Raw genomic sequence first — 70,029 nt, 5'->3', positions numbered from 1 at the left:
CAGAGCAACAACAGGAAGCCGGAGTAGTCGGAACTTCAAACGGATGTGTAGAATCTCGTAATGTTGGTGCAACGGGAATCGACAAGAGAGGGTGAATTTCTTACAAAAAAAAAAAATAACCCTTTCTTGTTCTTTTGATTTGACTAGGACAACTAAAATAAATATAATAATAAAATTGAACAATTAATGAAAAAGAGGCTCGTAAATTACTTGGTTACAACCTAAGTGATGGTTAATCCAAGGCAAATAGAAGTGCACTAAAATTTTTCTTTGTAGGTGAAGAAGCATCGTACACTCTTTAAAAGCTCAGAAAAAGACTAGGAAGTAAATACACAAGTTATAGTTCAGTTGTTTAATATTTCCTAACTCCAGGGGTCTGCTATAGCCCCTGGAAGATCCTATCTGTGGGTGGAAGGCGCCTTCAAGTGGATAAAATTGTTGGTGCAATTTGCACTAATGATCTAACTCGTGTTTTGATGAATGACAAGGGGATTAAAGTTAGAGTGTTATTGTGTTCTAATGTATTTACCGAGCGTGCAGAGATTGACGTGTCTAGAGGACCTGACACTCGGATAAAACCCAACTAGGTCTGAGGACCCGTTAGTTGGTTTGAAGCCTAGATAGGTCAAAGGGTCAACCTAATATCTGGCAGAAAGTCCAGCTAGGTTTGTGGGGCCTAACAGCTGCTGAAGTCCAGTTAGGTCTGCGGACCTGACAACTGGCATGAACACCTGGTGGGTCGAGAGGCTAATCGATGGACTACAAATTGGTAAGTGAAGGTAAGTCACTGGAGGAGAGTGACTAAGTGAGGACTTGTCCCGGTTGAGGGGACAGTATGCGTCAGTCCAATTTAGGTCCATTTTAAATCCCTAAATTAAGATCTTAATTAGTTCATGATCCCAAAAGGATAGGAACTAATTAAAACTCCTTATTATGATGGTACTAAAACTTATTTTGCAGGTTATATATTGTTGTGTTAGATTAACCTAACTTGCAGGACAAAAGGAGCAAAAAAAGGCCTCGGGTGAACAGTACCCTAGGCGCCTTCAAGCATTGGAAGGCGTTTTCATATTGTTCATGGAAGACGCCTTCGATGCTATAAAAGGTTCCTTCCAATGGATAAAATCATATTTTATTGCAGATAATGAGCAAGCTGTTCGGGATCAATTTTCGTACATTGGAGGTGCTTTCAAGGCTATGGAAGACGCCTTCCATGGTCAATAAAAGAACATTTCGAGCAAGGCTTAACACATCACTTCTACGATCCTCTACACATCCGTTTGAAGTTCTAACTACTTCGGCTTCTTGCTGTTTTTTCATAGAAGTCTGTCTACAAGTTTTTATCTAATTAAGTTTTTATTAATTAGATTGTTTTTGTTAAGTAATGTTAATGTAGGATTTTTCATGCATTTTTTATTTCATATTACAATTTAAAGCATGTAAATTTTCATATAATTTAAATTTATTTATCATAATTGCTCCCCCTGAATTCTTGGGTCTTCTCTCCGGACATTGAGATTTATAGTGTCTCATCTTTTGCACTTGAAGCATTCGATGTGGTCCTTTTTCCAGACACTAGATATTAGTTCCTCCTTTGCTTCTAGTTGTGCAGATCAGTTCTTTGGACATTAGCTTTTATAGTGTCTTTTTTCACTGCACTCAAAACATGTTATGTGATCTTTAAATTTAGAATTGACAATTTTACCTTCTGAATCCTCATTAGAATTCTCCCCCTTGATCATTATCATCTCAGATTCAGGCTTGGACACTTATTCTAATTCGAGTTCGGATCCATCAACCTCCTCCTCAGCTACTAGTGCGAAGAAGTTGATTTGGTCTTGTTCTTCTAGGTCTGGCTCTGAGGATAACTCTCCAGATTCAGCTCTCCGGACATTGAGATTTATAGTGTCCCATCTTTTGCACTTGAAGCATTCGATGTGGTCCTTTTTCCGGACACTAGATATTAGTTCCTCCTTTGCTTCTAGTTGTGCAGATCAGTTCTTTGGACATTAGCTTTTATAGTGTCTTTTTTCACTGCACTCAAAACATGTTATGTGATCTTTAAATTTAGAATTGACAATTTTACCTTCTGAATCCTCGTTAGAATTCTCCCCCTTGATCATTATCATCTCGGATTCAGGCTTGGACACTTATTCTAATTCGAGTTCGGATCCATCAACCTCCTCCTCAGCCACTAGTGTGAAGAAGTTGATTTGGTCTTGTTCTTCTAGGTCTGGCTCTGAGGATAACTCTCCAGATTCAGACAAGGATTCAAGCTCACTTTCGTCTTGATCTTCTAGCCTTGATGGAGTCTCATGAAGCTCGATCAATTTGGTCTACAACTCGAATGCATTCTTGTAATCCTCTAATTGGCACAAAATTTTGTTAGGCAAAACACTAATTAATATATCTATTACCTTTGTGTTTGCTTGTGAGTTTTGAGAAGGTTATCTCAGTGCGATTCAGTTGTCGAAATTGTTGCTTCCTACGAAGCATTCCATCATTTGCCTCCAGGAATTGAAGTAGACTTGATTGTACGGTGGAGGTTCATGGATGCTTCTCCCTTCTTGATAGGATGCCGACATTCTTGTAAAAAAAATAGAAAACCAATTTCCAAGACTTTCGTCTCGGGATTAGTAGTGCGGAATAAAAAAAAATCTTAAAAATTAAGAGAAAACACTTTTAAATAAAAAGAAAAGAATTTTAAAAATTGCTCAGAATACGGTTAAGTAATTTCATAGCTATGAGGCTCTGATACCAATTATAGAATCGAACGAGTGCAATAGAGGGGGGGGGGTGAATATCACACTCTTTAAAAAAAAAATCTTTTCGTATTTTAAAGACAAACATAATATGAAATGGAAAGTAAAAGACTCAGTTCGGTTACTTGGTTCGAAGCCTAGGTCGACTTCTACTCCAAAGCCCGCGATCATTGACCGCACCGATGGGCAATCTACTAAAACCCCTTTTTTCGAAATCCTAGCTCGGAAAGAAGCAGATCGTACAAATGCAAATAGAAGATAGTAACATACTACTATCTTTTTTTATATAAAATACAATGCAAGCTTTAAATAATTATATCGATGAGAGTAGAAGATGAAGCTCGGTCGGACAGATGGAGTTGCTTGCTTGAAGATGTGTAGAAGACTTATAACGTAAGTAACTTGTGCAGAGATGAACTTTTTATCAATCAGAATCCGTATCTCAGCCTCAGACCTCGAGTTCTCTTTTATAAGAATCGTCGACGTTCGGTCGACCAATCCCTAGGTTCGATCGATCAAACCAGCTCCCTTTCATCTTCGCTAAGGTATGATGCTGATTCGATCTTCGGCATTTACTATCATTGAAGTGTTCGGTCAACCGATCACCTTTTTCGGTCGACCGAACAGATAATTTCCTTGTTCGTCGAGATTCACACTTAATGTTGTATTGATGAGGTATTGTTCGGTCGACCGATCTGCTGGTTTGATCGATCGATCAGCTTAGCTTCCTTCTCTGCTTCTGATTGAGCTGATCTGTGCCACATCGTCAGGGTTCGGTCAACCGATCAAGTTCTAATCGGATTCGCTCTGGTTTAGTCTGAACTTGTGTTTGTTCTAAGTTAGTCTGGCTCGATCGACCGATCAGGCCGAACCTGCAAAACAGCGTTAAACAGGATTTTCCTACAAAACAGAGATTAACACAGTAATATATAAAATGCATGAGTAATGATAATTGACAATTCAACTGTCTTGATCTCAACTTGAAAACCTTCCCAGTTTCTTCAGTTGGATCAGCGAGCTTAGGTTGTTCCCTTCAGGAACATGACCTCACTGTCGCTTCTCCAGTTGTTTACCTCAACCTATCTACCAAACATTGGTCCTCCAGACTTGTTTGGACTTTCTCTGCTCAGCGTCTGACCACCTGATCCACTAAGACCTTTCTTGCAATACTACATTAGCCAGCAACAATAATAGTAATACAAAATGCTATGGTAAAACTAAACTTAGAATCACCAAGATCTGCTGGTCCTGTCGACCGTGCGCGGTCGACCGAAAACCATCTGATCAACCTTGCTTGCATTTTACTCCTCAAAAACTTCTCACTACCTAAGGTTATCTACCTTTAGGATTTTCACCATCTGGCTTCACTTACCATAACCTAAGGTTATCACCCCTTAGGGTTTTCTCCACTTAGCTTCACTCACCAAGACTCAGTATTCGGCTACCCAGGGATCAGGTCCTCCAGACCTATCCAACTGGCTTTCACGATCTACCGAGATTTTTCTTGCCTCAGTATTCGGCTACCTAGGGAGCAGGTCCTCCAGATCTATTGAATCCACCTGGCTTCTATGATATACCGAGATTTCCCTTTCCTTGCCTACAACTAGGACTTCCCTTGCCTAACTGTAGTTAGGACTAGTCACTCGGTTGACTTCCACCCTTGTCTAGCCACGACTAGGACTTCCCATGATCAAGTTCCATTAAACTTACTTAGACATATTTGTCGGACATTAAAACCTTGGAGGTCGATTGCACCAACAAGAACTTCTCTTTTCCTAGCATCTGGTCAACCTTGACCTGTTGAGACTTCTTTACCAAGTGATCGGTCAAATCTTTTACCCATTTGGATTTTTCTCCTTGTGCCAAGTATCCAGTCAATCCTTTGACCTACTTGGACTTTTCTCCTTGTGCAAAGTATCCAGTCAATCCTTTGACATACTTGGGCTTTCAATCACCAAGTATCCAGTGAACGTACCTTGACCCACCTGAACTTCCGCATACCTGGCTTCACTCACCAGAATTTTTCTTCTGCCTAGTTTTACTCACTAGGGCTTTCACCTGACTTCACTTACTATGATTTCTCATCTGCCTAGCTTCACTCACTAGGGATTTTCACCTAGCTTCACTCACTAGGATTTTCCAACCGCCTAGTTTCACTCATCAGGACTTTCCATCTACCTAGCTTCACTCATCAGGACTTTCCGTACCAAGTGTCTAGTTAACATTGATTCACTTAGATTTTCATCATCTGAACTTTTCATCTGTATGGCTTCACTCACCAGAACTTTCCACACCAAGTGTCCAGTCAACACTGCCCCACTTGGATTTTCATCATCTGTCAACCTTTCCATTGGACTTACCCTTGCCTAACTTCCAGTTAGTATTGGTGCGGTTAGCACTAACGGTCTAACTTAGGTTTTGATGATTGACAAAGTAGGTTAAGTTAGTTTTGTTGTGATTTGACACTTTGACTAAGTGTGCAAGAGAAATCCAACTACGTTGACGGGTTGACCGGAAAAAACTTTTGATAGAAAAAGGGGTCTGGGCGCAAGGAAGGGATTTGGGCGCCTGGAATGCAAAAGTTTATCACGTCACAACATGGAGTACCTAAAATAGGCGAATATTAATAAGGGAATTTTCCGAAATTTTTGGAAATTTTTCGGGAATTTTTCGGAGCTCGTACGGACGAGTTAATGGGGATAAAAACAGGGCCCGGGAAAAGCCTGTTTAGGCTACCCATTTAAGCGAGGAAATGTCTATTTTTATATTTCCTTTTCCATTTTCCTTTTTTCTTCATTTCTTCTCTTCCTCGCCGAAAACCCGCGCGCCCTCTTCCCTTCTCCTCTCACGCCGAAGCCCTAACCGCCCGCGGCAGTTTCTTCTTCTCCTCTCATTTGATTTCTTCTCGATTGCGCTGCACCTCTGCCGATTCTCTTCTCTTCCCCGACTCTTCTCCGCCTGATCCCGTGTCATTGCCCTAGGTCTGCAGCGCGCCGCCTCCGCACGAAACAACGCTGGCAGCACCACTGTGTGTTGATCGCCGAACGCGACGCCGCCGTCGACTCAGTCTAGCGCCGGTCTCTCCTCCATTTCCTTCCCGAGCCGCTGCTCTTCCTCGCCTCACACCGAGACCCCCTTCCTCCTCCCTGTCCAAGTGCCGGCGACGCACGAGCACAGCCGAGCAGAGACCTTCCTTCTGCCCTAGCCGACTTCACTCTCTGCCGTGCCGATCTCCCATCGCCAGCCACTCGAGCAGCACCGATCAAGTCGAGATTTCCTCAGCCCTATCGTCGGCCCCTCCTCTGTGCCGAACCCCAGTGTAGAACGCCACCACCGGCCGAGTCTTTTCCTCTCTTCCGGTCGAGTTCCATCCGTGCCCTAGACCGCCGACTCTTGGTGTCTCCTCATCGCGGCACCAGCGGGTCTTTTCTTACTGCTGCTCTCTACTGGTTCGTCACCGCAGTGACTTTGGGGAAGGAGGTTACCAATCTGGTTTGGTAAGATTGGGATTGGTATTATGTTAATTTCATGTTCTGTATAGAAGTTGAGATTTGTTAATGACTGAGCAGTCTTGTCTCTTGCTCACCAGGGGTATCCGGTGCGGAAATCGCATCCTGGTAGTGGTGGATTGTTGTGGGTCTTTTCTTGATCCGAGCAGCGAGGTGAATTTCCAGCAGGTGCACCATCGACAAATTTACGACGAAGTATACGAATTTGGGTGAGTTTGGATTGAGGTAAATGCATTGTTGTGAGTATAATTGATTTAGGTTTGAATTATTAATCTAATGAGTTAATTAGGGATTAGGTAACTAACCCTAATTAACCATTGGATTTAATTAAGGTAGGTTGAGGTTTAGGGTTTTTGCCCTAAATTGTTCATAAGGATTTTATTTAGCTATTTATGGGAGTGTAGCTAAATAAAATGTATATATATATATATATATTCGTGACACAGGACTTTGACGCAGACGAGCACTTCGACATAGAGGTCATTTAGCTCGATCTATATTGGAGGTGGGTACTTTTGACTTTATGTCTTTGATATGCATAGTAGTGAATTTAACAAATAGTAATAATTATGTTTATTATTTTGTTTCGGTTAGTCACTACCCGCTACATGTTACATGCTTGGTTGATTGCTTGTTTTGCATCTCATGTTATTGCTTACCTGATTATACATGATTAGGGGTAGTGATATAACCATGCTTCACCATGTTCAGGACCTAGGTGTGATACCTTATCTGATCTATGTACCCTTGATATGATCTATCGATTATGGTGCACATCATATATGTATATAGATTGGTTCAGTATATTACCATGCTTAGTGTCATGCACCATTCGTATGATTGCATGCTGTGTGATAGATTACTCCATTATTGTCGAGCACATCGCCAGTTTCATCACTGTTCGGTGCTCCGTTGTTGACGCTCATGGGTAGCGTGACGCAGCGTGGTAGCACGTCAGTTTGCTCATTCGGTGCTCCGTTGGTCCGCTCATGGGTAGTGTGATTGCAGCGTGGTAGCACGTCGAGACACCTCCCCATCATCGTGTACCGGGAGATGAGAGCATTGTGCTCCCCCATTTATGATTTGGGGTAGGAGTATGTGTGTACTCTGACAGCATCCCCGTCCATTCGGTCACTCATCAGGAGTAGTGATGCAGAGTTCACGGTTGTCACAGCCCTACCCACTCGGTCCCACCATTGGGTGTGAGATGGCTGACTGGCGTCAGGGGTGACCATGATTACATTGGCATCATACACATTGATGCATTTATTTCTTGTGATTGTGTTTGCTGCATTTATTTGCTGCATATTGGTTGGATGCCCATGCTTGACATGTATACAGGATTTCTATACCTCTCGGACTGTTTATCCTTGTACCAGGTTCTGGTTAGTACAGTATTCTCCTGTTCATTTCAGATTACATTTACCTTTATTACGTTAGGAGACTGTACGCATGATTAGCGCTAGATGTTACTTCCTTACTATGTATATCAGTTGTTACCCGCTGAGCTTTGGACTCACCCCCACCTCAGTTATTATTTTCAGGTTGATGCTGTCAGGAGAGAGTTCCAGTTGCTAGTCCCCTACAGAACACGAGGGCTTATTGATCTTTTGGTTTTCTTCTTTATTTGACTATGTTTAGACTTGTTTTATTTTGATACTTGGAGCTTGTATGGATTGTACTTGTCGATGGATTTTTGTTTGGATTTATTTTACTGCATGCCTGTCTAGACGGCAGAAAAGGTAAGTTGGTTTTATCGTCGGATTTGAGCTTTACGAGTGTAGTGGAGTAGGAATATGTTTTGAGCTTTATGGGTGTAGTTGAGTAGGGTTGTTTTCGAGTCATCGTACTACTATTCAGTTTGATTATTATTAAACTACGTGGTTGTGTCAGCCAGAAGCTGAAATTTATATAAACTGCGTGGTTGTCTGTCTTGTTGTTTGCTTATTATTATTGTTATTATTCCAGCCGCATGTGACTGAGGTATATGGTGATTGTAGAAAGTTTCAGATTGTCCGCCGTATAGGGGAGATGCTGCCGAAATTTCTTCGGACAGGGACTCCTCCGGGGCATGACATGGAGCGCACTGATTGGTAAGGCTGTAAATGAACCAAGCGTTCGTGAACAAGCTTGGTAAAAGCTTGTTTATGTTTGTTCAATATACATAAAATTAATTAAACAAACAAGCTTGAACAGCTCGTTAAGCTAAACAAAAAAGCTTGAACACATATGTGTTCAGCTCGTTAATGTTCGTGAACAATGTTCACGAACAACGTTAGTGAACAATGTTCTCAAACCATATTTATTAATAAAGCTCTTTTCAATATACTAAATAAATAATAAAATAAAATAAAATAAAATAAATAAATTTAAATTATCAATCTTAATAACCAATCAAATAATTAAAAGTTTCAAACAATCAAACAAGCTTGAATTGAGAGCTTGATAACATCTAAACGAACCAAGTTCAAACCAAGCTCAAACCAAGCTCAAGCCAAGCTTAAATTGTGCTTGATAACATCTAAATGAACCAAGCTCAAGCCAAGCTTCAAACAAGCTCAAGCTCGTAAAAAATAAACCAAGCCAAGCTTGAACACTCATTTCAAAAGTTTGGTTCATTTTAAGCTCGGCTCAGCTCGGTTATCTTATCAAACAAGCTTGAACACCCCAAAGTTCGGCTCAGCTCGACTTGTTTTAAAATTTTTCAAAAATTAAAAAAATTAAAAAATATATAAACTTAATAGATTTAGTAGGAATTTATTTTGGGTTCTAAAATTTACTTTGACATGTTAATTTTTTATTTCTAGAGATTTAATTGCTAAAAATTAACTTGGTTGATGTATTGGCAAAATTATCCTTCTTACATTTTTTTTTTGTACATTTTCTTTAGATTTAATTTTGTTTTAATAAACAAAAATGTTATCCGTAAGAAAAATTATTTCAAAAATTTTTAACAGTTAAATAATTTTTTATAAATTTTCAATGAAAATCAAATTTTTTAAAACTTAAAATTTTTAGAGATTAATTTTGAAAAAAAACAAATTTAAATAAATGTTATCTTTTACCTGTTCTCAAAAATTGGCAAGTTACTTTCACTTATCAATCTATTTTTAAAATATTTAATTTTAAAAAATAATTATTTCAGTATAAAAATATTTATTTTAGTTATAATAAAAATAGTTTTCTCGTAAAATTTTTGTTATGGTCAGATTGATTCTGTTTGACATTCATAAAAATTTTCAAAATTTTCAAAAATTAAAAAAATAAATTATTTTTGGTTAATCTAAGATTTAATTCTTAAAAATTATTTTAATTTCAGTAAAAATACACAACATTACATCATTTATACAAAATCACTATAAAAGTTTTCAAATTTTTTTCTACTATTTTTATTTTGGTTTTATTTTTTATGTGATTAAAAGAGAGAGAAGTGTTAAATTTAGGGGAGGACCAATTGTAAAATTTCATGTCTTAAATTGTTTCAAATTATTTTAACATAAATCATATATATTTTGTTTGATATCCCTAACTTTAACTCGGGTTACTATAAATAAAAAGAAGAAAATTTTGTTTGATATCCCTCGAGTTAGTTTTGATGTCGATCAATCAAATTAAGTTTGGTCCATTGTATTTTTTATGTCTTATGTCTATGTGTACAAAAACTTAGGAATACAAAAAGTCGAGCGGAAGATACAGTGAACGAGAAAAATATCACGAGAAGTGGTCGACATGCTCGATACATCCGATGGACAAGGAGCGATGGAAGATTACACTGGTGGAGTGAGAAGAATCCACGTGGCGCATTTGAGGGATAAGAAGCTGGGAAGAAACTTGCTCGAGGAGAAGGTCGGAGTTGGATTCGAGTGAACTCAACTTCGGATTACCGAAGCATCACCCAAGCGTGCAAAGAAATCGATGGTCAACTTAGAACATCCTAGGCACCTCCATTGATTGAAGGAGCCCAGATGCTCAAGGCGCCTCCATTGTCTTGGAGCACCTCGAAAGATGCCTAAGAACTATTGCGAAGCAGATAAGTAGTGAATTCCAGCTCAACACAATCGAGGCACCTCCGATAAATCAAGGCATGCACCTCCGATGCCACCAAATCTGAAAGTGGTCACTGTCGTGGAGATAAATTTAAGCGTGGGAGGCACCCTAGATCAATGGAGGCCCCCCGAGTTACCACTAGTAAAATGGTCATTTCAACCAATACACTATAAATAGTACACTAGAGCTAATTATAATGTACACACTCGATATTTCATTTTCTAAGCTCTGTATTTCATTTCATGCTTTCAAATGTTGTAAGAAATTACTCGCCTCCGACCTTGTCGAAGAATGAAATTGATAGTGCTTCTATAGTTTTGGATTAATGATCACTCAAATTATAATCAAATAAATTCTCTGTGTCCTTATTTGTTTTATGATTATATTTTATTTATATAATTAGTGTGTCCTGCTAGGAAGTTAGCAATAGGAAGAGTTAAATTCTTATTCCAAAAAAAATAAGTAAATATTTTTTTTTTGAATAATGCATGAGTTTATTCCAATTATAATATTACTAGAGAAGGAACACCGTTGCTAAATTAAATTAAATTAAAAGTCGGTCGCTAAACCTAACAAACTAATGTTTACTTATAATTCACAATTAAACTCATTTGTCTCAAACATTAAACCATAGAATTATATAGAGCAAAATCATGTCATTTGTGCTAACCCTAATTAGCACACATTAATTAAAACGTATGTGATACAAATCTATTTAAAAAATTTTTAGTAAGTGACCTAAAATAAGTAAATAGTGAGGTGTAAACCTGCAAGTTACTGCCTACTTATTTCACAATTTATTTATTTATTTATTTATTTTCATATTTAAACAATATTTAGTGTTCCATTAATTAAATAACTAAAATAATAATTATGTAGGCAGGTTTAGTCAGAAGGGCAAGTCCCCAAATGGATTCATTTAAAGAAGTTTGCATTAATTTAACTATTGTTACAAAATAATTAATTTTTTATCAGGCAATAATTAATTGGATCACCTCTAAAATTGTTTATTTATTTATTTATTTTTAAAATATCAATTTAGCAACCATGTCACCATATCAAATTTAACCATGACTGAATTATATCCGATATCGTCATTATTTTTATATTTTGATAATATAAAGTAATATTTTTCCACAAATAGCAAGTTGGAAAAGATATCATTTAAATTCAGTCATTTTCCATGTGCAATTTAATTTCCAAAAATATTAAATAAGTAGAATTATTCGAATTAATAATTCCCCGTTTTACATTTTACTTTTATAATACCGCATATGTATTATAATATCTTGCTGTAAAAATCGTAGTTAAAATGGCAACTTAAGAAACCAATCCGCTGCCATTTTTGGTAACAATCAATTCTTAGAATGAAATGAGCTTGCAGAATTTTTCCCGGATCGCGTCCAATCCTGACTCCCACCTTTAATTCTCCATCACCGTATCTGACGGTTAGATTTCTTCAATTAGTGTCAATCTGTGCAATATGCGCAGCAGCGAATCCGGAGATACGCGTACTGCCTCGTTTTGTTTAAATTAATCCCCCCGGCTCCCAGCCTTCCTGAATCGGCTGAACGGGATGATTCGTCCGTCAGATCTCCATCCGACGGTACCGATGTCTCCGGTTCGATCGAGCCGGTCGAGGGGCAGAAACGTCATTTAATGGTCCATTGTTCTCATATAGTAAAAGTTCATCGCGTCCTGGAGTCCTCTCCATATTTCTTTCCCCGTCGCCATCGCTGCGACGACGCAGTCGTCTTCAACCTTCGATCGGATTCCTTTCGGATGTAAGAGAATGATCTCGCATCCCTGATTTTTATCCTTTTTCGTGATTGGTTTTTTTGCGAAAGGAGGTTTTGTTTTGTTCTGTTCTGTTGTTTGACTGCATGATGAAGAAGTCAAACTGACGGCGCTTGGAACTTTGACTTTGGTTTTAGTTTTAGTCCGTTGACGGCGAAGAGAAGTGGAAGCGTGCGTTTATTTTTTTTCTGCATGATTTGGGAGTTCTTCTGTGGGGTTTTTAAGTCAGAGATTGAACCTTTTGGGATGAAAAGTTTGTTTTTTTGTCGATTGAATCTGATATTTATCTTGTTTTTTGACTCCTTTAATGGCTGATGGAAATATCGCTTCATGAATGGAATTGATTGAATGATTATTTGGTCAGAGAGAAAGTAGCGAGATCATCATGAGAGGTCAGGAAGAGGAAGCGCCGCCGACGAAGAAATTTGGAAACGTATCCGACAACGACAGATCCGAAATCTACAGCCAGGCGGGGGCAGCCGCGGCGGTGACCGCCGGAGAGTTGACTCCGCCGACGCAGCGTAGATTCGCTAGTCCTGGATTTGTTGCTAATGGCGGCCTCGCTCTCGGGCTGGTAATTAATTAATTTATCTCGATCCATTTGAACGGCATTAATGGTTTTGGAGTTAGTTAATCTACGACGGCGCTTTGGTTGTCTTTTCATGGAGTAGCAATCGAACGTGGACGTCCAGAATAATGGGATGATGGCCGGCGTCGCCTCCGGGAGCGTAGGAAGCAGGGAAAATGCGGAATATTCCAGCAACCGGAACAGGGAAGACGACGACGATAGCAGGTCGGGGAGCGAAAACTTGGACGCCATCTCCGGCGACGATGCCGATCCGGGGATTAATAGTAGTAATCGTCGCCGGAGGAAGCGATACCACCGCCACACCCCGCAACAGATTCAAGAACTTGAAGCGTAATTAAGATGGATCGATCGGTGTTCTATTTGGGTTTATTTTCGATCGGCGCTTAATTATTTGACTTTCTTAATGTAGGATGTTTAAGGATTGCCCTCACCCGGACGATAAGCAAAGGCAGGATCTCAGCCGGCGGCTCCGCCTGGAGCCCCGGCAGATCAAGTTCTGGTTCCAGAACAGGAGAACGCAAATGAAGGTGTAATCATATAATTGCGCCTCGATTTCGCGTTAAAATTTGGATTTTGAGGTGATATTTAGGCTAAAAATTGGATTTTGATTTGGCAATTTTGCAGACGCAAATCGAGAGGCACGAGAATTCGATACTGCGGCAGGAAAACGACAAGCTGCGAGCTGAGAACGTGCATTATCGGGACATGATGATCAACCCCCGGTGCCCTGATTGCGGCATGCCGGCGACGCTCGGCGAGATCTCGCCGGAGGAACAGCAGCTCCGGATCGAGAACGCCCGACTCAAGGAGGAGCTCGACCGCGTCTGTACCCTGGCCGGCAGGTTCATCGGCAAGTCGTTCTCTTCCCTGTCTGTCCCGGCGGCAACGCCCATGAGCAGCATCTTCGAGCTCGGTGCCTCCGTCGCGGCCGGCAACTACGCTGCCGGCGGGCTTTCCTTGGTTCCACCTTCAGTCGGCGCCCTTCATCCGGACTACAACGCGGTGGTCAACCCGATAATCCCGCCGCCGCCGGGGATGCAGGGGGGCGAGCGGGGTTTGCTTGTGGAGCTGGCTCTGGCGGCGATGGAGGAGCTCGTGGCCATCGCGCAGCTGGAGGAGCCGCTCTGGGTTCGTGGCTTTGACGGCGCGGCGGAGACGCTGAACTATGAACAGTACTGCAAGTACCGCCGGATCACCGGGCTCTCGCCGGTGGGATACACGCCGGAGGCGACGAGGGAGTCCGGGATGGTGCTCATAAGCGCCATCGCTCTCGTCGACACCATGATGGATGCCGTATGTTGCCATACAAAATTCAATTTCTTTTATTTCCAATTACAAAAAGAAAAAAATCAATCATTATTATTTCTGATTAAACGCAGAATAAATGGATCGAAATGTTCCCCTGCATCGTCACCGCGGCGACCGTCGACGAAGTCATAACACCCGGCGTCCCCGGAACAAGAGACGGAGCGCTGCAAATCGTGAGCAAATAAATAATTAATCCACCAAATCGCATTTAATCTCATTAAATTCATCGATTAACGAAGATAATTTGTGATGTTTTGATTAATTAAAGATGCAAGCGGAGCTGCAAGTGTTGTCGCCGTTGGTGGCCGTCCGCGAGCTCCGCTTTCTCCGGTTCTGCAAGCAGCACGGGGAGGGAACTTGGACCATCGTCGACGTATCCGTCGACAGCATCAGGAACGGCTGCGGGTTAATCCCGGCGAGCTGCCGACGTCTGCCTTCCGGTTGCCTGGTGCAAGATATGGCTAATGGCTACTGCAAGGTTTGAACTTTTCTTGGTCTGGATCAATCTCCGGCGGTTTACCGATCGATTTATGGATGGTATAGGTGACGTGGGTAGAACATACCGAGTACGACGAAGAGCAAGTGAGTCAAATGTACAAGCATCATCTACGCTCCGGCACGGCCTTCGGCGCTGGCCGGTGGGTCGCCGCCCTGAGGCGCCGCTGCGAGGTCGTCGACCTTCTCACGTCCTCCATCGCTCGCCGCGACCTCGACACCGGCATGATGCTTGCGCAACTCAGCATGCTGAAGCTGGCGCAAAGGATGACGCGGGCGTTCGCTGCCAGCGTGTGCTCGTCGGCCGTCGGGGAGTGGCGCAAGTTGGAGCAGGATAATCACATCGCCGTCACCGCGTTGGCGGCGACATCGAGCGTGATGACGAGGAAGAGCTTTCCGGAGGCAGGAGAGCCGCCGGGTATTGTGCTCTGCGCTTCGACGGCGGTGTGGATGCCGGTGGCGCAGAGGCGGCTGTTTGATTTCCTCCGCGACGAGAGCTGCCGGAGCCAGTGGGATGTGCTCGGAGACGACGGCCCACTTTACAGGATGACTCACCTCGCCATGGGACACGACGCGGCCAACGCCGTCGTCCTCCTCCGCTCCGCCGTAACTAATCGATCGACCCTTACTCGATTAATCCTCTTCGACAATCAATCTAAATAGCATCAATTATTTTCCAGGCGGCACAGCAACTGATCATTCAAGAGACGAGCATCGACGCCTCCGGCGATGCGATGGTGGTCTACGCGCCGGTGGACGTGGGGTCGATGCACCAAGTGATGAACAACGGCGGAGACCCGGCGCACGTGGGGCTCCTCCCGTGTGGCTTCGCCATCCTTCCAGACGCGATGGGCGGAGCCGGCGGGCTGAACTCCGGCTCGCTGCTCACCGTGGGATTCCAAATCAGCCACCGGACGGCGAGTGTGACCCCGGAGGCGGTGGAGATGATCAACGGCCTCGTCTCTCACACTCTGCAAAAGATCCAAATCGCCCTCAATATACTTACCAATTGAGATGATCGATTTGTTTAAGAATTAAATAATCAATTGGAGTCGATGGGCAGCAATTGAATCGACTCCAACTCAAACCCAAAATTTTGTCTTGTTCTTCTTAGAATTTATTCAGCTCATGCTCCATCAATTAATTTCCTGCATGTTTATATATATTTTTATCGATTGATTTCAAGACAATTATTGTATGGACAAGCTTCTATTTAAATTTATGATAGTTTTTCTTTATCTATCCTAGAAACACATTTATTTGGATGTTAACATTTTGGAAAGAAAGAAAGAAAAAAATAAAGATAGATACTTCATCAAAGTACCACACCAAGAACTGCACAATCTAAAAGTAATCTCTTTGGTCATCATAGAAACTCAACAACAGCTGGTGTACAAACAAAAGCTCTTTATAATTTACAATTTTGGAGACTAACAAAATTCGGTTTAATCAAATCATTGCTTAGAGAAATAGATGAACAATTTGTCAAACACAGTAGGGATTACCAATAAACAGACAAAAGATGAAAAAAAAATCTATAATCTTGAATTTGTGGTGAGATAAGCAAGGAACTGGCTTATTCTTGCGGAAGCACGATACTGGTTTCAACAATGCTTCATCCAGTAGAAAGAATGCTTTCGGAGATGCTTGCAAGTTTGCCGACAGATGATGTATGCATCATACCACCTTTCTCTAGAATAGTAGATAGAAATGTAGAAGTTAAAATCTTTTGCTAGTACATTCATAATCTTTGAATTGATAATTAAAAAGATGAAAGTATTTTAGCCCCGACATGAAGCCTGAAACACCTGTAGAATTTGAGAGGAAAGTATTAAACCATATTACATCGCGGGGATGAATAATAATCTAAATCTAGAATACGCAAGCCGGGCTACACACACTTGACTCATAATGTTTATATGGTAAACAATAACAAACATAACAAGAGTGTCGCCCTACAGTGAAAGACAAGTGAAGTCATAGTTGCAACTCTGAATAAGGATAAAACATGTTATGCTACATTCCTCATTCCATGGACAAATGAACACAAAGATGTAAGCATCCTGAAGAATGAAATTCTTACCTGCAACTTCATGATTTAATTGTCTTGTACTCAATCACCACATTGCTTCTTTAGCACCAGATTTTCCCTTCTATTAAACTGAAATATGTCAAATTCTTGTGTGGCGAGGAGCTTATATGGCTGCAATTTTTTGATACATCATTGACCCAAATAATATGGGAAACTTGATGTCTCATAAGGTGATGTTTTCACCGCCGGCCACTGTATGCCGCTTCAGAGTTTGTTGGCAACAGTCAACCTTACTCGCATCTTACTCTTCTTAGCTTTCGGCCTGGAGAATCCGATTAGGCTTGTAACCAAATTGTCTCATACTCATTGTAATCTCATCCAAGAGAGTATAAATCTCTTCAAACTGTGGGTGTGATTTATCCTCCACAAGGAATTTGTGCATATTTCCGTCCAACTCAATAATGCTGTAACCAGCTGACTTTCTGTGTTGCTTTCCTTTCATCAGTCTCCAAACATTCGCAACAGAAGCCCACCTCCCTAATGAAGCATACACATTGGAAAGAATAACAAGGTTTCCTGAATTCCAAGGCTCAAGTTTATATAGGAATTCAGCAGCAATTTCTGCTAATTGGACGTCTCGATGAAAGCTGCAAGCACCTAGTAGAGCACCCCATATAACTGAGTCTGGCTCCATTGGCATACTAGTTATCAGACTGTAGGCTTCTTTTGTATATCCAGCACGCCCTAATAGATCAACCAAGCAACCATAGTGTTCCAATTTAGGAGTAATACGAAAGTCCTTTTCCATGGAATCAAAGAAAAATTGTCCCTCATCTACAAGTCCTCCATGAGTGCAAGCCAAAAGAACACCTACCAGTGTAATGTCATCGGGGCTAATTCTTCTTGCCTATCGTCAACGATCAGTTTGTTAATAGGATCAAAAATGAAAGCCCAAATAGAACAAAAGATGAACAGTAGAAACAATAAGATAGGACGGATATTTATCCAAAAACACTTAGATTGCTTCTTACAAAATAGGAAAAGAGCCCATCGATTTTATTACCTTAAGATCTTTATTTCACAGGTATTTTTGAAGTATGTTTTGCATGTTCAACACAATATTTCAGCAAGTTATATAATATACCCCTTTAAATAGACAGGGTAAAACATAGTAAGGTTATTTTGATGCATATCATTCTTTAAAAAATTCATTTGGTGCATATCAGCATGCAACAATTGGGAGAATAATTAGCATATATGCATTTATAAACATCGTAACTATTCCATTAATCAAGGATAGAAGAAACAATGAGGTTAATCGACAGCAAAAAAAAGTTTGAGAGATAGAAACAGCTGCAAAATTAGACTTTGTTGCACTTGAAAAAGGCATGGACTTTCAAACTAAACAAAGGTTAATCCATGTTGTGTACCTGCAATTCCTGGAAAAGCTCCAGACTTTCATGCCACTTCCCGTGCACTGCCAGTCCCATGATCATCGTATTATAAGAACACAAATTTCTGATCACGCCCATTTCATCAAACACCTTCTTTGCACGCTCGATGTTGCCACATTTTGCGAACATTTCTAGCAGAGCATTGCACACAAATACGTTGCGAATCATCCCGTTGTCCCGTACATATGCCTCAATTTTCATTCCCAGTTCCATCGCCCCAAGATGCGCGCAGGCCGGCAGCACGCTTGCAAGCGTGACCTCGTTAGGCTTCACCTCTCCTTCCTGCCACATCCTCGAGAATACATTGATAGCCTCCTCGTACCGCGAGTTCTGGGTGCACCCCGAGATCATTGACGTCCAGGAGATGACATTCCTGAACGGCATCGCATCGAACAACTCCCTGGCCTTGTCCAGATCACCGCACCGGAAGTAGCCCCGGATCATGGAGTTCCATAGGGCGACGTCACGCGTGGGCATTTCGTCGAACACGCGTCGGGCGGAGTCGAAGAGGCCGGACTTGGCGTAGAGGTCGAGGAGGGCGGTGGCAACGAAGGCATCGAAAGGGAAGCCGGAAAGAATGAAGCGGGCGTGGAGGGCGCGGCCGTGGCCGGGGCGGGCGAAGGCGGCGCAGGCAGAGAAGAGGAATACGAAGGTGTGCGGGTTTGGAGAGCGGCGCATGCTGACGAAGAGCTCGGCGCAAGGCTCGAATGAGGCGCCGCCGCCGCGGGCGTAGGCCTGGAAGAGCTTGTTGTAGAGGAAGGTGGAGGGCGGGGTGGGGTGGGAGAGAAGGAGGGCGTGTGCATAGCGGAGGTTGGGGCTGGGGAGGTGGAGAAGCTGGAGGACGAGCGCCTGGATGTCGTCGACGCCATTGCGGAGGACGAAACCATGAATCTGCTTGATCCGGTTCATTTGGACCAGGCCAAGCCTGTTGCCTGTCTCGCCCAAACAAACACACATCGCTCTCGAATCGATCACCTCCAATTTATAGTAGCGCCTAAAGAATTTGAATTAGGTAAATTACTGAACTAATCTAAATTTTAAAATTATAAAATTATATATCTCATTTCACATTTATCGCAATCAATTACTACAATGTATCTATTTTACCTTCTGCATTTAACTCAATCGATTGCTACAATAAAATTGGGTAGCAATCAATTCAGGTTATAATAAGCCCCTAATCAATTGTTACACGCTAACTATCAATTAAAAAATCTATTTTATATTGAAAAACTTATTTTTATCAAATTAATATTTAAAAATATAAATATACTTATGATATTATTTTATATCATTCTAAGTCCATAAATCTATTTCAATTAAAATTAATTGATAAATCTAAAGAGCTTGGAATGATATGAAATTAGGTTTTATGTGTTCTTCTAGTTCTTCTGATTATATTCATATTCTTAAATATCAATTTAACTCAGAGTAATAATTTTTTTAACTCGAATATATTTCAAAAAAATTGATACGTATTTAAAAAATTATTGCTTTTAATATAATGTGTTAAATTAATGTTTGAGAGTATGATTATTGATCCGGCGATATGGAGGGGTCCACCCGATAGAGGTCGGTTGCCATATGGAGGTGAGAGTCAAGGCGGTCAACGTTCAGGTATCATATGGCCAAGTACAGGATAATTACATTGGCGGGCCAGGCGATCTGGCCCCCGGCTGGGAGGAGAAGGTTTCGGTCCGACCCCACCTTTGACTCGGGGAGGTGTCAAACGACCGACACTCAATGCAGTGTTGGACGCCAGGAGGAGGAGAAGATATGCAAAATCTGAGTCACCCAAGCAACAGGACTCGACACAGGTTCAGCGGAGTTCCGGTCGAACGGACATGGTATAGGCGTAGCGGACCTCTGACCGTGCGGACGCGGCACAGACGCAGCGACATTCTGGCTGAGCGACTAACCCGCTCGGCCCAGCGAAACAAACCCACTGTGTTATCTCTCGACATCCTTTTGGGAATGAGTGCCGCTGATACAGGCATGGTCGACAGGAAGATTGTACGACGAAAACTTCCACAATCACATCAGAGATATGTGCGGCTTGTTAAAGTATTATGTCAGGGACACTTTTCTAACAAGTCTTTTCAGGGGAAATATCGCGAAGCGTGCTCGCTTAGAGAAGCGTGCACGGCGCACTACAGGAGCTCTATATAAAGGGGGTTCAAGCATCGGCGAAGATACGTGATATACATTATTTGCGCTACAATGTTCATTCTTGTTGTTGCTCTGCCTTCTACATCATCGTCGGTGACTAACTTGAGCGTCAGAGGGCCAACGCCGAGAACTCCTTCCCTAGCTCAGTACTAATGTCATCCGTTTTGCATGGCGGAACAAAGTCTACAAGCGGTCAGTGGGAGCGCCACATCTCCAACTTTCCATCTCATCGACTTTTAAACAAGATCAATTATAATAAAAAAAACACTAGATGAAAACATAAACCTAGTTTCATGTCATTCCGATCTCTCTAAGTCCATCAGTCAATTTCGACCAAAATTGACTAATGGACCTAAAGAGCTTGTAATCACATAAAACTATATTCTATATGTTGGTCTAATTTTTTTAATTATATTGATACCCTTAAATATTAATTTGACATAATATATGGAAGGCGATGATATTTTAAATACGAATCAGATATTTTTAAATACATTTATATTTGAAAAAAATACTGTTCTCTCAATATAGTGAATCAAATTGATATTTAAAGACATTAATATAATTATGAGAACTAGACAACCTGATTTCATATCATTCCGAGTTTTTTAGTCTATCAATCAACTTCGATCAAAATAAATTGATGGACCTAGAAAACTCTGAATTATATAAAATAAGATTCTATAAGTTCGTGTAATTTTTTTATTATATTTACGTACTCAAATATTAATTTCACATACTATATTGACAATATTAATTTTTTAAATATAAAATAAATTATTTGAAGAGTATATCTGAATAAATGCGAAGAAGCACAATGGGCATGGAGTACCCAATTTGATAATTTTAAAACTTATATACGTGATTGGGATATTCGAACGTTCGGGAATTTATCGATTTGAATTTGTGCAATAATAGTTATTAAAAGGATTTATTTTGCAATTTTTATTTTAAATATATAATTATTTCGCATTTATAATGAGAGCGAATCAAGATTTGGTGGGGTCTCCGGAACAGGGAGCATTGCAACCTCCACCACTAGTTGAGATATCGCGGCGCCACCTCTCCAATCCCCACTCCTCCTCCCATGACTCGATATTTTCCCCCAAATCTTTCCATTTCCTCGTTTCTTCCGATCCGCCATTGTCAAATCCTACCGACGTAGTGCGCAAGCAAGTAGCAATCGGAGCAAAAATGCTCGCTTCTGCCGCCTTGAATCCAAGTTGCTCCTTCTCCCGACCCCGCTGGCCTTCGGACTCGATTCGCATCCATTCCTCGACTCCGGCGGCCGCTGCCTCCTTTGGATCTCACCCCCGCTCCGCCTCGCGCAGCTTCCGCGTCAGAAGTGCCGCCACTAAGCCTGCGAAATCTCCTGGTACGCTCCATCAGGTTCCAATCCGCTTGGTCTATTTTATCGAGTTGGTGACTTGTTACTGCGTCTTGTTTGGATGCAGCCGAAGAAGATTGGAAGATCAAACGCGAGGTTCTACTTCAGAAGAGGGTATCTGTCTTCTCTGCCTTAATCCATCTTTATTATTCCCTTTGTCCGATAAAATACAATTTTATCCTGGGTTTAAGATGATTAAAATCATCGATCTACTGCGAGATGCGTCTAGGGTTTCTCCGATGGCGTAGTTTGTTTGCGATCAGTAGTAGTAGATAGAGGGGGATTCTATAATTTTATTTCATCTTCTCCACAGTTTGATCTCCAGTGTTTGAAATAAGGATGAAATCTTTGATGAAAATTACCACAATCTTGTCAAAAAGGTCCTTTTTTTTTCTATTCTTTCTTTGCAAAGATCTTAATTTGTATCTTGTAGAAGTATATTTGGTGACTTTCACGTACACATTCAAACCACCTCAATGTCTAATTGTATGATTCTTGCAGGTTCGCAGTGTTGATGTAAAGGAAGCCTTGCGTCTTCAAAAGGAAAATAATTTCGTTATTTTGGATGTCCGGCCGGAAGCAGAGTTTAAGGAGGTATACTTTGTTACTCAAACTGCAACCTATAGTTGATTTTATCTTATAAAAAGCATTGTTCATTGATGCAAACGTGTGTACCATGTCCTAAGACGAACTAAGTTTTGCACACGCTCGGTATATTTCAGTTGGTTGATTCTTTTTCATCGATGTTTTGTATTTTCTAGTAGTGTTGTTCAAATCTTTGGACCTATGGAAATTCGGAAAAGGAATAGCCTCCCACAATGCCTTGATCAGGTCTTCTTCCTCAATAATTAAGACACCTCTAAGAGAAAACCGTAATTGTGGTTCCCGTTAAGTTGCTTTCTTGTTTAAAAGTCGAAAACTGCCATATGGCAAGGCTTGAGATGGTTTAAATTTTGGCTTCGACTAGCCGGTTCATATTTTGCACGACATTACATGAATAGTTTCTACTCTTAGACTCGTGCTTATTTGACTGTTTCATTAACAATAAGATCCATATAAGCATATCACTACCAAATCGGTCTGACGACTTATTGTTATAACTGTTGTGGAAGCATGAGTTGATGGTTCTGTTTGAAACTGTCAAATCTTCAGAAAGCAATTATTATCTTCACCATGTTTCTGAGTAATCTTATGCTGAAGAAATCTTCATCTTTCTGTGGTTTGGAATCTGATTCCCTAGATGACTCTTCAATTTCTTTAGGCTCATCCACCAGGTGCTATCAATGTACAAATATACAGGCTTATTAAGGAATGGACAGCATGGGATATTGCTCGGCGTGCTGCTTTTGCTTTCTTTGGCATTTTCGCCGGCACCGAAGAGAACCCTGAGTTTATGCAGAGTAAGCTATCTCTTGTCACACAGCAACATTCTTCCTACTGAACATTTGCGAAATTGTGGATGAATGTTCTGTTATCAAACAGGTGTGGAGTCCAAACTTGATAAAGATGCAAAAATCATAGTAGCGTGTTCCACTGGAGGCACCATGAAGCCATCACAAAGTCTTCCAGAAGGTCAGCAATCAAGGTAACTTGCTATCATCAATAAATCAACTTTATTCATTTTAAAATTGCACAAAAAATACGAGGAACCCAACCTGTGAATTTGTAGATATGAGGAAAACTAGTGTAGGAGATAACAACCGACGACTGACAAACATAAAAATGAGCTTATCTATTTGTTCTTTTTCTTGCTTGCTAGTGTTTCAAGAGGCTTGTAATTTGTTCCTGCAAGATTACAGAGCCAAGGCTTGGAGTTGAACTTGTAGTATGGTAAAATTTGTGATTCTTGATGATAGCAATTTGTTTCCCTCTACAGGTCCTTGATAGCAGCATATTTGTTGGTGCTAAATGGTTACAAAAATGTATTTCACCTAGAGGGAGGGCTCTACAATTGGTTCAAAGAAGGGTTACCAGCCGAACCAGAGAAAGAATAAGTCCAAAGTGTAAAATTCTGTGTCCCCTATGGTTTATTTCGTTTCATGAAAGATTGTAGTTAGACATATTAATCAATTCTCAATGGTGAGATCTCAAAGGCAGCTCATTGTGTAATCTTCCAATTGGTGATTGCTATATATAAAAATATCCTAAGCACTGTCATTGTGTTAATTCGTGCTGTGGTTGGATGAATCAAGCACCTCCTTGATTATTCACGATGGAAGAAGTCATCTACGATTACATATACATGTGCTGTTCTACGAATGAGAACTAAGCAGATTCAAGAAGAAGAAGATTCAAAGTTTTCCACTCAAACACTATACAGACTAATCTATTTTAAGCATTTCATCGGGATACAATGCAATGCTCTTCTTCCTCCACGAGAAGGAGATTATTGCTTCGATGTTCGAGTTTGCGTTGCAGACTTGCAGGTGGGTTTATTCACTCAGAGGACCAAAACTCCCACCACTGTGGATTGCTGCACAAGAACTGATCGGAAGGCCAGTTGGTGGCGGTGGAGCAAAACTGCGGCTCTTCCGTCACTATCAAGGAGGAGTTCGCCGGTTGAGCACCGGCGCACAGGCCGTGCTCAACCTGTTTAACTCCATCTCTGTTGCTTCCCTCCTCTGCTTTCTCCATCATTTCAGACAGCTCCCGCACCTGCCAAGCGTTCGACGAAATGACGAAAAATGCGGTGGTTGCGGGGGATGACAGAGAAAGGTGAGTTTTTCACCTGCTGTAGGAGGAGCTGCTTCTCCTTCTTGAGGCCGTCGAAGCTTGAGAGCAGAGCGTCGTACTCGGCCTTGAGCTTGCGGTACTCCCGCTCGAGCTGCTTCGCCTTCCACCGCGCCCGCTTGTTCTGAAACCAGATGGCCACCTGCCGGGGTTGCAGGCCGAGCTCGCCGGCGAGCCGCAGCTTCTGCGGCGGCTCCAGCTTGGTCTGCGTCTCGAACATGGTCTCCAGCGACTTGATCTGCTCCTGGCTGAACCGCTTCCTCCGTCGCTCCCCGTCCTTGCCCTCCTCCGCCTCCATCCAACTGCAGCAGTCGCCTTCCTCCGCCACCGACTGCTCCTCGCTCACCATTCCCGATCCTACCGCTCCCTGCAGCAGAGCAAAGCAGCCGAAGCTCCAAATTTGCTTCTTTTCAAATCCGGGCAGCTGGTTGAGGTGGATCGCGAGCCGCGTTGTCAACTGCGGTGATGGAGCCTTATAACCAATGGCAGCTGCTGGCGTGGGGGACTTACCTTCCGCCCATCTTTTTCCTTGGCCTCCTCTCCGCTTGTTTCTTAGCGGCGTCCATGACCGTCTCTCCATGGGTGAGCACCACTGCGTATGCTGTCGCGGGGAGAGAGGAGATCGCGGTGTCGTGTCCCAGCGGCATTAATGGAGAGCGTGACGTCACGCGTGTGACAGACGGTGTTGTGGCGGGTCGAGACAAGCGACATGGAAGCGGAGAATCAATGGAAACGTGACGCGTAGGCGTCAGCGAAAGGGAACGTGTCGATGGATCCGTGGTAGACGTGGCAGGAGCCGAGCAGCGACGCGGCTGTCCACGTCAACGGCGTTGGTGCGTAGGGGAGACCCGAGACGTGGTCCGCTGAACAACGGCTTTGCTTTTATTTTTTTACGGTAATTTTAAAACTAAAATTTATTTTGTTTTCCCTAGAGTTTTCGAGCACTTCTATTAAAATTTATATTTTTTTTAATTCATAATTTAATAATACTTATAATTAAATATATTTTTTTGGTTGTAATAAATATCTAGTTTAGATCCATTAATTTTGACGATCCTACTAGAGTTTACTTGCCAAAGTAAATTAAAAACATGTTCTTAGTAAACGGTTAATTAAATATTTTTACACCATATTTTAGGCATTGATTAATGATGAGCAAACCAAATTATATGTAGTATTTTATTAATAAACATAATTTATAAACTTTATTTATAAATATATACGTATTATCATTTAATTTAATGAGTTTAAATTTATTTAGTTGATCTTATTATTAAGTTGAATATCAAATTTGTTAACAAAATTTTTGTTTATTTCATTGACAGACTTTGGTGAAAGATAGTGAACATGTCGATTGTCGAGCTCCTATTTTGTTAACAATTCCAGGGAACATTTGGATATTTTTAAAACTCGTGGGGGCAATCTGGAAAAGATGTGTACGTGTACTATATCTGACGTGTTTACTTGACCACGTCAGCACTAAAAACCTAATGTAGCGGCGGGGTGATCCGTCTTGTCAGTGGGCCCCGTGACATGGGGCGTGGGTATGATTCCGTGTCCACTTTGCGTTTCGTTTATAGAGTTGGGCCAAAATGTTAAGAAGACCACATTATTGGACCGTAATTTCGGCCCAATTAACAAAAAAAGAAACAAATAGAAATGTTTATATCATAATTTAACATAGTTCATCATTATTTAAATAAAAAAATCATCAATAAATTTTTTCCTTGAGTGATTATCTATTTTTAAAAAATGTATATATGTTAATTCTTGAGAATCAACCTCTAATCATTATTTATAAGTAATGACATGATATGCTTCTCTTTTTTCAATTTTTGTGCCATTAACTTTTTATAAAATGAATGTTGAGTGGTGTTAATTTCATTATAAAGCAAGATCCACTTCACTTGTATTTTAAAAAAAAAAATACACTAGCGAACAAAAGAAGAAAGGCACTATATATTTTTAAATAATAAATGACATAAAAATAAAATATATATTATTTAAACCATACCACACTAATAATTAAATAATGAATATGACATGAAAGAATGAAACATAGATGTACATAAATTCTATTGAAATCTATATATATGAAAAAACTGAGAAAAGAAATTCTAGCTACACTTAAAAGCCTTAATTAACAAGCAAAATTTGCAACCCTATAGTTGCCTAGTTTAGTAGATGAAAAACTTATGAGTCTGTCCCATGTTCCACAAGAGTTTAAACTATGTAATATCAACAAATAGTCGATCTAAAGATTCTTAATGCACAATGTAGGATTAGTATGATGATATACATCATAACAAAATGCCCTAATTTCATGGAACAAGATTTCCTAGGTCAGCAACTTATACACCAATTACCAAAGTTACATTTAGTATATATCAAATCTAAAGGTATTCTTTAAAAATTATTATATTAAGTCTAAAAAAAAAAATCCTTCTGCCTAGAATCAATAGGAAGACCATAAATCCACCACTTGGCATAGTTCCCAATGCAATCTCTTCCTTGAAAAGAAAACTCATTGACGTATGCTCATACTCAAAACCCTATGAAGTCAAACATGAGCAAGCCTCGATCCTCACAAACACTACACAAATCTCCTCCATGTAAAAATTAAACACTTTTGTATTTGACTAATTCTAATTACCCACTGAAAACAAAAAAGAAAGAGAAACTACTAGATTAGCTGCCTTTATTAAAGACTATAGATGTTGTATCAGATGACATCAACCTGATGCAACTGATATATCAGTGAAGTGAAGGAAGAAGAAGAAGAAGATCTAAGAAGCAAGCACTGCAGCAGCAACTGCCAGCTGATGTGATCCAATGGCAGTGTGAGGGACTCAGATTTGAAAGCTCTCTTCTTTTAATTTGTCGATATATGTATATTGTTATAACCTGCAATCCTCACACGAGCTAAGAACTGAGGAACACCACTGTCGCACGTGTTTCCATCTCCATGCAATATGTGAGGATTAATGGCAACTTCCAAGAATAAGATATCTGGTTTAATTGGTTCATTAAGGAAATACAGTAAAGAAAAGAAGATGCCGTGACCTTCTTATAATTTGGAGGTCAAGATGCGTGATCAGACATCTTCTCCAGATGTTTAATTAATTGAATAGAAAGAGAAAGAGAGAGAGGAAAAGAACAGTGTTCTTAGCAGTGTTTAGTTTATGCTAATTACTAAGAGGAATAGGAAGAATTAATCATGCGTAGGGAAGAGAAAAGGAAGATCTGAAACGAGTTTAATTAACCTAAAAGAAAAACAGCAAGAAAGATCTGCAGGGAAGAGAAGGAAAAAAAGCCCTCTTTTTTAGTGTAATGATGAAGACCTTTTAGCCCTATGTCAGACTGATCAGAGGAAAAGAAGAAGAAGAAGTAAGAATATTTATCTCTCTCTATCTGATCATGCACATCACGACCACCATCATCACCCCAATCATCGACAACGACAACATTAAAAAAAAAAGAGAGAAAAAAAGAAAAACATCACCAGATTAAGCGGAGCAGGCGGCCGGCGCATGCATGGATGGAAGCCAAGGTTGAGGGGAATGAAGCCTGGTCCGAGATCCCGCCGGCAGAGACGAATGAGATCGATCCCCCGCGTGGCCTCGAGCCAGACAACATTCCCCACAAATAGAGAGCTTCGCGTGGCGGCGGCGGCGGTGGCAGGAGTCGCCCATGAGTCCCGGCTGGTTTCAAGGGGAGAGAGCAGAGGGGGGCGTGATGATGAAGGAAATGATTACGGAGAAAGGAGCAAACTAAATAGCAGTGGGAGGACTGTGGAGGAAGTGAGAAGAAGACAAGGAGGTGGATGGAAAAGTAAAGAAGAAGAGAGAGAGAGAGAGAGAGAGAGAAGAACTGCAGGCTGCAGCAGCAGCGAGCAGTAAAAGACAGAGGAGGAGGAGGAGGAGGCAAAAGCTACAGCTGGTGTGTTGTCCTCGCAACGACTCGGAAATGACCACGAAACCATGCAAACAGCCGCACCTGCTTCTGCGCACGTGATCGGGAGCATCTCTCTCGTAGGGTCAGAATTGGAATTTCAACCCTTTAAATATATATAGATATATATATATATATATTAAAGGATTTGATACTTTCATTTCACAACTATTTTCAATCGAGTCCAGATACAATCATTAATTATGGAAAATGGACTTCTCCAGCTGCCAACATTCTATCATAAATAAATAATGAATGATAAAATTTATTTATTTATTTATTGAATATTAAAACATTCATTCATTCAGAACATATGGTGAATTGACGAGTCTCTGACCGCTGGTACATGTCAGCATTTAATCACCTATTCATTTTGAATTCCACATTAATTGGCTTTGAATTCATGATTCCCCATTTCATTTTCAAAATTTTCCAACTTAGACAAAAGGGGCGGTCGTTGAATACGTCTTATGCGATAGATGAGTTTGAACGAAAGGGTTCGATCGGGTGGATGGATGATGTTATAAACAATCATAAATTATAAATTATGAGTTATAATATTCCCGGATTTAGAGGACTCACGTCAGCTATTTTATTCAAATATTTTATTTTAAATTTTACATAAGGTAAAAAAAATTATTAGTTATCCTAAATATTATCTAAATTTAGATTTAATGAATAATAATTCTCTAAATTTAAGAATAAAATTTTTATCTTAAAAATAAAATAATATTTCTTTTCAATATCTCTCCTTCCACTTATTTCATAAATATAATAATAAAAAAAAAGAAAAGTAAATAATAAAAAATTAAAGATAATAAAAATTTTAGGATTATTGATGTAGTGTGCAGTGAAAAATAATTGTCTAATTTAAATAAAGTGAGTTATTTATTTTAAATTTTAGATATGATAGAAAAACTTATGGGGATACTTTAATAGTGCGGCAATGTGTGTTTTTTATTTTGTTTTTCAAATATTTAAAGATTAGAATTAAAGAATGAATTTTCTTTAATACACAAGTATTTTCTAATTTAATCTGGTAAAAATTAATATGGGGCAAATCTGTCACTTTAAGATTATTCTGAATAAATTGAAAATATGATATTAATTTAAAAAATAAATAAATTATAAATTATAAAGCACGTGTCTCACGAATCCAATTTTTTTTTTTAAAAAAAATCATATTTTGCATTTGATTATAAATAAATATTCTAGACGTCAAATGGGTGGGGATGGAAGGAATGAAAATAAAATTTCAAAAACATAGAACATGGAAATTAAATGGCGGATAGTAAAAATTTATATATATGTAAATAATAATAAATGGTACTTTACTCATCTACCCAGATTTAGTACGTATTTAAGTTTTAAAATTTCAAAAATAAGTAGTGCTTTTTTATTATACCATCTTTTCCATGTTCAATTTTTTTTTTGTACGTGCTCAGAATTTTCTAAATCCGTTTAAAAATTCACTATTTTAATTTTAGGTTGTTAAATTCAAATTTGAGAACATAAAACTTACACAAATATATTAATTTCAATTTGAAGTAATTCAAAATGCTTTAGATCAGTCAAGACTAAATTAGTTGATGGATATATGTCATTTAAAAATTTATTATTTTTTTAATCAAGGAAGCCCTAAAAATTTATTGGTGATATTAATTAATAAATATCATTATCTTAAGTCTTATGATGAACTCATAATAAATTTTATCAACCATTTATAAACTTAAAAATTTACTAGTCTTAATTTACAGTCGAATTTAGGTATGAGTATATAAATATATTAAAGAGTTGAAGAAGTATATTGATTTTGATTGAAAGTTATTTAAGATTTTTTAAGTTAATTTTATTTGAGATTAGTTGATGAACATAAAAAAAAAACTCTAAATCATTTCAAAATAAAATTATATTGCTTTTACAAGCCTATTTATTGTATTTACAACTTTAGATCTAAATACAACAACCTAAGTTTGAGAGTAATAAATTTATAAGTGAATAGAGTAAAATTTAAACTTACAAAGAAAGAAAATGTATAATTAAAAAATGAATTATTTTTAAAATTTTAGAACTTGTATACATTAAATGAATGTATAGTAAAAAATGATTTTCTTCATTATATAAAAGAAAAGTAAATTATAAAATTAGTTCTTAGTCGACCGTTGGAACGAGGAGAATATATAATGAAATAATTTTAAAAAATGGTCACGTTGAGCAACAGGGCACTCATAAAATGCATAATACTAAATTCACACAGTCAACGACGTAGTTGGGCGATTTTTAAAAATTAATGTACATCAACTTTTATTATACAAAAGTTTAATTTTTGAATTTAAGTAGTTGAATACGAACTTAAATTTAAAAATTTAGATTTTAATCTTTTCTATTTGAAATAATGCTCCGTCATTTATATTATACTCGAGTATGTTCTTTTTTAACCAAGGATTAATATTCATTTGAGTCGACATCAAGCAATGGTGGAGGAGACGATAGAGAAGGAGGTGAAGGTGAAGATGTCCTATTTAAAATAGATTTTTCTCCAATCTTTTTAATTTTCCATTAGTATAATATTTTAAAAGTATAATCGTCTAATTTATTGATTATTTTTTTCTAACAATTGAAGAATAAATAACAAACAAAATGAATAGCAAATAAATAACTAGTAAATAAAAACATGATTATATAAAAGACTAACACTATATAGCGTTGACGAAGTGATGACTGGAGCAACAAACGAAGACAGTGCTGACAATACTAGCGTGATGTAACAATAATGTGAACAGTAGTGGTAGTAACATGTGATGAAGGATTTTGAAGGTAAAATAAGGATTAGAAAAAAAAAATAAGAAGAGCATTAAAGGAGGAAAAAAGAAAACATATTAGAGAAAAAAAAAAAAAAACATACTAGAGAAGAAAAAAAATACGAGAGAGGGAAAAAATTAAACTAGATTTTTAATTGGATTTTATGAAAAAAAAAAAAGTAAAAGATTTTAAAATTTATAGTTAGGTATTATATTTTTTTAATATATAATTTTTTTTCTAAAATTTGAATGGGGCGGTCGCACACCGGCATATGTAGCTACCCCTGCAGGCAGTCGAGTAAAATGTCGAAAAATAAAAATAAATTAAAAAAAACACGGAGTACGACTTGACATGCAGCAAGACCAAGATTAAACATCTCTTCCATCAATCCTAAATAGTCTCACGTGTCAATTTTGTCTGCATAAATAATTTTGGAAAATAAAATTTCCTTTTTTTTTAAATAATAAAGTATACTTTTGTCCTGACAGGTTTTTCATTAATAACTAAATATTTGTCAATTTATCTTAATAATTTAATTTAATATATTTTGATTTGTAAGGCCATATAATTTATTATTTTATAGTAAATTAAAAAATATAAAATTTGGTTGACTACAATTAAAGCAAATTATTCATTTCAATTGTTTTATTTTTTATTTAATTTACATAATTCGTCAATTAAATTTGATTAAATCCAATGAACCTACGGCCCAAGAAGGCCCGAAACATAGAAGCCCATCAGTATTTGGACTGGATAAAAGGGCTTCAGTTTTAATATGGTATCCGAGTAAATTATTTATTTGAAAAAATGAACAAAAAATCTCATATTTCATCAAGAATTATTTTAAAATTTGATGGAAAAAAAAAAAAAACCTCTTACTTGAAAATATTGTCCAACGAAAAAAATCTCAAGATCCTTCTTGGCTATTAAAATTAAGCACCACGAAAGCAAGGTTATTTATTATACACAAGTGAAAGATAAAGAAGTAAATCACGACAACTGAAAGAATAAGTAATGATGGGGTAAGTTACACGAGGTCTAGGATAAATAAGATTAATATGCACATATCTAGTTAGGATATGGTCACAAATGGGAGTGAATGGCTAGTGCAATGCACAATGATTAATCAAATACTTGCAAGGCCATAGTCAAGGATGGAGGAAGGAAAAAGAGGTGGACTGGACTTTGGGTGTGAAAAGGATCAACTAAGGAATTTTTTTTTAAAAAAAAATAACATATAATAAATCTAACAGTGTATACCTTTTTTTACAATAGATAATAATAAAAAAGTTCTTGAGCAAGACTAGAAAAAATAATAAATCCTAATAAAGAGAAGGGGTGCAATATTAAAAGTTTCCATGATGTATTATAAAATATTACATAAAATAAAACATCAAATAATTATTAAGTGCTTCAAAATTAATAAATTAATCTTTATTTATCGCAACGATAATGTGTTCATATGTGCTCAACTAAGTCGGCTCAAAACTAATAATACACTTGATTATTACATAGCTCGTAATTTTTCGTTATGTACTTTTGGAATTCTTCTGTCAAGTCCTGATTTATCTATGCAAGAGGTGTAAGTACTCCATGGTAGTTTTGATGTGATCAACCAAGTTAAGTTAGGTCATATTGTATTTTGATATCCTTGTGTCTAAGTGTATAGGAACTTGTGATCACAAGAAGTTGAGCGAAAGACGCAGCTAGCGAGAAGGACGACATGGGAGAGATTCGACGGGCTCGGTGCGCCCGAGGGACAAGGCACTGCGGAAGAGTACGATGGCTGTAGAGAAGGAGACGCGCGACATTTCTGAGGGACGAGAAGGCAAAGTGGAAGATTGCTCGAGAAGGTCGGAAGATGAGTTCAAGTGATCCCTATTCCGGATGGCCGAAATCATCTAAGCGACCGGAAGTGGAGCAGTAGACCCGGAGGAAAAGTCAATCAGAGGTTGACTGAGCTCCGGGCGCTTGGACCCAGTCTAGGCGCCTAGTCGCGCACCTTGGTTGAGCTGGAACAACTAGGTCCGGGCGCTCGGACCTAGTCTAGGTGCCCGGATCAGAAAGTTGATCATTTTGCTAGCTGTCGCAATCCGTTGCAACGGGGATAAAAATTTTTCCTCCAAGTACCTGGAACCCTTCCAGGCGCCTCAATCATGATTATAAATACAGCCCTGATTCCAAAAACTAAAAACAATACTTGTAATCGATCCTAATTGAGTTTAACTTTGTAGTTGTGAGATTTGACTGCTGTAAGAGACTTCTCCACCTGAAAGAGACATTAATGAGCTTTCAAACGTTTTGGATTAGCAATTCCCTAATTGTAAACCAAGTAAATTGTTATACCTCTTATGCTTATCTATTAATCAATTTCTTTTTATACAAGTGTTTTATTTCCAAAGTTCCGAGAAAGATGTTTATTTTTATTGTGTAGGGCTATTCATCTCTCTCTAGCCAGCAGTTAAGGGACCAACTACCTACTGCATCCCCCTCGTCTGACCAATTACCTACTGCATCTCCCTCATCCTCAACTATAATGTTATGTAAAATTATACACGTAAGCATGATATCCTTCAAGTTACTCTTGTACCAAAATCGACAAGGACCTCTGACTATTGCTCAACAAGATTAGAGCATCCCAAATGTCTGTTCGACATCTTTTTTTGTAACATCCTATCTTTCCTTGAACTTCTTTCTCTTGGGATCCTGGGGCACAAAAAGCTCTTAACGAAGGTAGCTCATTGCGGGTATATCCCGCCCGTTAGACAGTATCCTTTTATATATTGTATGTCATTTATTGTCAAATTAATCTCTGGTACATTTCCTTGTAATACATTATTGAATAAAGGTAATTTGTTAAGTCCGTTGATATCATTACGCGACCCTGTGATCCCCAAAAATCCATTCCATATCCACAAGTTTGTCGATGTAACTGCTTCAAACACAATTGTTGGAACTCCATAATCACCTCGAGTAAACTGACATTTCCAAGTGATCGGACAATTTTTTCATTCCCAATGCATACAATCAAGGCTACCTAATATGCCAGGGAAATTGTGTCTCTGTTCATGTATTTCAAACAAACGTTAAATGTCAGTAGCATTGGGCCTTCTCAAGTATCATGCCCTAAATACGTCAATCACACATTGGCAGAAGTTTAATAAGCATTCGATGAAAGTTTTTTCAGCAACTCGTAGGTACTAATTGTAATGGTCGGCAGGGGCTCCATACGCCAATTGACGGATAGCAGCTGTATATTTTTGAAGTTGCGACAAACCTTTTTTGCCAGTTGCATCGACCCTCAACTGAAAATATTCGGAATGATTTTGCACGGCTTCAACTATGCGAAGGAATAACTCTCTTCACATGCGAAATCACCTCCGGAATACTTCACTATGAAATACCGGTGCATCAGTAAAGTAATCATTAACAAGGCGAGCATGTCCGGCTTCACGATCTCGATTCAAATACATTCTTTTATGTCTTCCACCAGAAGTACTTTGAGCTAACTCAAGTAACATTAGCATCATTTCCTTATTTGCATCATTCATCAACTCTTCTATAAAGAGTTCATTGTTCCTATTACTGCTGAAGTGATTTGGGTCATCAGAGATATTGTAACAGAGAATGAAATAAAAAAAAAAATGAAGTCAATAAAATTGTTAGAGAGAAATGAGTACAACTGATAATAAAAGTGAGAATGATAAAACGTAAGTAGTTGAAGTTTGTATTTAAAGGGAAAAAATATAACGGCTATATACAACACTAGTTATTATTTTATTAGCCGTTGAAAATAACGGCTATATAATTTCATGGGCCAGTGCCATAACAGATAATTAAAGTGAATTTAATGAAAATTAAATTACATAATTTGATAAAATACCATCATAAGATAATGCAGTTAAAAAATAACATACAAAATAAAAATATAAATCTACTCCAAACTCATTTCTTTTTAAACATTTGACAAGCATGGCTATGCATACGAAACTGCTCCTCCATCATTCCTACGATATCTTTCATGAGAATTTCATACTCACGTTGGAAGACTTCCGATTTTTTGTTTTCATTAGTAATATCCAAAGTCTCTAACTTTTGCTAATTGTTCTCTGTAAATTTTTCTAATGTTCTTTTCATCTTTTCTTTAAGATCTTTGAATATTGTAGATTTGGTTTTACCCTTCCTCTTAGACACCTTTTGGCCATTTGGACTAGTGCGGACTTCGTAGTTGCCCACATCAACACTTGTATCCAGATTAGAAGATGATGTGTATGCTCCTAATTCAGATGTCCTTGCCTTTTTTTTCTAGAACGATTGTCACTTGATTGTGGAGCGTACTTCTCGTATTTTCTGAGAATCCTCCACACATGTTCGCACTTGAAAGACTTATTCTTTTTATTACTCGTTCACTCTTCGTGTGCCTTTGTTAGTATGTTATCATCACTCCAACCACTTGTACGGTTGCTATGCCACTTATTATTGATTCCACTAAACTCGCTCACCAACCTTTGGTAGTTAAAGAAATATGATTTTACCTGCTTCAATTGTCTCTCCACAGTACTAGCAGGTCGATGTTCGTTGTACTCCTCTATGATACGTTTCCAGAAAGATTCCTCCTTCTGTGCATTGCCAATCACTAGATCGGTGCTTACAAAGATCCATGACCTTGCAAGCACCTTGTCTTCTTCTAGTGACCAAGCTATCTTCTTCTTCTTCTGATCATCATCTTCATAGTTCATCTCTATATCCTTATCGATGGTAAAGTTTTCTAGTGCTAGAGGCAATGAATGTGGCAGAAACAAAGACTTTGGTACAGAAGACGTAGAAGGATCCTTGTTGTTGTTGGCCCTTCTTTATTCATCTAAACGGAACGCGATTGCATCTGGAGGATGAAATCCATAAGGAGCGGGCGACATGAAAAATTGATTGCCCATCATCGAAATATATTCATGAGGATACATATAAACTTGAGCTCGAGAGGCATTATGAGAACGTTGTGGTATTTGAGTAATTTTGAGAGTATTGTATAGGACAAAGAGTGGAATTTTGGGAAGACGGTTTTTCTTCAATATTTGAAGAATTCAAATAATTCATAAAAGAGTTATTGTAATTTTCATCCATAAAATTACAATGATAGGAACAAAATAAAGCAAAATGCATAGATGGATTACTACCATTGATGAAAAAAATGGAACATTGTAAGACATTTTATAGGTAAACAAATAGTCATTATTTCAAAAATAGTCATTATAAAAAATGAATTATAAAAAAATTAAAGGCCAAGATTGACATGTAGTTTTTTTTAAATTTTTTTAATAAGGTATAAATCGATCCCAAGATTTTGGGATCAGTTTATAAAAAAATTATATAAACCCCACCTATGATATAGTAGGGGACCTATGATATAGTAGGGGTGGGGTTTATAATGAGGAGTTTATAGTATAAATCCTATGCTATAAATCCTCTATTACAGATATTTTAAAAGGCTTATGCAGGTCCTCAGGGTAGTGAATGTATCTTTTTTTAAAAGGCATATGCAATTACAATCCTCTTAGGACATTCACAATGAAGGTTTTTTACATCTCCTTCATGATTTTCTTCCCTACATGTCATCAAAAAGTAAGAAGCTGTGTTCAAAATATCGAACCCAGCTACTTAAATTTCTTTCTTCATTTTTAGTGGGGTCACACACAAAATCTAAAAATCCATCCATTATGAGATGCTCTTATAAAGATTTATGTTTCGTCGTATCACTGTAATATCAAAAATTAAAAACTCCTTCCTTTTAAAAAACCTCTCTCCACTATTATAAACTTCTCCAATAATTTTTTTTTAGCACCCCACTGTCAATTTACTTATTTTATTTATATTTTTCACTTATTTTTATTTATTATTTCATTTACTATATATAATATTAATTAATATTTATAATTATATTAATATTTTAAATTTTATACATTTAATAAATGCAAAAAAAATAATTCCATAAAAAACAAATGTTTAATAAAAAAATATAAATAAACAAAAAAAATAAATATATATATATATATATTAAATAGGAAAGCAGACCTTGTTGCCAGCTGCACTCATGCGTGCGTCAACCGGAGAGAATAAATCTTCTTTACAGTTTTTTTTAAGTATAATCTCGGCCTCAAAATTTCGAGAACTGTTTATAGAAAAAATTATAAATCTCGAGTTTATAATGAAGAGTTTATAGCATAAATCTTATACTTTAAATTTTTCCACTGCAGGTGCTCTAAAAGTTTCAACGACGCCCTCAAGATTATAGTCAATGGTAAAATATTCAGATTGTCACTTAAGTATCAGACCCAATTATGATGAATTTATAGAAATATTTTCTTCAGATGCTGGGCTCCTGTGATACCTGTTGATGCGAGCGCTAAAAAATTTTCGTGAAATCGAATTGATCATCTCAGGTTCAAGGTTACCTAACTTGATTAATTATTATTTATTTTTTCTAAAAGCTTCAAATGCCCTTAGTACTAACTCGCCTTTGCTTAAACTCCTAACAATATGATTATTTCGAAATCAAACTCAACTCGAACTTAACAATAAGATGGATCGAGTCCAAAGTTAAAACCCGGCCTTAAAATGTTAAGCTAAGTAAAGTTTAGAGAGTAAAAGGGAAAACTCTCCCTTAATTAATGGCGTTGCGTTTACCCTACTCCTTTTCCCTCTCCTCTCATTCTTATCAACAACCGAATGTCTCCCTTTAATTCCATTCCACCCACCCACCCCCTCTCCCTCCCCTTTCCCTTCCTTTCCTCTCCTTTCCTTTCCTATAACCATAACATTCCTCTGCATATCAACGACTCATCATTCACCCATGTCATCCTTCACGTCGTAGCAAACAGCCGCTCTCAGCATCGCCATGGCCTCCTTCCTCTGTATCCTCCTCCCCCTCCTCCTCCTCCTTCTCCTCCTCCTTTTAATTCATAAAAATGATCTCTTTTTGGCGGTTCCACCTTTTTTGCCAATAAAAATGATCTCTTTCCATTTATTTTGGATTTAATTCTTCTCCCTTGACATGTCCGCAGAAAGAAACAGAGCCGGAAACAGAGCAGGGGAAAAGTAGTCATGGGGGCGCACCTCCACCTACTGCACCTGCGCAGGGGAGAAGGGGAAGGAGGAGAGGGAGTGGGAGGGATACGAAAAGGGTGGATCGGGATACGTGTGGGGGCGGAGGGGGAGGAGCGAAGGCGGTTCGAGGTGCCGGTGGAGCACCTGAGCCACCCGCTGTTCGCGGAGCTGCTGAAGGCGGCGGAGGAGGAGTATGGCTTCCGCCACCAGGGCGCCATCACCATTCCCTGCGCCGTCGACCACTTCCGCAGCGTTCAGACCATCATCCACCGCGATTGTAACTTCCACCACCACCACAACTTCCACCTCTGTTTCCGGCCATCGCCGTAGTATTTTCCTTTTAAAAGTCTAAAGTGTTTTCTTGAGTTTCTAATCCCATATTTTCCCCTTTTATTAAAAAAAAAAATCCCTTTTACGCAATACTTTACTTCTTGCTATCTACTGAGAAATTGCTATTTTTTTTCTTAATTTTCACATTTTTTTTCTTTTTTTATCTACAAAGTAATTAGATTAATCCCTTCCAACAATAAACACATAGATAAATAAATAAACAAATGGATTTATTCATTATTGTTATATTTCGTATTTCATTAAAAGAATTGATAGATATCTCCAATTTATGAATATATGATAAATATCATTATAAAGAATAAAAAAAAAAGGCCATTAAAAATATAGTTTGGCTTCTATCTAATTTGTGTGGCATGGCGTTGCACTATTTTTACCACCACGAAAATATAAAAAGATCGAGAAATATGTATTTATATTTAATATGAGTGTATAATATAAGGCCAAAAATTGTGGCTTGTGAATTTTAATTACTTATTTAATAAAAAAACTTACTTTTTTATTTCAAAAAGAATAGGAAAAAATAATAAAAATAAAAAACAAAAACTAGTTTCCTTTTCTTATTGTTTTTGTTGTAGTCATTTGCCCTTGCTATCGAAAAGTCCACACATCATATTCCCTGCCTATTTTTCTTAAAAATATTTATTATTTCCTACTGTCGTCTAAATTAGACAAAATAATAATAATAATAATAATAATAATAATAAATTAAGATTTCCGCGTGAAGGAATAAGAACAATCGAATATACAAAACTCCCATCAATACGAAATGAAATCGTGAAAGAAAAATATATTGTATGTAATCTTACCTTACATAATCAAAAGCTATTTCCGTGTGTCAAGATATATAAGTGTAACGATGTCCCATAAACAAACTAAATTGGGAATCTACAACGACTTAGAGTGACTTTGAATTTGACTCACCTGAATCGACTGGCCAGGTGCGACATATGTCCTCAAGGATGTAGACCAAAGTTGCAAGAACCAAACAATTGGATGGTTCAAGTGATTGCCGGTCCGAAACCGGGTTGCTTGTGTCCACTGCTTCTTGTGTTTGTTGTCGAGTCCTTCCATGGAAGAAAACAACAGCTCGAACACACATTGATGGATGCTTTGTCCTTGAGTGAGCAAGATATTGAATTGGGGAGACCACAAAGAGGTCTTGCTAGGTGAATCCAACATTGGAAAAACCAGATAATTTAAGTAAATTGATCGGTTAGATATACGACAATAGAGTTGCGACAAATGGCATTCGCGTGTTGGTCAGAGTAAAATATCGCGAGGCGAACCTACCTGCAAGAATAGTTTGTTCATGATAATGATTAACAAAAGTTTCTACACTGGGCAACATCAACTTGTACAAGCAATCAGTTAGTCTGATTAGTTTAAGACTTCCACCAAGTTGCAGATCTAAAAAACAATATTTAATAGCAAGAACATATAAGTGAGAGAATTCAGTATAGATTGAATTGAATCTGATTCAAAGAAATGTGTAAGAAATAAAAACTTACTGATGAAAATTTCTCAGTAGAAGCCTTCAAATGAGTCCATTTTTAGTCTTTCTTTCATTGAAAATTTTATCTTATGTAAATTCTATACAACAAGTTATTGTGTCGTATATTAACAAATCAACACGACGGAGGAAATAAAAAAAAGGGCACATTTCAAAGTAAATGGGAGGAATCAGTGACAGTAAAACATCATCAGAAGTTGCAAAATCTACCGATGGCGTGTGTTTGCACTGCGTATGGTGACACCGTGTAAATATCGGGTGTATCCGACGAAATTAAACTTGCTATCCTCAGGTCGAATCCAGCTTTTCAGAACTGAATAAGTTGTCAGCGGAAGGTTCAATTCCTAAACAGATAGTTGAGTTACACTCTGAATGGAAGATGCAATCAATCACCGGGATAGAGAGTATAGGTAGGAGAGGATTATTATTAGTACCTGAGCTAGTTCCTTCACGGAGATAGCTCGGTTCCCCTCCTGCTCGAAGTGTTCAAAACCTGTACTAGCCATTTGTTCCCACCCATCCAGGGCCTCGAGGTGATGGGGGCTGATCGCAGCGGCACAGAATTCCGCAAAGTCCATCCTTCTATATGAGAGTGGCTCCAACTGGAGGTTAGATTGTAATCATTAATGTGTCAGTTACTGAAGAGGATGGCAATGTGGCAAGAAATGGCATTATTTATAAGCATATAAATGGGTTGAGACAAGGTAAACAATATCGAATGAAAAATATAATCCATGCTATAGAGTAAATGATGTTTTGGACATGCCACTGGTCTACACTGATTTTTATCAATGAAAACTAGCTTTAAGATTATTGCGACCCAACAGTTCACAATTGCAGCAGTACCTTATGATTTAAGTAACCATGGTAATGGTGATGCATGAAAGAAACTTAGCAACCGCAAAAACAAAATGGCAGAATGAATTCCTCACCGCGTTCAAGATATCAGTAACCTTACTCTCCTTCATCGCCTCTGTCTCGTTCTGTAATAGTGCCTGCACTAGGATGCGCATAAAGAGACAGGAGCAACTGAGCAATTATATTCAAGTTGCTTGGCAAATAAATTCAACTAGACTGACCATTCGAAAGTTGTCAAATGATACATAACCGTCCTTGTTTGGTACCAATAACTTAAACTGCAATCTTAGATAAAACAGCTGATTCTCAGTCAGGGCTTTGGCAAGTGCCTGAAAGTTGTAAAGTAACCAAAACTCATTAAACACGTTGGAGAGAGTATAGGATAATCATTTAAATTCTGTAAGATGATATAAGACAGCCTTTCAGGTTTCAGAAAAGGATTGATGAACTGACAAACACAAAAAAGAAGTATGGCAAGGAAAATTGAACCTTGGTTCTCAGAGTTGCTTCTAATGCAACATAAGTACACTACCTTAAGAACTACTTCCATCATAAGATAATGCAGTTAAAAAATAACATACAAAATAAAAATATAAATCTACTCCAAACTCATTTCTTTTTAAACATTTGACAAGCATGGCTATGTATACGAAGCTGCTCCTCCATCATTCCTACGATATCTTTCATGAGAATTTCATACTCACGTTGGAAGACTTCCGATTTTTGTTTTCATTAGTAATATCCAAAGTCTCTAACTTTTGCTAATTGTTCTCTGTAAATTTTTCTAATGTTCTTTTCATCTTTTCTTTAAGATCTTTGAATATTGTAGATTTGGTTTTACCCTTCCTCTTAGACACCTTTTGGCCATTTGGACTAGTGCGGACTTCGTAGTTGCCCACATCAACACTTGTATCCAGATTAGAAGATGATGTGTATGCTCCTAATTCAGATGTCCTTGCCTTTTTTTTCTAGAACGATTGTCACTTGATTGTGGAGCGTACTTCTCGTATTTTCTGAGAATCCTCCACACATGTTCGCACTTGAAAGACTTATTCTTTTTATTACTCGTTCACTCTTCGTGTGCCTTTGTTAGTATGTTATCATCACTCCAACCACTTGTACGGTTGCTATGCCACTTATTATTGATTCCACTAAACTCGCTCACCAACCTTTGGTAGTTAAAGAAATATGATTTTACCTGCTTCAATTGTCTCTCCACAGTACTAGCAGGTCGATGTTCGTTGTACTCCTCTATGATACGTTTCCAGAAAGATTCCTCCTTCTGTGCATTGCCAATCACTAGATCGGTGCTTACAAAGATCCATGACCTTGCAAGCACCTTGTCTTCTTCTAGTGACCAAGCTATCTTCTTCTTCTTCTGATCATCATCTTCATAGTTCATCTCTATATCCTTATCGATGGTAAAGTTTTCTAGTGCTAGAGGCAATGAATGTGGCAGAAACAAAGACTTTGGTACAGAAGACGTAGAAGGATCCTTGTTGTTGTTGGCCCTTCTTTATTCATCTAAACGGAACGCGATTGCATCTGGAGGATGAAATCCATAAGGAGCGGGCGACATGAAAAATTGATTGCCCATCATCGAAATATATTCATGAGGATACATATAAACTTGAGCTCGAGAGGCATTATGAGAACGTTGTGGTATTTGAGTAATTTTGAGAGTATTGTATAGGACAAAGAGTGGAATTTTGGGAAGACGGTTTTTCTTCAATATTTGAAGAATTCAAATAATTCATAAAAGAGTTATTGTAATTTTCATCCATAAAATTACAATGATAGGAACAAAATAAAGCAAAATGCATAGATGGATTACTACCATTGATGAAAAAAATGGAACATTGTAAGACATTTTATAGGTAAACAAATAGTCATTATTTCAAAAATAGTCATTATAAAAAATGAATTATAAAAAAATTAAAGGCCAAGATTGACATGTAGTTTTTTTTAAATTTTTTTAATAAGGTATAAATCGATCCCAAGATTTTGGGATCAGTTTATAAAAAAATTATATAAACCCCACCTATGATATAGTAGGGGACCTATGATATAGTAGGGGTGGGGTTTATAATGAGGAGTTTATAGTATAAATCCTATGCTATAAATCCTCTATTACAGATATTTTAAAAGGCTTATGCAGGTCCTCAGGGCGTAGCGCAGACGGTGGGTGCATGGTATCTCTGACGTAATGGCCAGGGGTCGATTCTCAGGAACTGACGACCTGGGGTTTACCCCACCATGCGCCTATGACCTGTGTACCTGCATGAACCTCCCTCCATATCCGTGAGGCTGACACTAAGGGGACCGCTAAGATAGTGAATGTATCTTTTTTTAAAAGGCATATGCAATTACAATCCTCTTAGGACATTCACAATGAAGGTTTTTTACATCTCCTTCATGATTTTCTTCCCTACATGTCATCAAAAAGTAAGAAGCTGTGTTCAAAATATCGAACCCAGCTACTTAAATTTCTTTCTTCATTTTTAGTGGGGTCACACACAAAATCTAAAAATCCATCCATTATGAGATGCTCTTATAAAGATTTATGTTTCGTCGTATCACTGTAATATCAAAAATTAAAAACTCCTTCCTTTTAAAAAACCTCTCTCCACTATTATAAACTTCTCCAATAATTTTTTTTTAGCACCCCACTGTCAATTTACTTATTTTATTTATATTTTTCACTTATTTTTATTTATTATTTCATTTACTATATATAATATTAATTAATATTTATAATTATATTAATATTTTAAATTTTATACATTTAATAAATGCAAAAAAAATAATTCCATAAAAAACAAATGTTTAATAAAAAAATATAAATAAACAAAAAAAATAAATATATATATATATATATTAAATAGGAAAGCAGACCTTGTTGCCAGCTGCACTCATGCGTGCGTCAACCGGAGAGAATAAATCTTCTTTACAGTTTTTTTTAAGTATAATCTCGGCCTCAAAATTTCGAGAACTGTTTATAGAAAAAATTATAAATCTCGAGTTTATAATGAAGAGTTTATAGCATAAATCTTATACTTTAAATTTTTCCACTGCAGGTGCTCTAAAAGTTTCAACGACGCCCTCAAGATTATAGTCAATGGTAAAATATTCAGATTGTCACTTAAGTATCAGACCCAATTATGATGAATTTATAGAAATATTTTCTTCAGATGCTGGGCTCCTGTGATACCTGTTGATGCGAGCGCTAAAAAATTTTCGTGAAATCGAATTGATCATCTCAGGTTCAAGGTTACCTAACTTGATTAATTATTATTTATTTTTTCTAAAAGCTTCAAATGCCCTTAGTACTAACTCGCCTTTGCTTAAACTCCTAACAATATGATTATTTCGAAATCAAACTCAACTCGAACTTAACAATAAGATGGATCGAGTCCAAAGTTAAAACCCGGCCTTAAAATGTTAAGCTAAGTAAAGTTTAGAGAGTAAAAGGGAAAACTCTCCCTTAATTAATGGCGTTGCGTTTACCCTACTCCTTTTCCCTCTCCTCTCATTCTTATCAACAACCGAATGTCTCCCTTTAATTCCATTCCACCCACCCACCCCCTCTCCCTCCCCTTTCCCTTCCTTTCCTCTCCTTTCCTTTCCTATAACCATAACATTCCTCTGCATATCAACGACTCATCATTCACCCATGTCATCCTTCACGTCGTAGCAAACAGCCGCTCTCAGCATCGCCATGGCCTCCTTCCTCTGTATCCTCCTCCCCCTCCTCCTCCTCCTTCTCCTCCTCCTTTTAATTCATAAAAATGATCTCTTTTTGGCGGTTCCACCTTTTTTGCCAATAAAAATGATCTCTTTCCATTTATTTTGGATTTAATTCTTCTCCCTTGACATGTCCGCAGAAAGAAACAGAGCCGGAAACAGAGCAGGGGAAAAGTAGTCATGGGGGCGCACCTCCACCTACTGCACCTGCGCAGGGGAGAAGGGGAAGGAGGAGAGGGAGTGGGAGGGATACGAAAAGGGTGGATCGGGATACGTGTGGGGGCGGAGGGGGAGGAGCGAAGGCGGTTCGAGGTGCCGGTGGAGCACCTGAGCCACCCGCTGTTCGCGGAGCTGCTGAAGGCGGCGGAGGAGGAGTATGGCTTCCGCCACCAGGGCGCCATCACCATTCCCTGCGCCGTCGACCACTTCCGCAGCGTTCAGACCATCATCCACCGCGATTGTAACTTCCACCACCACCACAACTTCCACCTCTGTTTCCGGCCATCGCCGTAGTATTTTCCTTTTAAAAGTCTAAAGTGTTTTCTTGAGTTTCTAATCCCATATTTTCCCCTTTTATTAAAAAAAAAAATCCCTTTTACGCAATACTTTACTTCTTGCTATCTACTGAGAAATTGCTATTTTTTTTCTTAATTTTCACATTTTTTTTCTTTTTTTATCTACAAAGTAATTAGATTAATCCCTTCCAACAATAAACACATAGATAAATAAATAAACAAATGGATTTATTCATTATTGTTATATTTCGTATTTCATTAAAAGAATTGATAGATATCTCCAATTTATGAATATATGATAAATATCATTATAAAGAATAAAAAAAAAAGGCCATTAAAAATATAGTTTGGCTTCTATCTAATTTGTGTGGCATGGCGTTGCACTATTTTTACCACCACGAAAATATAAAAAGATCGAGAAATATGTATTTATATTTAATATGAGTGTATAATATAAGGCCAAAAATTGTGGCTTGTGAATTTTAATTACTTATTTAATAAAAAAACTTACTTTTTTATTTCAAAAAGAATAGGAAAAAATAATAAAAATAAAAAACAAAAACTAGTTTCCTTTTCTTATTGTTTTTGTTGTAGTCATTTGCCCTTGCTATCGAAAAGTCCACACATCATATTCCCTGCCTATTTTTCTTAAAAATATTTATTATTTCCTACTGTCGTCTAAATTAGACAAAATAATAATAATAATAATAATAATAATAATAAATTAAGATTTCCGCGTGAAGGAATAAGAACAATCGAATATACAAAACTCCCATCAATACGAAATGAAATCGTGAAAGAAAAATATATTGTATGTAATCTTACCTTACATAATCAAAAGCTATTTCCGTGTGTCAAGATATATAAGTGTAACGATGTCCCATAAACAAACTAAATTGGGAATCTACAACGACTTAGAGTGACTTTGAATTTGACTCACCTGAATCGACTGGCCAGGTGCGACATATGTCCTCAAGGATGTAGACCAAAGTTGCAAGAACCAAACAATTGGATGGTTCAAGTGATTGCCGGTCCGAAACCGGGTTGCTTGTGTCCACTGCTTCTTGTGTTTGTTGTCGAGTCCTTCCATGGAAGAAAACAACAGCTCGAACACACATTGATGGATGCTTTGTCCTTGAGTGAGCAAGATATTGAATTGGGGAGACCACAAAGAGGTCTTGCTAGGTGAATCCAACATTGGAAAACCAGAGAATTTAAGTAAATTGATCGGTTAGATATACGACAATAGAGTTGTGACAAATGGCATTCGCGTGTTGGTCGGAGTAAAATATCGCGAGGCGAACCTACCTGCAAGCATAGTTTGTTCATGATAATGATTAACAAAAGTTTCTACACTAGGCAACATCAACTTGTACAAGCAATCAGTTAGTCTGATTAGTTTAAGACTTCCACCAAGTTGCAGATCTAAAAAACAATATTTGCTAGCAAGAACATATAAGTGAGAGACTTCAGTATAGATTGAATTGAATCTGATTCAAAGAAATGTGTAAGAAATAAAAGCTTACTGATGAAAATTTCTCAGTAGAAGCCTTCAAATGAGTCCATTTTTAGTCTTTCTTTCATTGAACATTTTATCTTATGTAAATTCTATACAACGAGTGATTGTGTCGTATATTAACAAATAAACACTACAGAGGAAATAAAAAAAGGGCACATTTCAAAGTAAAAGGGAGGAATCAGTGACAGTAAAACATCATCAGAAGTTGCAAAATCTACCGATGGTGTGTGTTTGCACTACGTATGGTGACACCGTGTAAATATCGGGTGTATCCGATGAAATTAAACTTGCTATCCTCGGGTCGAATCCAGCTTTTCAGAACTGAATAAGTTGTCAGCGGAAGGTTCAATTCCTAAACAGATAGTTGAGTTACACTCTGAATGGAAGATGCAATCAATCACTGGGATAGAGAGTATAGGTAGGAGAGGATCATTATTAGTACCTGAGCTAGTTCCTTCACGGAGATAGCTCGGTTCCCCTCCTGCTCGAAGTGCTCAAAACCTGTACTAGCCATTTGTTCCCACCCATCAAGGGCCTCGAGGTGATGGGGGCTGATTGCAGCGGCACAGAATTCCGCAAAGTCCATCCTTCTATATGAGAGTGGCTCCAACTGGAGGTTAGATTGTAATCATTAATGTGTCAGTTACTGAAGAGGATGACAATGTGGCAAGAAATGGCATTATTTATAAGCATATAAATGGGTTGAGACAAGGTAAACAATATCGAATGAAAAATATAATCCATGCTATAGAGTAAATGATATTTTGGACATGTCACTGGTCTACACTGATTTTTATCAATGAAAACTAGCTTTAAGATTATTGCGACCAAACAGTTCACAATTGCAGCAGTACCTTATGAATTAAGAAACCATGGTAATGGTGATGCATGAAAGAAACTTAGACAACCGCAAAAACAAAATGGCAGAATGAATTCCTCACCGCGTTCAAGATATCAGTAACCTTACTCTCCTTCATCGCTTCTGTCTCGTTCTGTAATAGTGCCTGCACTAGGATACGCATAGAAGAGACAGGAGCAACTGAGCAATTATATTCAAGTTGCTTGGCAAATAAATTCAACTAGACTGACCATTCGAAAGTTGTCAAATGATACATAACCGTCCTTGTTTGGTACCAATAACTTAAACTGCAATCTTAGATAAAACAGCTGATTCTCAGTCAGGGCTTTGGCAAGTGCCTGAAAGTTGTAAAGTAACCAAAACTCATTAAACACGTTGGAGAGAGTATAGGATAATCATTTAAATTCTGTAAGATGATATAAGACAGCCTTTCAGGTTTCAGAAAAGGATTGATGAACTGACAAGTGACCAACACAAAAAAGAAGTATGGCAAGGAAAATTGAACCTTGGTTCTCAGAGTTGCTTCTAATGCAACATAAGTACACTACCTTAAGAACTACTTCCCAACCTGCAATCTTAACGCATTGTAAATTTGATTAGAACAGTACACCATTTGCCATAGGATGTATGCCCAAATTGAATAAGATGGGCACGCTGTAGACCCAAGTACCACTTTTGTGTTTGTGGTACTATTGCCTTGAGATATGGTAGAAAAAAAAAACATTTTCATTTTTTTAACAATCAAATTTTAAATTATATTCCTAATTGGGAGATATTGATAAAAAAATGAAAGTCAAATTGAATCATTACCGACATGTAATAGACTAAAATGTGTTATTTGCTAACATGACTTTGTTCTGTGTTCATTCATTTTTACCACATTACTCGCGAAAGCATAGTAGCTATTGAAAATAGAGAAAGATGATATCATAAATTCTATATAGTTACTTCCTTCACTCTATATAAAGCAAATGAACAAGCAAAGGAGAACCTTATTGAGTCATTAGTTCTTATCAAAACATACCTTCAATGCAGCACGTCTTAAAGGTGTGGCACGGAGATATGACTTCACTAGCTTGAATATTAGTATATCTAAAGGAATTTGGCAGTGCTCATCTCGCAACCAAGTGTGTGCTATCACCAGAAAAGAAGAATCAAGTTTTCAGATAGCAACTGTAGTCATATAGCCCAATCATCATGATAAGCATAAATAAGTAAATAAAAAACAGTTTAAAAGCTATAAATATAAGTTAAACAAACGATTAATTTAATATCTAAGAAAATGATAGGTGTTAAATATGGGAAGTATAAAATAGTTATTCTAGAGCTCCATATGCGAAAAGGATAAGGATACCTAGTGGTGGAAACTTACTCAAAGATTGAGCAGCTGTCATTCTTTTTCTATAATCCTTGTTCAGAAGTCTTTTAACAAAATCCTTGGCTTCTGGAGATACATCAGGCCAAGGTAAATCCGTAAAGTTTGGATCAGCTTTCAACACAGCACGGAAAATTCCTGACTCCGTCCGTGCCCAAAAAGGTCTACTGCCACATAACAAGATATATGTTATAATACCAATACTCCAAATATCTGCCTCTGTGCTATATGATCTATGTAGAACTTCAGGGGCAACATAGTATGCACTTCCCACAATATCATTTAGTCTTTCATCTGCACATTATAAAGAACTTGTACATGAGCATCAAGAGTCACGTGATGAAAAAGAATAGGGTATGGCGAAACAAGAATGTCTACTAGAGGTACAAGATTGGGCTGAGGGCAAACATACTAACTACTAAGAGAAACAAGTAGGCCAATGGATTTATTCATCATCTGGCCTGAAGAATCTTGTTGAAGATAAACTTCATAACATGTGAACATATTTATTCTACAAGATATGTGAGAAGTTTATTTATATAAAACTGATGACTGAGTTAATATCATGGGTGAACTAGTAATTGAAACATCTGACAGCATAGCATAAAAACAACTAATCAAACAACCACTCAAAAACATTTGAGTGCCAAACAAAACCACCCTGCAAGGGTGGTTAAGTGCAATACACCTAAAAAGAGAGAGTTTTTTTTTACGCAGTCCTGCTTTACTTGAAGGCTGATAAAACTGCAATAATGAGAAGTTTTAGACATCGCCATTCTGGCTAAAGATTGACCTTTAGATTGCATGATGTAAATATCATATGGTGGTGAATGTGGATTATTGGGAAACCTGTCTCTGTATCCTTGGTTTCAATCATAAGCACCCATCCAAATGTAGGACAACTGGAGGGATGCAATGCAAAAGAGAGAGCTGACGCGCTCACTAAACCCATTCCTAAGGCCAGTAATCTCAGATCAAACACAAACCACTCTTGAAAATGAAATCACAATGAATATGACCAAATGACTGGATGTAGCCTCCAACCACTAACATTGTGTGGAGAAAACTGAACAACCTATTACATAATCGTGAGACTACAAAGTATGCAACCACAAAGTGTGTTTGTAATAAATAAAATAGCAGTCCTAATAAAGGATAGTATGTAAAATTTGACATGACTGTTTGAAGATGCTGAGTATTTTGTAGTCAAAGTCATAACTGCAATCTGAAATGTAAGAACACAATTATCAAGTTGGAAAAAGTCTCCAAATAGTTGGGAAAAATATGGCTTGATGATGGTAATGATTTATCAGGTTGATAGAGTACCAAGTCAATACAAAACAACAACAACCAAGATTATCCCAATAGATGAGGTAGGTTATATGGATCCTCCTACGTCATTAGGCTCTATCCCCTACTATATCATCATTTATATTTAAATAAATTTTACTAGGTCAATGAGATTCAAAATTTAAGCATGCATTTACCGGGTCGACAAGGTACTAACTGTATGTGATCCATATCGAGTTCTCTGACTGAGTAATCTATTAAAAATTGATTTTTGAAAATTAAGTGTCGCTAGTAAGGAATCATGTGTTATAGATCTTAAATTTCATGATTCTTAGCTCTTACACTTAACTGCACTGTTCATTTAGTTGAAATTCTGCTTTCCTACTGCAGAATACTTCTTATCTTGGTGTTATGATTAAACTTGAGATTTTATCCTTCCCCATTATGTATTAGTGTCTCTTGAATTAAGGTTATCAATGAATGTGTATTTCAAGCAATTATCTGATCCTATGAGTTTCTTAGAGCTGATGGGTACTAGAAATTGTTACAATACAATTTGAAGTATAATTGAAGAGTGATAAGATCAAATAAAATATGAATCTTGCGAAGTAGCAAAGTTAAAATTGGAGTGTCACGCCTAGAAATATGATAAACCACATTGGAAACTCTTTACTTGAATCCAAGTCCTCAAAATCATTTGTTACTCTTGATCAATCAATTTTTGCCAAACTTTAATAGATTCTTGTTAATGCAACAATTCTTACATGATCTTTACATCACATAATAAAAGCGGAAAAGGGGAAATTCTATGCTCACCATAATAAAAAATTGTAAAATCCCTTAAATAATATTAAGAAAATAGTAGGTTGAATGCTACTTTTAGAAATCTTCAGTGAAAAGGGTAAGAAGATCACCAGGAAAGCAACAACAACAAAATAGCAGAATATCTTCATGTTTAATGCCACTGAGTTAATAAGAAAGTATGCCGACTCAATGAGACATGTGAGTAGACAATGCTCACCTGGTTTAACAAAATCAGAAAGGCCAAAATCAATCAACTTCATCTGAGAATTTTCATCTTTGTTGGCGAAAAGAAAATTCTGTTATTAAATACAAAGAAGAAATATTAACAGGAGTTATGAATATGTTGGAAAAGAAATAAGTAACAGTGATCTCTACAATGCTCCTGTAAAATCAGAGATGTACAATATCAAGCAGAGATGTATAATAATATCAAGTCTATATATACAATCTAAGGTCTCTATGATACAAACCTCTGGCTTTAAATCACGATGCACAACACCTTGAAGATGACAAAAGGCAACTACTCTCAGTATCTGAATAACTATAGCTTTTGCATCCTCCTCTGTATACCTTCCACCTCTTGAGAGCAAAAGGAAAAAGAATAAATAAGTGATACTTTCCAAATTCAAAGAATCAAATATGACCAAACATTTTTACCTCGATAAAATTCTTTCTAATAATTCACCACCCTCACATAATCTGCAAAAAGGAGAAACCTACTGTTGAGTTCCTAAATTACAAAAATTATTTAAAAAAAAAAATGCACTGCCCCATAAGCTAGATATAGTGTTCTTTTCTATTGTATGGGGAATGTTTTATTATGTTTTTTAATCAGGATACAAAGTGATATATAAAGATGCATACAGGTAGGATAACTACAGGCAAAAAGATTTGAATAAAGTGATTCCATCTAGCAACATGAAACAAATATCAAAATGTAGAAGCACTTTTATTCATTGTTCAACTAACAAAAGTTAATTGAGACATACTCCATGACTACGTAGACGTTAAGTGCATCCTCACATGCATCATGAAACTTGACAAGATTTTTATGGCTGGACAAAGCTTTTAGAATTGTGACCTCCCTACGAACATCTTCAATTGATATTGGAGTTGTCATCTGTAATAATAAAAAAAAAGTTGTTGAAGTTTTCAAAACATCCATTCCAATGTTAAAATTCAGTGCCTATAATATTGTACTGATCTGAAAATTGTAATTCAGTCACCCTAATTTCAAATGCACCTAAACCTTAGTTCATAGCCAACCCAGCAAATATAGAAAGTCAATATAAGGTTTGAATGCCTATAGTTATTAATCAATGTGTGAGGAACTAATGTTCCAGAATTGAAGTTTCACTGAATGAAGTAGAAACTAAAAATAAGAAGCCCCTCAAAAGATGTATACTAGTCAACATGACAAGAATAACACTTAGATGCAAGTTAAAATCTCAAGTCAAGAGTCTTTAAATGGAACAATACTATTTCAGTATTGTACCAACATTCTGATATACAACGCCAGTAGTAAATTGAAGGCGAAAGGAGGAAAGAGATGAAATTATACAGTTAAACTTTAATATTTGCTTTCCATCTGAAATGCTATGTCTTTGACATTATCTTGTATGGAGATAAATTTCAAATAAAAAAATATCATTTTCTTAATTTTGCATGTCAAGGGGTGTAGAATGTTGGGATGAAATGAAACTCATTGATATGATTAATACAACAACATAGGAGGCATTGTCTTGGCACCGAATCAAGTTTCAGTAATTTATTGGAATTATACGTTTCATCATTTTGACTAGCACAGGAAGAGATTTCAAACCATGTTAAATGTGCTCAATTCAACAAACATGAAGTGTCGGCTCTCTTGTGTTAGTTTGGTTCTAAGAGACATGTAAAATCTGATAAAAATTTGGAAACATTGCTCATAGATTCCATTTTGAGCAACCAGATTTTCGAGTGCATGTGCCTGGCAAACTAATATGTTGGCTTATCTTAGCATTCATATAGGTGGGGAAAACACAGGAATACCAGATGAAGCAGTGGTGGAGTAAAATGCACACCATGACAAGACATTAACTTCTCTGTGTTTTGTCAAGGCACAGTGCTTTACAAGTCTCATACAGTATAAGAATCTTCAGTTAAGTAATTTACAAAGAAGTGAAAATTGCAGCCAAATCCAAACCATCAGTTTCTTAAATTAGAGATTGGAACTACAACTTGAAGAGCAAGAGGCAAAGATGTCGACTGTTCCTATGTGAAAGCTAGTAATTGAGACTCAGTTCGTTTAAATGTGGGCAAAAAGGCATACAATACCTTTCTATTCTTACTTGGTAAAGGAACCCAAATGAAAGATTTATTGATAAAAATAAGAGCTTCTATGTGCCCCAAGAGCAAGCTCCTCGTTGACTCTTGCCATGGAGTGCATAGTTTTAATGTCACGCGGTAAAGAAAAATTATTTACACCTTGTGTTCCACAACACATCGCCGAAGAAATTGATGTTAAAAATTAAGGTAAAACCATACCAAAAAAAAAATTCAAGGTGTTGAAATTTACTATTCGTGAAACGATCAACTCGTCAAAAAAAAAAAAAAACACCTTTTGCATACAAACGCACCTTAGCTTTGGATATAATCTTGACGGCGACAATCTGACCCTTGATCTCCCCTCTCTTGACCGTAGCCGAGCACGTGTGCCCAAAGTGTCCCCTTCCGACCTCCTTCCCAAGCTCATACTTCGCCCCGAAGTTCTTCCCATACCCGAAATTCTTATCCAGAGGCGCTTCCTCTTGTCCCGTCTCATCCTCTGGGATCGGCCCCTCCTTCGGCCTCCGCGGGCCCAGCCGCTTCACGAGGGCGGCCCTTATGTGCTTCGCTGGCGACGGCGGCGGGAAAGGCCGCAGGAACCTCCGCGGGGTGGACCTAGTGGGGGAAGGCGAAACACCTGCGGGAAGCGGACTGGCGGGCCCGTGCGGGTAAGGGCTGGGCCAGGCGGAAGGCGCAGTACTGGTCAAGGAGTGAGAAGGGGTGGTGGCGCCCGTCCGACTCTTTCGAGCCGGGGTCGAGTGCGCAGGACTACCAGCTACTTGTCCGCCCTTTCCATGGCTCCGGTTGCCGGCGTCGCCATCTTCGAGGACAGAGACGTTCTTGCCGTAGCATACCCCCATAGAGCTCCTCCCTCCTTGCTTCCTCTTCTTCCAACCTCCTCTTCTCGCTCGATTAGGCCTTCGACCGATCGAGGATGAAGGGGAAGAGAAAGAGAGTCAGGTCAAAGCGGCGGCACCGCGGCAGCTGAACAAGAAGAGAAAGGTCGTGGCATTAATTAAATGACCTCGCGGCGGGGACCCAAACGGTAATATTACATCTTAAAGGGTCCCAACCGTAAGAAAACGAAAAAGTTTGCGCCAAGGCGGCGAAGAAAAAGTTTCGCACCTTTTCCAAATTATTTTTACATCTGCTATCGGTCGAGGATCAGGCAACAGCCTTTGAATAACACACTCGAACGGTCAGAGTAACACGTGTTGAGCTACGAAGGCAACCAAATTGTCTTCGGTGAAACGAACGGAACAGTTTCCGGACGTGCCCGTGCCTTCGTAACGTGGGGAGAGTGAACCCCATAAAAATAATATAATTTATATTTAGGAATAGAAATGAAATTTAGAAAATTCAAACTAAATTTTATATTATTCAATTTATTAAAAACTAAACCAACTGAAAATTAATTAAATTGCTAAAATAGTTATTTAAACTTAGCTTCTGTTTTTTTTAACTTGAGCTTATTAAAGCTTAACTTGAATTTAGTTGATTAGATTATTAGTAAACTCTTGTTTTGGTCTTGAGATAGTAGTAATATCTTAAACACACAAACTCTAGTTACAATATCGTGTATTGTAGCTTCAATCAAACACATAGGAAGTACTGAAGCTTTGATGTCATATTTGGATCAATGAAGTTTGAATCATCATTGTGCTCTTCTTCCACTCTCGCTCCTTCCTTAGAAAATCTATCAGTCTCTCCGTATCATAGTCGCAAACTCCAACTACAAACAAATCGCATGCTTCGACATGGCTTCCATGACTTGCAAACCCCCTCCACCATGAGCATGGAACATCGAGAAACGCCTTGAGCTCCAAGTGGCCATGGCCCTGATCAAACAACTCCCGGAGCAGAGGGGGTAGGAGAGGAGGAAGCAGAAGGTGGACAGAGATAGAACGGTGGCGGCCGAGGATGGAGAAGGTATGGAAGAGGGAGGCACAGGAGGAGGCGACCCAACTGGGCGGGCGCGGGAGAGCTTGAGAATGAGGGAGTTGAGGGAGGAGGGGAGGAGGGGGAGGTGTTAGTGCAGAACTTTAGAGCGCAGAACTTATGCGAATGAGACTCAAACCGATCTGAGTTAAATCGACAAGTTCGTGTCTATATGATATCCATGCGAGCACAGTCGTCATCATTAGCTACTGTTTAAGATGAGATTAAAAATTCTAACTTTTTGGGTTAACATGATTTTATAAGATAACATCATATTCATAATTTACTTAACCTCCTAGATTTATCTAAAATGATATGTTATCCTGTCGAGAATCTAAGTAGATAGAACTGTCTAGATGACGTGGCTGGAATGATGACCGCATCAACATGACCCAGAGTGAAGAGAAGTGATGAGCTATCTTCCATGTTGATCAAGTCATCAAAAGGTATCTGGTCAACGCTACCTTAGCCAACGACCAAGTTGCCCAGTCCCCTGGTACCCCGATGCTCGAGGCATATCCCAAGAATATATAAGCAACATGCTAAATAGCAGAATAATGAAATGGATGAAGAGAGAGTAGGTAACATACCCTGGCACCCGAGGGGCACAAGTCCGACTGACTTGATAGTGTCACAAAGGATGAATCACACACGATAACAGAGTCAAATCGTTGAACCCATCGAACAATGCCACGCGAGCGATCGCTATAATAGTGGTGTCGCGCGAGAAATGGTGGCGATACCGAGTGAAAGATGAAAAATAGTACTAAGTCAATAACCGGGTGAATGTCGAGCGAGCTACTGCGAGAATGTCAAATGAGCCACGAAAACAATGCCCAAGCAGCAAGTGGGATGTCGAGCTGATCGAGTGATCGAGCGGGCAGGCGATGCTGGGCCCGTGACTGCGAAGATGTCAATCGAGCGATCGGAAGGACACAAATCAGGTGAAGAGACGTTAGGCGAGCGGTGCAGAGCGTGCGACCGCGAAGATGCCTACCGATGGATCAAGAGAATGTCAACTGAGCCACCGAAAAATGTCGACCGAATGACCGTAAAATGCTAACCGAGTGACCACAAGGATGTCGGACGATATAAGCGAGTGGCTAAGCTGACGATCATGCAATAAGGATCAGGAGGCTACGAAAGTGATGACCGAGCGACCAAGAGAATGGCAGCTAGTCGATCGTAAACTGCCGACCAGGCCATCTAGAGCATGTCAAGCGTTTGACCAAGTAGTTCAAGCGAGTGGTCGAGCAGACATCCGAGCGATACTGGTCGGATGACTTCGAAAGTGTTGAACGAACGGCCCAGAGAATGTCGAACGGGTGATCATAAAATGCTAACCCAACAATTGAATGGTACCGAGCGGGATAATGTCGCCCGGGAGAGGATTGCAAGAGATCGAAAAGCACGACGTCAGTGTCCCGAATGGGGTGCAAGGCTCGTGTGATCGAAAGGCATGGGCCCCGTGGGATACCCTAGTTGGAAACTAGTGAAGATACTCTGGCCAAGACTGGTGGCGATACCCTGGTCTGAGACCAGTGGAGATACTACAGTCCGAGACCAGTGGAGATACTGCGGTCTGAGACCATTGGAGATAGCTCAACCCCGAATAGGGGAGATGGATGCTCCAATATGTTGGTCCGAGACCAGTTAAAATCGCTCGACCCCGAACGGTGGAGATAATGTTGGAGCAATCCCAATGGTCTGTGTGACCATGTGTTTTGGTGTTTGGGCAAAGGATTTAAGTTAGATTTACTCTTGTTATTTGATATGTGTATGTGAGTGTGCAGGTTTGCAGGATACACATATGACTCAGCTTGATGGCTTTGGGTCCGGTGAAAGATGGAGCATCCGAGGGACAGTGGACAAGGCAGCAAGGACAAGGGCCGAGGGAAGCGACTTCGAGGCATACACGAAGGATGACATTGGGGGCGAGCTGCGGGCTTGGATGCATCCGAGGGACGAGAGCTAAAGGAAGTAGGCTTGAAGGAAAGAGGTCAAGGCTGCAAAAAAGAGTCAAGTGAGTCGTGAGGGTACGCGTGCATGAGCAGCCAATGACACTGTAGTAGTTGCTGTAGCAGTCAACAAGCACTGTAGCAGTCAATGACACTATAGCAGTTACTGTAACAGTCGACTGGTGTACTGTAGCAGTCGACTGGTAGAGAGCCGTTGGGCTGGCACAAGTCGACTGGTGGTCGGCCAAGGTGACGAAATTAGATTTGGTTAAAGCCTAATTAGTAGTCACCAAAGTGCTCAAGGTTCTCTTGTGCCCAAGTGTTCTTGGTTGGTGTTGTGGTGAGGTTTCTCCACCCACAAGGAGTTGCTTGAGTAGCCGGAGTTTGTCAGAGGCTAATCCACCGACGGATCGGGATCGCCCACCTTACGGACAGCCGTGGAGTAGGAGCAAGTTATCTCCGAACCACGTTATATCGACGTGTATTGGTTTGCATTTCCTTTCTTTGTCTTTAGCTTTTGTATTCGTATTTTAGGTTTGTATTATTTCGCTGTGCAACTAACGAATACGTAGGAAGCAATCAATTTGGGGGCACCGTCCATTCATACCCCCTTCTAGTCGGCCACCAATCCCCTACAGATAAGAGATCTGATAAGCTGGTCCATGACCAGTGGAGACTGCTCGACCCCGACCGAGGGAGATGGATGCTCTGATAAGCTGGTCCATGATTAGTGAAGATCGCTCAACCCCAAACGAGGAAGATAGGAGATCCGATAAGCTGGTTTGAGATTAGTGAAGACCACACAACTCCAAACGGGAGAGATAAGAGATCCGATATGCTGGTCCATGACTAGTGAAGATCGTTTGACCCCGAACATGAGAGATAAGAGATCTGATATGCTGGTCTGTGACCAGTGAAAATCGCTCAACCCCGAACGGGGGAGATAAGAGATCCAGTATGCTGGTCCGAGACCAGTGAAGACCGCTCAATCTCGAACGGGGGAGATAAGAGATCCGGTATGCTGTTTCGAGACCAATGAAGACCGCTCCACCCCGAATGAGGGAAATAAAAGATCCAATATGCTGATTTGAGACCATTGAAGACCACTCGACCCCAAATGGGGGAGATAAGAGATCCAGTATGCTGGTCCGAAACCAGTGAAGACCGCTCGACTCCAAATGGGAGAGATAAGAGATCTGATATGCTAGTCCGAGACCAATAAAGATCGCTAGATTGTTGGAGTAGACAGGGGTTTATAGTCAGCGCTCGACCTCTAGCGTAAATAGGGGTTTATAGTCGCCGCTCGACTGTTGGCGTAGACAGGGGTTTATAGTTATCGCTTGACTTCTAGAGTTCGTGGCTCTAATATAACTCAAACCCGATTGATTGGCACGAGAGTCTCTGACTCAAGGGGTTATAGTCACCGCTCGATTTCTAGAGCCCGTGGTTCTAATATAACTCAAACCGACCCGATCGCCACGGGAATCTTTGACTTAAGGGTTTATAGTTGTCGCTCGACTTCTACAGCCCGTGGCTCTAATATAACTCAAACTCGGTCGATCAACACGGGAGTCTTTGACTCAATGATTTATAGTCGCCGCTCGACTTCTAGAGCTCGTGACTCTAATATAACTCAAACTCGACCGATCGACACGAGAGTCTCTGACTCAAGGGTTTATAGTCGTCGCTCGACTTCTAGAGTCACTGGCCATAATAAAACTCAAACTCGGTCGATCGACATGGGGAGTCTTCTACTTTAAGCTCGTAGCTCTAATATAATTTAAACCAGGCCGATCGGCACAGGAGTCTTCGACATTGAGCCGGTGACTCTAATATAACTGAAACCCGACAAATCGGCATAGGAGTCTTCGATCGGGAAATTGTGACAGATCCTATGATTGAAAGAGAAAATATAACGGAAAACTGACTTGACAACCAACAGAGGATCTGACTTAGTTCCTCGACTCCCGAATACTCGTGGAGTGAGTAGAATATGATATTTTCGTCGAAACCCATGGGGGTCATGTGGATGGTAGAATTTTCCACTATCGTCCATCTTCACGTTCCAGATCAGGCGAAGTTCCCACAGACGACGCCAATATGATCCTGTCGGGAATCTGAGAAGACAAAACTATCAAAATGGCATGGCTGGAATGATGACTGCATCTTCATAACCTAAAGTGAAGAGAAGTGATGAGATGTCTTCCATGTTGACCAAGTCGTCAAAACACTACTACAAATTGAGACTAAGACATCACTCCTAAAGTATTATTTTTGGTCATATAAATGTTGCATTATACCTAAGGTAACGCTTTTCATTCTATCTTATTAGGTCCTGTCATGTTAGATATAACGCAACGCTTTTGTCATTTTATGCAACACTTTCTTGAACTGTCGCGATATATAGCAAAGGCAACACTTCTCTATATGCAACACTTTTTTTCTTCCAACAACAACACTTATTCTTTTGTTACTCTTAAACAATTGCAACACTTTTGACTATTAATAGCAACACTTTTTACAATTTTTTTAACACAATAATACAACACTTTTCTCCTTAAATGCATCACTTTTTATTAAAACTTTTACCTCTTAAACGCATCACTTATTGATACATATACAACACTTATATTTGTGTTTTATTTTTTAAAATGTAACATGTTTACCCATTAATAGTAATACTTATTTTTTTCATCAATATATTATTGATAATGCAATTTAATTATACAATCAAACACATTTGTATAAAATAGATTATTCAAAATATTATCATTGTATTGTAAAAATTGTACCACATTATATTCTGCTTAAGAATTTTATAAATTTCAATAAATGACATCTACAAATATATAGCCAACTAAAGCACTATACAAAAGCCACCAATTAATACCTTCATGAATGCCCTAAAAAAGACAACTAACAATACAAACTCTTTGCTTGCCTTAAAAAAAATCACATAGGTATACAAAATGTAACACTCATTCCCATTCCCAACTATAACAGCTGCTTAGCTATCCAAAATGCTTGCCGCCTACAAGAAAAGCATCACAATGTGGACAACAAAAGTCATAATAGAGATTTGATCATATAGCAAAAGTAATAACCTTTCTGCTCAACTGACAATATATCTAAACACACCTTATCCAACCACCATCCTTCAGCTGGAAAATAACCTTCGTACTCAACTGCAAAGAAGTATCAAACCTCATAGCACAACTAGGAACCAATCATATAAAGAATGATAAACTAGTACTATTATATGAGAAAAATGTATGTGAAAGCACATTGATCTTAGAAATCCTGGAAAATAAAGGAAATAGTAGTGAAATGGGTGTTAGCGAAAAGCAAGAGGTAAAACATATACAAACATGAGGAAAGACTCACATGTTACTAGTCCAAGTAATCTCCTATGCTATAAATTTGCAATTGGATGCTAAACTTATCATAATTCAAAGCAAAAAATTATATAATTGAACATCAAACTTGCAAAGTCAATAGCAATAATTAATAGCTATCAACAAAGCCACATCAGGAAGAACTAAACCTCAAGCATCAAATTGCAGCAAGTGGGTAATTTCCATAGTCAAAATGAAATGCTTTTCTATGATTAATGGAAGTAAGGACTGGGGATTTAGTTAATTTAAACTTACATGGCAAACATTCACAAGCACTTCCAAATGAACATGCAAAGTTCAAAGTGTCTTTTAAAACAACTTTATTGCCCATATAATTCATACATAAATTTCATTCACTTCAAGTGTATCTTTCTTCTTAATGTTGAGCAAAATAAAATATTCACTGCATACACCTGATTAAAAATTTTGCTAAAGCACAGTGAGACAATAAGTGTGCATTTCTGATCTGTGTATATACAAAAATATCAGAGGAGATTCACATGTACACTATAATACAAAGTTAATTCCAACTTATTTTGATAGGAATGTTCAGTGCCCCACCAGTATCTGCAACTTTAGAGCTCTTTTGCAAATTTTCAACTTTAGCTATTGAGACATTTTTTGACTGATCAAAGATACCGACAGGGGTTTATAGTTATCGCTTGACTTCTAGAGTTCGTGGCTCTAATATAACTCAAACCCGATTGATTGGCACGAGAGTCTCTGACTCAAGGGGTTATAGTCACCGCTCGATTTCTAGAGCCCGTGGCTCTAATATAACTCAAACCCGCCCGATCGCCACGGGAATCTTTGACTTAAGGGTTTATAGTTGTCGCTCGACTTCTACAGCCCGTGGCTCTAATATAACTCAAACTCGGTCGATCAACACGGGAGTCTTTGACTCAATGATTTATAGTCGCCGCTCGACTTCTAGAGCTCGTGACTCTAATATAACTCAAACTCGACCGATCGACACGAGAGTCTCTGACTCAAGGCTTTATAGTCGTCGCTCGATTTCTAGAGTCACTGGCCATAATAAAACTCAAACTCGGTCGATCGACATGGGGAGTCTTCTACTTTAAGCTCGTAGCTCTAATATAATTTAAACCAGGCCGATCGGCACAGGAGTCTTCGACATTGAGCCGGTGACTCTAATATAACTGAAACCCGACAAATCGGCATAGGAGTCTTCGATCGGGAAATTGTAACAGATCCTATGATTGAAAGAGAAAATATAACGGAAAATTAACTTGGCAACCAACAGAGGATCTGACTTAGTTTCTCGACTCCCGAATACTCGTGGAGTGAGTAGAATATGATATTTTCGTCGAAACCCATGGGGGTCATGTGGATGGTAGAATTTTCCACTATCGTCCATCTTCACGTTCCAGATCAGGCGAAATTCCCACAGACGACGCCAATATGATCCTGTCGGGAATCTGAGAAGACAAAACTATCAAAATGGCATGGCTGGAATGATGACTGCATCTTCATAACCTAAAGTGAAGAGAAGTGATGAGATATCTTCCATGTTGACCAAGTCTTCAAAAGACCTCTGGTCAACGCTACCTGTAGTCTGCGGGTGGGTTGCCCCGGTCCCCTAGTACCCCGATGCTCGAGGCACGTCCCAAAAATATATAAGCAATAAGCTAAATAGTAGAATAATGAAATGGATGAAAAGAGAGTACGGTAGCGTACCCTGGGGGCGCCCTCTGGTTGACAGGTGAACTAGTCGTAACGCTCGGCCTTGGCCCACAGTAGTGGGCAGAGATGATAAGCTGTCTCAAGTTAGCCTCCTTTGATATAAAATATAATGACGAATAGAAATGTCATATGTAAAAAGGGGAGCGATAACCTCCTTGTATCTTGGCCCGTGGGGATGAGACTTTCTATAGCCTGAAGGATCAGACTGAATAGAGAACTGGGTCGACGCAAAACTGGGGGTAATACAAGTCGGAGGTCCCATGGAGCCAAGGAGCGAGAACATATCAACGGCTTGAAGGTCGGAACCATATCAGCTTGCAGGCCGAACACCATATCGGCTCGAAGGTCGAAGCAGATAAATAGTATGGAGTCCAAGAACTCAAGCGACGCCTGCCCGGAGGGCGAGGGATGTGGATGAGGCGGCGACAACGACCGCTGGAGGTGGTGGCACTTGGAGACGACTGCGACAACCGTTGGAGGCGGCGACGACGACCGCTAGTGGTGGCAGCTGCTGGAGATGGTTGCGACAACCGTTGGAGGCAACTGCGACAACCGCTGAAGGCAGCTGCGATAGCCGCTGGAGGCGACGACGGTGGCAGCTGCTAAAGGCGGCTACGATAGTCGCGGGAGGCGGCTGCAATATCCGCTGGTGGCGACAGCGGTCGTTGGAGGTGGCAACCACTGGAGACGGCTGCGATAGCCGCTGGAGGCGGTTGCGATATCCACTGGAGGCAACGACGGTGACCGCTGGAGGTGGCAGCCGCGACCGTTGGAGACGGCAGAGGCGACGACGATGCTCCTCGACGACATCAACGCCGGAGAAGGGAGGAGGCGATGGTTGTCCCGTGCATCCTTGCCCAATGGCAGTAGCGGCTGGTGAAGGAGTAGGATGGGGTGTGGTTTGGCGACCTTGGCGGCGTTAGCAGCGCGAGTGCCCTCTTGTCCTGTGCGAGAGATGGCGGAGACCCAAAACATGAAGCAGTGAGAGAGAGGGAGAGGCGTATGAGATCTTCGGCCAAGTGACGGTGAGAGCCTCCAGCGATGGCGCAACATCCGTGCGTCGTCCTTGTGGCGGCGACATCTCTCAGGCAGAGAGAAAAATAAAGACAAAAGCCCCCTCTTCTGTGTGAATAGTATACCCTTAAAAACCCAAATCCTCAACATGTGCAAAGACCAAAATACCCTCCCACTTCTCCATAATTCCCTTTGGATCCATAAATATATCCGTATCAATCTGTGTTTCTTTTCATTTATATCCAAGATAATACATGGGCATATAATATGAATTTAACTTAGTTTGGACATGTTTAAAAAACCTAAATAAATATTAAATTAACTATTAATCTAATTAGCTTAAAATCTAATTAGATTAATTTAGTAATATAAGAAGTTTAAGATATGAAATATCATACTTAAAACTTAAGTCAGTTTATTTTAGTCATATTAAAATAAAACAAACTCCATAATTGGTGCGCTCTTTATATGACCTAGTAGGTTCTTGTAACATTGACAGTGACTCTAAAATCTCATTTTAAAGACACAGCAATAAGTACATCTAGCAAGCCATCATGAATACCCAAGTGACAAGAATATCGTAAATTCGATCTAATCTGTTTATGACTATTTTATTATATAACCTTTTTTTTTGTCCATGACATCTAAATTGATTTATGAGACATAGATCATTCTCTTATCAATCTATATGTTTATTGACCTCTAAGTAAACTTATTTAACCAAATAAGCTCAATTTTTATACTGACTTATTTGAACATAGTCATGCATTTTAATAGTGCTACTAAATCAAGGGACCCACAGACATTATTTCCGTTATATGAAAGGGATAAATTTTATCTACATCACTCACATTCCTCCAAATAACTCATTGCATACACAATGAACGACTTTATAATCAATCTTATTACAGGTAGCATTTGTCGATACTAGAATATGCAACTTCTTATGTAGGGAATCATAGTGATTTCAGGTCAAAGTCTTATTTTTATATTAATAGTTACTATGAGAATACTTATGACATTAATATAACAATCTATAAAATATTCTCATGGTGACCATAAATTTATTCTCTAATATATACTTATGTGTTAACTTGATATATCATATTCACAACTTGTGAAATTAAGATATCAATTAATTTACATACAAGTCTCAATTTATTAATATTACTCTCATATATTAATACTTTATTAAGAATTATTAAGAGTAATGTTCTGTATATCTACCGTCTTTCACAATTATTTTAAATAATTAATATGCTATATAATAGAACCTACCATTTTAGGATATTATTATACTTATTTAAATTTGTACCAACATCTCCCAAATAACACTTAGGTTTGATTTAGTTATTTGATTCATAAATAAGGCAATATAATTATTATATTGTCCCTGATAGAAAAAAGAAAATGTAGGACATGTTTACTAGTGCGGAGGGCAATTTAGAAATAAGAAAAAGAACAACAAGAACATAAAGGAGAGAAGAAGATAATTATGTAAAAAAATGGAATATGTCATTCTGACGATCTTTTATGACTATCTTATATCATTGAAAGAGAATAAATCAAATACTGAGTAGACCCCTCATGTGAAAGGGTATTTTCATGATTTTATCATGATTTAACTTTTACTTAATTTTATAAATTTATCAACAACTCGATTTTAGTAGAGTTACTTGTAGGAAAGAAGGTATCTAACTAATTTTCTTTGTTTAACCATATTAAACATGAAATTATTATTTATTCAAATAATATATATATATATATATATATATATATATATGTGATGATGGAAGTCTTTTCAAACTTTTTTCAATGTAGATAAATCCTAAAGTAAAATACAATTATTCCAAAAATTTGAAAAAAAAGAAGAAGTTAATTTAAACTTTTTTCAATGTAGATAAATCCTAAAGTAAAATACAATTATTCCAAAAATTTGAAAAAAAAAGAAGTTAATTTTGTATTATATATATATATATATATATATATATATATATATATATATATATATATATATATATATATATATATATGATGGAAGTCTTTTCAAACTTTTTTTCAATGTAGATAAATCCTAAAGTAAAATACAATTCTTCCAAAAATTTGAAAAAAAAAAGAAGCTAATTTTGTATTCATGCAACAGGCAATGCCATCATCTCTTCATTACTTTTTGAAAAGGTATGTGACATTGACTCCATTGATTTGGGAGCCTAAGCTCAATGCAATTGACTCTAACCCTAATCCTAACCCTAACCCTAATTAGAATCTTTAGACGCAATAGACAGTGATGGACAATGCACGGTCTCAAGTTTTTCCAACAAAATAGACACACACAAGGAGTCATGAATGGTAGGGTAGCATTAATTCATTAAACAAGTAGTTTTGTCATTTTCAAAGGATGGGAACACTAAATAAAATAAATAAATAATGGGGGTGTTTGTAAAATAAGGCAAAGTCGAGGGGTGAAATGAAATTTTTATCACTATGGTCTAATCTTGGTATATCGAGTGGAGACAAAAGCAAATCTAGTGAAGATTTGAGAAGCATCCATGGATGAATAAATTACGAATGCATACCCCATCGCAATGGGTGGTGAAGGAGCCCATGCCATGTCATATCGAGCAATTATTGGTGTTGCTATGCATCATGTCAACTGTGCATGTATGTGTATGTGTTATATAATGTGATCAATGGTTCGAGTGTATCTAAATTTGTTTGATGGATCCGTTTCCATAAACGTTAGGGGTGTGAATCCTTGGGAGGGCCCTAATCTGATTTTATATATCTAATACCTCTATTTGCTCATCTAATTAAGTCGGAATTCAAACATGATAAAGAATTATCAGTATACATTTAGAAGAAAAATGAGTTAATTAATATGTTTTGATATGAAGGTTAATAGAAGCTTACACGTGGCGAGAAGGTCGAACAGAGGTAGATATCAAAGTAGACCCTTGACTTGCCCGACTCCTGAGGCTCAACTCCCTCGACTCCTAGAATTTAGTTCCCCTGACTTCTTCAAATCGATTTGCCCAACTCTTGGGGCTTAATTTTCCTGACTCCTTCTGCTTAGCTTCCTCAAACCAACGACGCTCGGCTCATCTCCTATCGACTCGGGCTTGTTGATTGAATGCTACTGTCCACCGAACCTTGTGGCTCACTCATTCCGGCCTCGCCAATTTGACTTAATGAGTCAGACCCTTTGGGCCCAATTACTTCTGTATGCTGTGAACTAGCGTAGCACATGGGATAACACGTGGATCTGTCTATAAATACAACACGTGGGTAATGTGATCGTAGGATACGATGATGATACTACGACAATACGCTAATGAGATATTTTCTTTGTTGTGATATGACATCCAATTAATGGAGAAAACAGATATTATTTTAGTTGTGTTATAAAAGGAGTACGTATTGCTGACATATGTACACTTTCATCCTCACATACACATACTCATTAATCTTCTACTATTAATCTGCACTAGCCAACTATAGTTTCCTGATTTACCTTCTTACAGATGGTCATGGAGCCAACTGCGTGAGGCCGTTGGGATGACATATTTCATCTTTACTACAATACTATCTATCTTCTCCACCTTTCTCGCCAGAGATTTTACTTAAAAGTCAGAGTGACTGAGCCGGAGCAACTCCTGACCTTCATTCTAACCTTCTTTCTTTCCCTTAGACGCCGTGGGCCCCATTGGTGGCTGGTCTTCCTTTGGTGTACGAAGACTTCATAAACAAAAAAGATAGCTCACCAGTGAGTTACAATCTCAGATAAGAACATGTTTAATGAAACCCTAGAATTGCATGTTGTATCTCAACTCTCACCTTTCACACGGCTCCACACTTCAATCCTTCAACTAAAGTTGTGGTCATTAGGAACTTTAATGCTTTGGCTCGAGTGATTAAGGCTCCCGCAATGAAAGTTTGACGCGGGCTCTATTAATAATGGGTGTCTATATTGGACCTAAAGTCATGAAAAGTCGCCCATCGCTATGATGATAGGCAATAGAGAGAAAAAATCACTCTAAATCGCTAATTGTCTATCTATATATGTTATAACGAAGACTTTTAACGATGTGGTTGCTAGTTAACTTAAATGTGTTTCACAAACGAATACAATCAAAGTCAATGTTCAAGGCCACATGTGGTTCAACCAATTGATATACCAATTCCTAACCCTACAGTGATTCACAATTCAACATGTGGAAATCGGCAAGTCGGATCCTTTGGACCACTTTTGCAATCAAGAGAATGCTCCGTTTGCATGTATTAGTGGGGATACATGATCCCCATTTGTAAAATAGATGAGAATCATGCATTCCAATCAATGCATGGAAAGGGAGCATCCTTTGGACCGTAAAAAAGATCTAGAGGATCTCGTAAAAACGATCTAGAGGATCTCCAAGATCCCCTCTTAGAAGTCAATTAGTTATTGTTAACGTACTATCGTCACGTGCACTTTCTAATTTATCCGATAGATTAACTAAAAAAAATAATATACGAACTTATATTTATAATTACTTTGGTGAAGTAACCCTAATCCTGCAAAACCCTACTTCACATATCCTCGTATCTCTTTCTCTCTCATTGACAGAGTTCTTCCTCCTCTTCTTCTCCTTTTTCCTCCGCCGATCGAGGATCCTAAGAGAAGCAGCAGCAGTTCGTTAGGTATAGGGATTGGCGCCCTCTCCTCTCCTCTCCGATCCATTTTCATTCCCTTCTCTTCTCTTCTGTTTCCTGATCTCCCAGCGCACACCACATGTGACTCGGAGAAAGCCGAGCTCCGGAAGCGGGAGGAAAAAAGCGAGTCAACTCGGAAGCAACAGCAGTAGCAGCAGCGCCAGCCGATGCATGCACACGGCTCGAGATCACGTCCTCATATGAACAACGCGACAGCACAATTATTATCCAGAATCCAACGCGCTAATAAGGAAGAAACGAATCCGAATTAATTAATTCACGTATTCAATTCTTCTTCTCCGACGTGAAGTGAAAGAGAAGGCGGAAAGTGGGGGTCGGTCACGCAAAAGCACCGGGTTTTCCGGTCAAAAGGACAGCCCAACCCACGGCCGGATCGCCACCACGTAGACGCTAGCTGATGAGTTCGGAGGATCGGTGAGACTTTTTCTTCCCTTTCGTTTTTTGTTTTTAAAAAAAAAACAAAAATTAATCTCAACTTTCAATTCCCCTGTTCATGCCATCGTTTTCTACATTGGGAGCAATGATGAGACAAGTGACGGACTTTACTCTCTTTCGCAATTCCATGGAGGAGTTGAGGGGAGCCGCTGGGGCTGGGCCGCAATAAATGGCGGAGTCGAGGCCGCTGCCATAGCCGTCTCCATGGCGGCGTTGCAGAAGACTCTGGTTTCGGAATTCAATACGAGCACGAGAAGTTAGAGAGAGAGAGAGAGAGAGAGAGAGAGAGAGAGAGAGGAGTTGCCCACTCGCCCTGCTGCTGCTTTCTTCTGCTGCTGTGCTTACTTCTGCTGCTTGCAGTTGCAGCGGCGGTGGCATGAAGAAATCAGGAGGAGAAAAAAAAAATACGGCGGAGGCAGCGGCGGAGATCATTAATTATTCCGAGGAGATGCGTTTTCAGTCGGTTTTATTTTGATCTGTTGAAGTCTGTAGAGGCGAAGATTAGCTTCGTGGGGAGCAGATTAGGGAGAGGGTTTGATGGATTGGGTGGTGTAATTAAGGCGGCGGAGTTGTAGATATGGCAGGATTTTTCCTCGGAAGCGGCAGCGACAGCGGCGGCGGCTGCCAGCCACCGCGCGGAGAGTTAGGTTCAGCCGGCGCCGCGGGGGTACCAGCTTCTGAGGGCGGTTTCTTTCTTTATACTACCGGCCGCGGCGACCCGACCGCGTACGGCGCACGAGGATTCGAGCTGTGGCAGCAGCACCACCCCCAACCCCAGCTTTACTCTGGCAGCGCGTTCCCGCACGTCGGAGCGGCGCAGCCACAGCAGGTGGGCCGCGGAGGCGGCCTCGGCGGTGGGTTGAGCTGCCAGGACTGCGGCAACCAGGCGAAGAAGGACTGCGCGCACCTCCGGTGCCGCACCTGTTGCAAGAGCCGCGGCTTCCCCTGCCCCACCCACGTCAAGAGCACCTGGGTCCCCGCCGCCAGGCGCCGGGAGCGCCAGCAGCAGCTCGCCTCCGCCGCCGCGGAACACCGATCGCGCCGCGGCGCCTCCGTTGCCGGCAGCGACAGCGCCACCGCCTCCGGCGAGACTTCCAAGCGGCCGCGCGAAATCGTCACCTGCCTCCGGCCCACCACCGCCACCGCCACCACGTTTGGTTGGTACTACAATTTTTCTTCCAAACTGTTCTGGCAATCTGCAACACTATTTGCCGAATCCCACTCCCTCCATTACCTTGTCCTCTTCTCTAAATCGAACGTATATCGATGCAGCAGAAGCGGCGACCTTCCCGCCGGAGGTTTCCGCGCCGGCGGTGTTCCGCTGCGTGCGGGTGAGCCACGTCGACGACGGCGATGACGTGTTCGCCTACCAGACCGCCGTCAGCATCGGCGGCCACGTCTTCAAGGGCCTCCTCTACGACCACGGTGCCTCGGCGGCGGAGCCGAAAGACTTCCCCCTCGCCTTCTCCACCTCCCCCGCCGTAACCATCGCCGGCGCCGGACACCCACCCGTCAACACCCCTACAACCGCGCCTTCCGATCGGCCTCTCGACCCCTACCCGACCGCCTTCATGGCCGGCGCTCAATTCTTCCCCCACCAAAACAGACCT

At 39.1% G+C, this 70,029-nt stretch overlaps 8 protein-coding genes across 14 annotated transcripts in view; 5 read left to right on the top strand and 3 right to left on the bottom strand.

Annotated features, from left to right (window-relative positions):
* The first annotated feature begins 10,030 nt into the window (after positions 1-10,030).
* On the top strand, positions 10,031-15,520 carry LOC121994608 (homeobox-leucine zipper protein HDG1-like). The gene is made up of 9 exons (XM_042548585.1): positions 10,031-10,117; positions 12,480-12,689; positions 12,787-13,034; positions 13,114-13,231; positions 13,329-13,997; positions 14,084-14,185; positions 14,281-14,490; positions 14,556-15,113; positions 15,188-15,520. Exons 1-9 carry the CDS (start codon positions 10,031-10,033, stop codon positions 15,518-15,520), a joined length of 2,535 nt encoding a protein of 844 aa, XP_042404519.1.
* A 379-nt stretch (positions 15,521-15,899) lies between these two features.
* Positions 15,900-18,946, bottom strand: LOC121995809 (pentatricopeptide repeat-containing protein At5g08510-like). Of its 3 annotated transcripts, none has more exons than XR_006115910.1 (3): positions 17,970-18,946; positions 16,591-17,446; positions 15,900-16,315 (listed from the first exon to the last, which is right to left on the bottom strand). XR_006115910.1 is itself a non-coding variant. In XM_042549588.1 (2 exons), exons 1-2 carry the CDS (start codon positions 18,900-18,902, stop codon positions 16,850-16,852), a joined length of 1,530 nt encoding a protein of 509 aa, XP_042405522.1. In that variant the 5' UTR covers positions 18,903-18,946; the 3' UTR covers positions 15,900-16,849. The 3 variants fall into 3 exon arrangements, 1 of the variants encoding a protein (XP_042405522.1); XR_006115911.1 differs by having other exon boundaries at positions 15,900-16,199; XM_042549588.1 differs by having other exon boundaries at positions 15,900-17,446.
* A 2,194-nt stretch (positions 18,947-21,140) lies between these two features.
* On the top strand, positions 21,141-23,645 carry LOC121994606 (rhodanese-like domain-containing protein 14, chloroplastic). The gene is made up of 6 exons (XM_042548584.1): positions 21,141-21,537; positions 21,617-21,663; positions 22,051-22,143; positions 22,811-22,949; positions 23,032-23,134; positions 23,426-23,645. Exons 1-6 carry the CDS (start codon positions 21,141-21,143, stop codon positions 23,541-23,543), a joined length of 897 nt encoding a protein of 298 aa, XP_042404518.1. The 3' UTR covers positions 23,544-23,645.
* An 82-nt stretch (positions 23,646-23,727) lies between these two features.
* On the bottom strand, positions 23,728-25,094 carry LOC121995810 (homeobox-leucine zipper protein ATHB-12-like). Its single transcript, XM_042549589.1, has 2 exons — positions 24,278-25,094; positions 23,728-24,204 (listed from the first exon to the last, which is right to left on the bottom strand). Exons 1-2 carry the CDS (start codon positions 24,857-24,859, stop codon positions 23,986-23,988), a joined length of 801 nt encoding a protein of 266 aa, XP_042405523.1. The 5' UTR covers positions 24,860-25,094; the 3' UTR covers positions 23,728-23,985.
* Positions 25,095-37,768: 12,674 nt separating this feature from the next.
* LOC121993725 (auxin-responsive protein SAUR32-like) lies at positions 37,769-38,506 on the top strand. Its single transcript, XM_042548070.1, has 2 exons — positions 37,769-37,940; positions 38,091-38,506. Exon 2 carries the CDS (start codon positions 38,131-38,133, stop codon positions 38,461-38,463), a length of 333 nt encoding a protein of 110 aa, XP_042404004.1. The 5' UTR covers positions 37,769-37,940; positions 38,091-38,130; the 3' UTR covers positions 38,464-38,506.
* A 1,503-nt stretch (positions 38,507-40,009) lies between these two features.
* LOC121995806 (CDPK-related kinase 3-like) lies at positions 40,010-54,290 on the bottom strand. Of its 3 annotated transcripts, XM_042549584.1 has the most exons (12): positions 53,577-54,290; positions 51,948-52,078; positions 51,616-51,657; positions 51,429-51,537; positions 51,176-51,254; positions 48,862-49,158; positions 48,514-48,623; positions 47,720-47,827; positions 47,572-47,634; positions 47,073-47,240; positions 46,849-46,982; positions 45,898-46,419 (listed from the first exon to the last, which is right to left on the bottom strand). In XM_042549584.1, exons 1-12 carry the CDS (start codon positions 54,123-54,125, stop codon positions 46,416-46,418), a joined length of 1,794 nt encoding a protein of 597 aa, XP_042405518.1. In that variant the 5' UTR covers positions 54,126-54,290; the 3' UTR covers positions 45,898-46,415. The 3 variants fall into 3 exon arrangements, with proteins under 3 accessions (XP_042405520.1, XP_042405518.1, XP_042405519.1); XM_042549586.1 differs by lacking the exons at positions 45,898-46,419; positions 46,849-46,982 and adding an exon at positions 40,010-40,338; XM_042549585.1 differs by lacking the exons at positions 45,898-46,419; positions 46,849-46,982 and having other exon boundaries at positions 47,098-47,240; positions 47,572-47,639.
* Positions 44,415-45,152, top strand: LOC121995808 (auxin-responsive protein SAUR32-like). The gene is made up of 2 exons (XM_042549587.1): positions 44,415-44,586; positions 44,737-45,152. The coding sequence occupies exon 2, from the start codon at positions 44,777-44,779 to the stop codon at positions 45,107-45,109; it is 333 nt and encodes a 110-aa protein (XP_042405521.1). The 5' UTR covers positions 44,415-44,586; positions 44,737-44,776; the 3' UTR covers positions 45,110-45,152.
* A 14,201-nt stretch (positions 54,291-68,491) lies between the features above and the next one.
* The window catches only part of LOC121995805 (protein SHI RELATED SEQUENCE 1-like), a 2,038-nt gene continuing 500 nt past the window's right edge, over positions 68,492-70,029 (top strand). For 2 of the 3 annotated variants that reach the window (XM_042549582.1, XM_042549581.1), the window contains exons 1-2: positions 68,494-69,576; positions 69,692-70,029. The exon at positions 69,692-70,029 is cut by the window's right edge. In XM_042549582.1, the coding sequence (XP_042405516.1) occupies positions 68,997-69,576; positions 69,692-70,029 (918 nt within the window). In that variant the 5' untranslated portion in view covers positions 68,494-68,996. Of the gene's footprint in view, positions 69,577-69,691 lie in introns of all 3 variants that reach the window. The other variant, XM_042549583.1, reaches the window with a different exon arrangement.

This window comes from Zingiber officinale, chromosome 6A (assembly GCF_018446385.1).
Source record: "Zingiber officinale cultivar Zhangliang chromosome 6A, Zo_v1.1, whole genome shotgun sequence".
In the NCBI taxonomy this organism is placed as follows: Eukaryota; Viridiplantae; Streptophyta; class Magnoliopsida; order Zingiberales; family Zingiberaceae; genus Zingiber; species Zingiber officinale.
Note: the sequence above shows the minus strand (reverse complement) of the source record. Positions and strands in the feature narration are given on the sequence as shown.

Bases quoted from the DNA above. Each gene is read 5' to 3' on its own strand.
- LOC121995808 (XM_042549587.1), top strand. From the start codon at position 44,777: ATGGGGGCGCACCTCCACCTACTGCACCTGCGCAGGGGAGAAGGGGAA.
- LOC121994606 (XM_042548584.1), top strand. From the start codon at position 21,141: ATGAGAGCGAATCAAGATTTGGTGGGGTCTCCGGAACAGGGAGCATTG. The intron at 21,664-22,050 runs GTATCTGTCTTC...TGATTCTTGCAG, and splicing joins AGGTTCTACTTCAGAAGAGG to GTTCGCAGTGTTGATGTAAA. The intron at 22,950-23,031 runs GTAAGCTATCTC...GTTATCAAACAG, and splicing joins GAACCCTGAGTTTATGCAGA to GTGTGGAGTCCAAACTTGAT.
- LOC121995806 (XM_042549586.1), bottom strand. From the start codon at position 54,125: ATGGGGGTATGCTACGGCAAGAACGTCTCTGTCCTCGAAGATGGCGAC. The intron at 51,658-51,947 runs GTATGTCTCAAT...TCCTTTTTGCAG, and splicing joins AACGTCTACGTAGTCATGGA to ATTATGTGAGGGTGGTGAAT. The intron at 47,241-47,571 runs GTGAGGAATTCA...TCTAACCTCCAG, and splicing joins TTACTGATATCTTGAACGCG to TTGGAGCCACTCTCATATAG.
- LOC121995809 (XM_042549588.1), bottom strand. From the start codon at position 18,902: ATGAACCGGATCAAGCAGATTCATGGTTTCGTCCTCCGCAATGGCGTC. The intron at 17,447-17,969 runs GTACACAACATG...CGTTGACGATAG, and splicing joins AGCTTTTCCAGGAATTGCAG to GCAAGAAGAATTAGCCCCGA.
- LOC121993725 (XM_042548070.1), top strand. From the start codon at position 38,131: ATGGGGGCGCACCTCCACCTACTGCACCTGCGCAGGGGAGAAGGGGAA.
- LOC121995810 (XM_042549589.1), bottom strand. From the start codon at position 24,859: ATGGAGAGACGGTCATGGACGCCGCTAAGAAACAAGCGGAGAGGAGGC. The intron at 24,205-24,277 runs GTGAAAAACTCA...AACGCTTGGCAG, and splicing joins AGCAGCTCCTCCTACAGCAG to GTGCGGGAGCTGTCTGAAAT.
- LOC121994608 (XM_042548585.1), top strand. From the start codon at position 10,031: ATGGAAGATTACACTGGTGGAGTGAGAAGAATCCACGTGGCGCATTTG. The intron at 13,998-14,083 runs GTATGTTGCCAT...GATTAAACGCAG, and splicing joins TCGACACCATGATGGATGCC to AATAAATGGATCGAAATGTT. The intron at 14,186-14,280 runs GTGAGCAAATAA...GATTAATTAAAG, and splicing joins GAGACGGAGCGCTGCAAATC to ATGCAAGCGGAGCTGCAAGT.